Raw genomic sequence first — 58,848 nt, 5'->3', positions numbered from 1 at the left:
TTTTTTGAGTATATGATGCATCTGTGGATTGGATTTGGCTAAATGTGATAGGCCATATGAACCTAACAGCATTTCAAAGAACTGCATTTGGAGAACAAGAACATTTCATAACCAGAAGCAAATGAAAGCACATTGCCATCAAATATGAAAGCATGGTAGAAATTCCTTTCTTCAAATAATTGTTCTCTCTGGATTTTGGCCAGGCAATGGTGATTGCTGGTCTTACTCACAGAAAGGACTGGACAGTGAGATTTATGTGGCTATCTCTGTTACCAAAAGTCTGCAATCTCATGCGACTTACAGAACTAGCTGGAAAAGTTCTTTGGAAACTTGATGCTGCTAAAAAAATAGCACAGCTGGTGAAAAGCATTGCATTTAGTAAAAAGAACTGGTTTCCTTTGGCTATTCTCAATTTCTCAAAGAATTCAGTAGAAAAATAAGTTCATGTTGGCACCTTTAAGAGGTAACATCCGCATGAGGTTCAAATCCCAGCACTTGCAGCCTTCCCTTATCCCCAGGCTACGCCTCCTTTGTACCGAAAAAATAACTTCCTCATATCATAATGAAAGGAAACAAAAACAAATCGGGACTTTCTTTGCATAACTTTTGTGATGTGTTATTTTGTAATCAGGACTTTCCTGGCTGGTTTTAGTGACTTTGCAAATTGCAAAGGCCCAAAGCAATTCACTGAAGTAGAGTGTTATGGCTCAATATGGCAGAAAGTTTGTACTTCCTTTAAGTAGAACAGCAAGTGGCTGTTGTATTGCCTATGGATGTGTTAGTTTAACAGGACAGATCAATGGTTTTTCCAATATCAAGCATCAGTTAGTCTGGTGTTTCGAGCAACACTACTTGCATTAAATCATAATCAATAACAACTGATCGGCAACAACATTAATTAAGATTTTGAGTCACCAATAATTGTAGCCATTATTATGCACTATATGTATCTTCAACTCAAAATTTTGAATTCCATCCTATATTATCCTCATGTGTTCTAAGTTTCTATCCTTTTCCTTTTAATGATATCCTTTTCCTTTTAATGAAACATTCAAGGAGAGAACTTGCGTAACCCATTGGGGACAGGATCCTCTCCAATACTCAAAACTAGGGCAAATATCCATTGATTTTTATGTTTCCAGTAGCAAGACAGAAGCATCAGTGTCTTGCACTTTGCTCGATCATACTTGATATTCCTTTGAATCATCCTTCAAATGGTTATTGATGATATTCTTCATTGAGAAGACTTGACTCTTATCATCTGGTTTCTCAGAAGCCTGGACTGTGTTTTGAGGCTTCATTTCGCCAGCCTGCTTTTGGTCGCTGCTTGCACCATGGCTAAGCTTTAAATTATACAAACAGCATCAGCAAAATCATGATCAATGAGTGAAGATAACAAATGAAAACTAGTCAAAATATGAGTGATCAACAATCCATTTGCTTTTCAAACATTAGAATTAAATTAACAACCCAATAATGAATGATACAGCATATATACACGCGAAGAAGTATTCATTATCAGGGATGGTTTTAAGGCCCTCAATGGCAGCATCCCTTGCAACATCGGTTGCTACCCTGGAGATTTTGACCGGGTTTCAGGATCAGACAAGTGTTGGTTGATCTTTTCCACTGCACCAACTGTTACCAACTTGTTGACCTTGGTGATCGTTGTGGAACCATGATTGTAAGAACTCTGCCAAAGGCCCTTGACTCAGTCAGTTGACCAAGAAATGAAGTCCCATATCACAATTTGTTGCCCTTTTCCTTTCCTTTCTCTTTTACAATACCCTTTTTTTTTTCTTTTTGATGGAAGATCCCAGTGTTTTTTAATCATTAATTCTTTGCTTTAGACATGAAAACCGTGATTGCCAAATTTTTTATATTAAAAATTTGAAAGTTGAAACAAAACATCAATTAACAATTATGACATTGAAGAAACCATCAATTCTGTGCTTCTTCCACATTCAAATGGCGTAAACTACTCTCTTTTCCCACTGCTACACATTCAACCCATGCATATTTTCAAGCAACTATTACCATATTGATTTGTATATACTCATCCACACCTCTGCCCATAGTAACCCTATGCATCATCAGTATTAGACCTAGTAATTTGAAATATGAAACAATGATATAACACAAAACGACATAAATAAAAGTTACGAAAATAATATGATTTAAAATTTTAAAAAAATTATAAACTGATTAAATAAAATCAAAAAATTATATTTTATATTTTCATATTAATATGAATTATAATACGTAATTTTTATATAAAATAAGATACAAATATAATATTTTACACGACATAAATTACAATGCTTTTAACGTCTCATTTCCTTGCTCGCATCATGTCCACTAATTAAAATCACCGAAAATCATGTAGCATTGGATGGAGAAGTTTTAAAGTAATTACAAATGCTCCAAGTAGAAGGGAGTTGAACAAGTGCATTTGCTTGTTTTTGCACCATAAACAAAATAAATGGTAAGGGAATCATAGGATTCATATAAATGGATCATCAATCATCTAAGAAATCTATGAGCACAAGATTAGTAGTAACTAGTATTTAAAAAAAATTAATGTAATACATTCAACTTTTTTTTTTAAGGTATGTACTCGAGTTCAAGCTAATAATTTTTTAATAATTGAGTAATATTTAAAAAAGAAATTACCATGAATTGTAAAACTTAAATTTGAGTTCAAATAATTTTTTATATAAAAAAAATTATATTCAAACCTATAATCTCTTTGTAAAATTTTATCCACTAATTAGTAAATATTTTATCACTTTTTTTATACTAAGAATATTTTAAAATATCCTGTAAAAAAATATTTTTTAAATTAGATATTTATAAAAAAAAAAAACCTAAAATTTTAGTAATAATATTATAAAATTACTCCAAAATTATCATAAAATGCCAAATGATCACACTTAAAATGGTAAATCTATTTTTTTGGCCGGTAAATCTATTTAATAACACACACTATATGTGAAAAACATTTCTAAAACAATACTAAAACAAATTAAAACGAACCTTATATAATTTTCCAAAGTAAAACAAATCAAAATTTCAAAGTAAAACAAAGGGCAAATCGATTTAAAATTACTTTTCTTTTTTGCTTTAAAAAAACGTTTTTATTATTGTCAATTCCTAAATTTCTCCACCATGACGATTAAAGAAAATGCCACGTATTTTCACGCAATTCAATCATAGATTCCGCAAAGCCAGAATTCAGACGCGCTTTTTCGCGAGCGATTAAAACTTATTCACACGTGTATGGTAACTTCGATGATATATCTACATATTAATTATTAAATTCGATTAAAATATAAAAATTATTATATTATAATTTATATTAATACATCACATATAAAATACATTTATTAATTTTTATTAAATTCGATTTTTATTAATTTTAAATTATATTATTTTATATTATCATCGTATCGTATAATTGTATCTAAAATTATTTATTATTATTTTGAATTAATAGCAATTCAAATAAGATTAAATTTGATTTTATTTTTATAAATATTGTATAATATTATAAATTTTTAAATTTTAATTTTAATTTAAATTAATTTTTTATATAATTTTATTTGAATCAAATGATTTATTAATTTTTAAATTTTAAATTTTAAATTTTAAATTTTAAATTTTTTATATATTTTTATATATTTTAATAATTTTTACATAAAATAATTATTTTGTTTTTTTAATTTAAAATATATAAAAATTAAAATATATATAATTTTATTTTATTTATTTTATTTTATTTTTTACTTTTAAATTTAAATTTTATTTTGAATATAATATATATTTAATATTTTAATTTAATTCAAAATTAATAAAAAAATAAATCAAATCAAATCAAATCAAATCAAATATTATAATTTTAAATTAATTTTCAACTTTTCCCCCCTATCACCGTCGAACAACTCTTCGCATCGCGTGAAAAAGAGAAAACAGGAGGGTGGAAAAATCGAACCCGAAACCCGAAATTCCCCGTAAAAGAATGAAAAGTTTATTTCTTTTATAAAGTCAAAGGAGCGGAGACTGACTTTGGAAATTCTTCTTTCTTTTTTTTTTTTTTTCTTTTTATTTCATTATTTTCTCTTCTTTTTCCTTCGAGTCGCAGAAAAATCAGAGAAAGAACAGAAGGAGAGAAGGGAAAGAAGGGGAAAAGAGAGGCGGAAAAAGACCGAATTGACCTTGGCTTTCTTTCTAAATTACCCTTCCTTCTTCTTCTTCGCCATCGTCATCATCTCTCGCCGTAATTTCTTTTCATTTCTCAAACATGAACGAGAAGGCCAACGTTTCCAAGGAGCTCAATGCCAAACATCGAACGGTGATCCTAAATTTACCTTTTTGACCTTCTTGTTTTATCCTAATACCGATTTTCATCCCATTTCATGGCTTGCTCGTGTTTTGACTTCGAATCGATTTGATCTATTTTTTTATATAAATTTTCTGTTGCTTTTCACCTTATTTTTTTAATTTTTGGTCATTTGATTTAAATTTCTGTTTTTTATTAGGGATTTGATCGAATCGAATGTTGAATAGCGAGTGTGAGCTGATTTAAGCCATTCTTTTATATGAATGAATGGTGATTATGTTAAAATTGTTATCGGATTAAGATCGGTTTTGTTAAATCAAACTGGTGAACTTCAGTGAGATTAATGGAATTTCCTCTGCTAAAAATTGCATTTTTAATATTTTGATACGTTGCGAGATCTAAACTTGGTTTTCCTCAATCAGTTTTTCTTAAAAGTTGGGATTTTTTAGCCTAATTATGCTTTTCCTTTTTAATATCTTTTTCAAGTTTGCAGATTGATAATAGTAACATTTGCATCTGGTTTTGATTGATTTATTCATATATCTAGGAACTTTTGAAAGTTTCAATTTTTTGGATGTAGGAGCAATTTTACACAATCTTCCTATGTGGCATCAAGGAATTTGAATTAGGTCGTGGAGGGTGTTAAATTCCTCCATAATCTTTGTTTATGTATATGTTTTCCTGATTCTTTTTTGGGGGGTTCTTGTGCATTTATGTTTATCATGTGACGTGATAGACTCATTTAATCAATGATTTTGGTTGTTGCACATTTCGCGTTCATAATGTTGTAAATGTTGATGTTTGGTTGGTCTATTATCTGGATTAAAGTTCTTATTCTTTCACCTCACTCGGATGCAGATTATTGAAGGTCTTCTTAAATTGCCAGAGAATAAGGAATGTGCTGACTGCAAAGCCAAGTATGTCACGAGAAAAATCAAGATAGATATGGATATCGTAATAGCATATGCTAAAATAGAAATTGTCTTAATACAATGGGCTTTTTAGATTCTGTCATGAATAGGTGATAGCTTTCATTCTTATCATAGGTGTTAATAATTGCCTCGTTTCTCTGCAGAGGTCCAAGATGGGCAAGTGTGAATTTAGGTATCTTTATATGCATGCAATGTTCTGGGATCCACAGAAGTCTCGGGGTACACATATCAAAGGTGATTTTCTTATCTCTGAAATGCATACTTTATCTCTTCCAGACTCAGAAGGTTCATTGAGTTTCTGACACTGTCTCAGCATCTGTACTTGATTCACTTATATATTTTGGTTTGTTACAAGTGTGATTGGATTGGTGCCCTCCCTTACATTCTAGGAGACAAAACTCAGTGCCTCTGAAATGGTCTTGACATATTTTCTTGTGTTAAATTTTTTATGATAATGTTTTATGACTTAAAGTCATGTTTGATGCATAGGATTATTGATAGGATAGGATGATAATCATCCTCTATCATGTTTGATTTGTCTCTAAGGAGAGGGATAGGGATTGCAAGGAGGATTAATATCCTCTTGGCTTAGGATTATTCAATCCTCCCCAAGTGGAGAGGATTATTTTTAATCCATAGGATTAAACTTACATGTCCAATTATACCCTTAAAAATTACATCACTAATTTAAATTGTATAAACTTTGAAGAAGGATAATTTTGACAAATAAATAAATTATCCTATCCTAATCCTTGCTTACATCAAACACAAAATAGAATGACATTATTTAATCTAATCCTATTCATAATACCATCTTATCCTATCATATCATAATCTTGTGCATCAAATATGACCTAAAAGAGTTAGAAAGGTTAGGGATTTACTGGTTGGATTCAGAAGCTGTTTTTTGTTGCAATAGACTAATTTTAAAGCTTTTAAAAGTATGACTATGGATTTGGCTTACTCGGATGTTGGGATTGCTCTTGTTTTGAGTTACCTAAGATTTCATTTGTTTTTTTCTTGCAATTTATCTTGATGATCCCGCAGTCATCCATGGTGTCTCGAATGCCAATGTTATCCTAAAAAAACTTTACCTGTTAGATCTTGAACATATTTGCTTTTCTGCAATGTTACCCATTCCTTATGAAAATGTGGTTTTATGATTAGTGGAATACAGTTTAATTCTCCCAAGTGCATGTGTGCATCTCACTGGCTCTTGCTGCAGGTTCGATCTGCTACCCTGGACACATGGCTCCCTGAGCAGGTTGCTTTCGTTCAATGTAAGCTTTTTTGTTAGGTCGTGAATTTTTATTATTCTAATTGATAGTGGTTTTATGTTAAGATGGGGAAGAGCCTACTAAATATGATAATGACTTGTCTTATCATACAGCAATGGGAAATGAGAAGGCAAACAGTTACTGGGAAGCTGAGTTGCCCCCTAATTACGATAGAGTTGGAATTGAGAACTTCATCCGTGCGAAGTATGTCTAATAGAGTTTTCTGTAATACCCAATGATTTTTTTTTTTTGTATTTAGTTTTAGTGCAGAGTTTTCTGTATTATTCTAATTGTTTGCTGTATATTGTTATAGGTATGAGGAAAAGAGATGGGTTCCTAGAGATGGAAAATCCAAATCACCACCTAGAGGGTTGGATGAACGGGCTCCTTCACATTGGCAGAGACCTACAGAAAAAAGTGGTCATGGGCACATTAGTAATTCTGAGAATTCATTTGCGGAAAGGAGGAACACTCAAGCATCTAGCAGAAAAGAAAATCCTCCTTCAACAAGAGTTAGTCTTCCACTTCCTCCTAAGGGACCTGATCAGGTATTAAGTTCTTTTGCTGGTTATGCGCTTTGGTTCTTAACTCTTTCTAGAAAACCAGTCCATTCATTTTTTCTTAAATGTATTTTATTTCAATAACCTGAGAGCTATTAGAATTAGAACAAAAAAGTAAGGGAAAATTGCCATAAGAAAAGATGGCTTGTCGCTTGCTAAAGTTGCAAATAAATGGTATCAATTATAACTAAGGTCTTGAATTTGTTTTCTGCGTGGTTCAACATGCTTTCTTTCTTTGCTTTGTATCATATTTCTTTTGAGTAGTTTACCTCTTTTGTTTATGTGTTCTCAAAAAAATGTACTTTCATAATGCATAATGTGCTGATCTAACAGGTTACACCCATCCAGAAGCCTGAACCGGTTGTTCAGAAAACAGAACCAGTTGTTGTGCCAGCTGAGGCAAAAAAACCCGCCGTAGAGACTTCTCCCACTGTCACACCCCCTAAATTCGATTATGCTACAGACCTTTTCAATATGCTGTCCATGGATGATGGTCCAAGTGAAAATGGTTCAGGAACAGCTTCTACTGATGATAATAATTGGGCAGGTTTCCAGTGTATGTCCAAAAATTTCCCTACAATTCTTGTTTGTAGGCATCAACTTGCATTTATTTTTAGTATCTTGTTAACATGCTTTCTACCAACTGCCAACCAGCTGGGAATTGAGAGTTGTGGTTGTATCGTTTTATTATTGACATTGATTCTTACACATGATAATTTGCAGCTGCTGGAGAAGTTTCCACAATTGACAGTACCGATCCAGCAAAAGCTGCTGAGAAGAATACCCAGTCTGCTACTGGAATTGAGGATTTATTTAATGAGTCGTCTTCATTACCAACCAACAAAGTCCCAGAGAAGCCCCAAAAAGACGTTAAAAATGATATTATGAGTCTTTTTGAAAAGGTACAACTTCAACATCATTTACTTGCTTTCTTAGGATTGGTGTAAAACTTAAATTACTTGATCATTTTCTGGTTGGAGATAATTCCTTACGTTATTGCATGTTTCTTGATAAACATCAATATGCATCTGTAGATCATTTTTTTACTTCGGTGGGGGTATTACATTGTTGATATCATGGTTTCAATCGATTGCAGTCCAATATGTTGTCACCATTTGCAATGCATCAGCAGCAACTAGCTATGCTAGCACAGCAACAGTCCCTTCTCATGGCTGCTTCTGCTAAATCTGCTCCTGGGAATTCTCAACAGCCTCCGTCCAATGTCACAAGCATACCCGCTCAAACTTGGCCAAACGTTGGCTATCAAATCCCTGGAATGATGATGCCAGTTGCTGGGCAAGCTGATCTGCAGAAATTTTTGCAGGTAGACTCCATACTATAGTTGCAATGGTACTGCTTTTAAAGAAATATATCTAGGAAGTTTCTCATTTTTTCACTCCTTTTTCTGCTGAACTAGACTATGAAAATGGGACAGACACCACAAGTGGGAAACTCAGTTGCATATCCCTCTTCCAGGTACATTTTTAATCTGTTTATTCTTGATTTTGTCAAAGCTCTTTTCTGTCTTTGTCTATGCTTTGCTTCTCTAATACTGTCTACTTTGCCATGAGTTTTAGATTGGTTGTGCAATTCAATTATTCTCCGGCTGGTTTTAAATGCGCTATAAAGTTTCTAATTACATTCTGAGAATCCTGATCCTGTGACAATGATGTGTTATGATAAATAACTGTTCAATAGATTATAAATTTCACCCATAAGTTGCTCCATGCTCCTAATGTTTGCTGTCTCATTTCTTGCAGCTTTTATGAAACGGGGCAAGTTACCCCAGCAAATGGTGCTGCGACCACCGGAGCAAGCAAACCACAATCAGCTTCGCCGGTTTCATCAACGAATTCTTCAGGCAAGGATTATGATTTTTCGTCACTGACGCATGGGATGTTTACAAAACACTGAGTTGGGTTAGGGGTTATGATTGCTGGCTTTGTCAGACCATACCAACCTTAGTTATTTTACAGGATATTTAGAGCTTTGGAAGGGTTTTTTCACCTCTACAGAGGGATTGTAAACTATTTGTAGATGCAGTTTCATTTTCTTTTTTTTTTTTTTTTTGGGTGATTGCTTCATTTGTATGAGTAGATTTATGCCGAGCATTAATAAAGATGAGTTTATTAGGAATAACTTTTAAGAATTTGAAGTGATTAATTTAAAAAAACAATTATTTGATACACTAATATTATAGTTTTTAAGTTTTATAACTCTACTAATGAAATTAAAATGGTAATATAAATATATATTTTTTAAATTTTTTTTTTTATTTTTTAAATATACATTAAGAGATGTGTCGTTATCTTAATCTTATTTATAGAATTAAAAAATTTTATTATTAGTGTATTTGATAATTTTTTTAATTTAAAAGTTAGATTAAGCTTGTTTTATCTTTTTTTCTAGTTATAGTATTTGGATTAAGATGGGCCACGTGCCTAACCCACTGGACCATGGTAGCCATTCTGTCTAAAGTGGTCCTGGAAATTAGCCTTGGGCTCTTGAAAGTTTTAGGGTCATCCCATTTCTCACCTCTCCCCCAGTCGTAGGCTCTTGGGTTTAGTCCTGGCTATGACATTCTATTGAGAGTTCTCGAAAAGTGACCTTTCGCCAATTTGATTTCCCAAAAGCTTGACTTTGTTCCACATGCAGCACACCAGACTTTTGAGCCCAAAACCCAAGTGGTCAATCCTATGAAGAATGTATAGTCAATTTTGTCATTCTATTTGTTTTTTTTTATTATTATTATTGAAAATCGATCAATTTAATTTCTTTGAGTAACAAGAGTTTGGGTTTAGAACACGAGTATTACTTTTTCTTATTCATATGCTCACCTATTAATTCAAAAAATTTAGAGATTTTAGCATTTTTTATTTTAGTAATTTGTTGTGATCTTTTAAAGTAACGTATAAATTTATGTTTATTTTACGGTAAATTTTTTTTATAAAATTAAATTTACGTAAGAGAATATATATATATTGAAAAATATTATTTGTATCAACTTTCAACACTTTTGGCTGACATTTTGTCTTAAGATTTGATTTTAATATCCCATTTATGAATTAATGAAGTATATATGTCATATAAAAAATACCAAATATTTAAGACAAAATTATTGAAAAGTAACATGACTCAATCATTCATATCAAGCCTTTGAACAATGAAGATTTTAAGGACGAGGAAGGATGATGCCTGGTCTAGATGAGGGTGAGAAAAAAAATATAAAAAAAATTAAAAATTAATTTGAGATTGTAATATTTGATTCAATTCAAATTGATTTTTTTATTCGATTTGGATTAAATTTTAATATTAAATATATATATATATTAAATTTAGATTAAATTTTAAATCGAAATGTAAAACATATAAAAAAATTAAATCCAATAGAATTATATATTTTTATTGATTTTTATATATAGTTTAAAATTTTATAAAATAAAAATAATTATTTTATATATAAATATATTTAAATATATTAAAAAATCTATTAAAATAATATATAAAAATAAAAAATTAAATTTTAAAATCGATAAAATTTAATTTGAATCAAATCGATTTTAAAAAATTAATTTAAATTTAGATTAAATTTAAAAAAATTATTATATTATATATTATTTTAAAAAAATCAAATCAAATGCGACCGTTGCGCAGCCAATGAACCCAAAGCAGCAATTTCCCATTCCTCAAACATTTCCTTTCCTATCATTAATAAATGTGAAAACTGACCAAAACAGAAAGAAAGGGGAAACACAAACATTCAACTGATCGGCCCTTGGACATGGACATCAACCAAATTTTAAATCAAGTTGGCTAAGCTGTCACATTCATGCACAAAAGGGAACATATTAATATGCCTTTAACATGTCTCATTGTCTTGTCTCTAATAGCTAGTTTAATTTGTTTATTTCTTTTCAACTGGACAACCCAATAAGCCAAACCCAAAGCTTAAAATTGCCTGAATCCAGTTTTCTTTTTTTTAACTCAGAGCTCATGGTTCATGCAGCCAAACATTCATTAGGTTTGCAGCAACTCTTTTCCTCGTGGATTAATGTTTAATATGGTACATTAATTTTAAAAATTTTAATATGATACCTAAATAATAAAATTATTAATTATTGTAGTACTTAATTTTAATGTGATTAATTTTAAATGATAATATATGATAGATAAATAATCTTTAAATAACGTATTAATTAATAAATTTAAATTTTAAATATCATATTATAAAATTTTAAAATTTAAATACTACATTAATCATTTTATTATAATTTAAAAATCATTCATAATGATAATTTTTTTTTATCTCGAAAATGAGAATCCCAGACCCAGTCATTGCTGGAAATGGAACCCATTGATCTCCCAAACCAAAACATCTTTGTGCCATGAAAAATCATTCATTCTCACATGCACCTGATTTTGGTGCTTCCATTGCAATGTTAGTAAATGGCCAAACCAGAAGATCCTATCAATGTTTAGACAAAATTATTGCTGTGCATAAAGATCAATTACTTCAGCTACTTCAACTATTATTAATCAGACATATATAATGAACAAAACAGCTGACTTTGGATTTTCTTTTTGGCAAAGAACAGTTAGATAATTTTATAACTGGCCCCAATCACCCCGTTAGGTATGGCGATAATCATTCTCGGATGCCACCATCAATCAGGCCAACTCCTTTTCCAGCTGATTCATACTCATCCATTTTTTTATATCTGTTTAAGCCATTCATATCGCACTTTATCATCAAACAATGCTTCTTGACTTTTGTATAGATATTAAATTTTATTAAATTTATATTTGATACATTATCAATAAAAATAATTTTGTATATCCGGCAAATTGTTCTATCATAAGATATTAATTCATTAACTGGAAAGCATTCCTATATTATCAGCAGATCCTTAAACTTGCCAACAAGCCAACCACTCAACGAGGGAAAGAAAGAGGCCAGGAAGCTGAGAAACATTGGTAGATACTTAGAATAAAAAAAAAACAGTTAGATTGAAGATAGCTATCATACAACTACTTTTGGGGACATATTGCTGTAAGTTGTCAGAAGTTTCGTATTGCCTTCATGATGTTCAATGATTAAAGGTTGTCCAAGCACATGACTCAAAAAAAAAAAAAAATCAACCCCAATTAACTTTTTTTTTTTTCAGATTAACATGCCCAAATTTCAGGCATTGTTTTGTTCACATCCGTCACTCAAAATTCAACCTAGGGGCCACTCGAGATAAAAGGCATAGAGCACAATCCACTTGCCTAGGCAATTAGGCATCCATCATCCTATTCCTCTCCTTAAATCTTTCAAAACAAAACAAAATATGTCCTCTCAGAAGGCTTGTGCATTTGAGATTAGCATCATCAAGATATTATCAATAAAATTTGAATTCAAAATCATTTTACATTAAAATTAATTAAAAATTAAATTAATTTGTTTTTAATAAATTTAATATTTAAATTTTAATATCTATAATTATTTTTTTATTTTTAAATTATAATTTTTATATTAAAAAATAAAAATTGAACTACTCTATTGCTTTTCTTTTCATGCATAGACTGAACTCGATTAGGTTATGTTCGATGTTTAATCATGCTGACACGAACTTTACTAATTAAGTGGGATTAGTTTAACCATGTAATTAATAGTTTAAATTGATTATTAGTGCATGTGAGATGGATTTGTTTACTATAAGGCTTACGTGAGATTAGTACAAATAAATATTTTTTTATTGCCTTCGAGGCCCCTATTCTTGCAATAAAATACAATTGTTTTTTTTTTTTCCAAAAATGATTTCCTCTGACATGAGATTCTGAGAACTCCAAAAGAATTTTTTAGTAAAAGAACATGAAATAATCATTGAATTGCAGTTTGAAAAGGCAAATAATAACGTTTAATGAAAAAAAAAACTATATATTATCCCCAGGAATATTGGTTAACCTAATTATCATAAATTCGGGACAAGCTTTAATAGTGCATGGTCATGGGTTCCATTTAGGAGACATCTTGATGAAAATGCATGCTTCTTTTTTATTAATAATATTGCTAAATGCTAATCTTTATATTCATTGGAAGGATAATTAACAAATTTTTTAAATATAATAATTCATAAACTTGAAAATTCCTTAAATTTGTGTAAACCTTTTTTTTCTCGATTTTTTTATATTCATATGATGCATTCATAATTTTTTTTTTTAATAATCGAGTTTGATGCATGATTAATGAATAATAAGATTCTCGTATTATAATAAATGAATAAAATTTATTCTAAAATCGAGTATTGTTATATATAAAAATTATTCCAATGATATCATAACAATTTTGTTGCCTTATATCTATAAATAAGTTAATTTTCGTACAAAATTTTAATTTTTTTGCTTTTATTTCTCTTTTTTATTATTTTATCTATCTATTCGCTTATAAAATACTAATAACTTGATAGTTGATCGTTGGAAAACATTTAGAGTACAAATTCCCTTTTATTATTTTTTATCTACCATGATCAAACCATCCATCAAACTCGCCGATAAATTTTATTCTACATAAATTATTATTTTATTAATAAATTTTTGTTTTTTATTTAAATTTAAATTTAAATATTAAATAAAATAATAATAAACAAATCTAACCAAACTCAAATGAACGAATAGAATGAAACCCAATCAAACGATTGATCCTATTCCACGGACACCTATAGATGAAACAAACTATTATAAATTTTTTTTATTTCAATAAGTGATTAGTTCATTTGGTAAAAAAATATTTTTTTTAATGTAAATGTTTTGAGTTTGAATTTAATTAGTAATCATTTATTAAAAATATCTCTTTTAATTGTATTTATTTTAAAATTTTTAATATGATATATTTTATCTTGATTTAAAAATTAAATAATTTATTTATCTTAAATTTTTAAATATATATATTACATTAATTATCATATAAATTTGATAATTTAAAACATGACATGATGATATGATATAAATAAAAAATTTAAAAATAATATAATTTAAAATTTTTTAAAAATTATAAATAAATTTAATAATATCAAAAATTATATTTTATATTTTTATATCGACATAAATTATAATCAATAATTTTTATATAAAATATAATATAAATATAATGTTTTATATGATATAATAATATAAATTAATAAATCTATTACCATGTATGACACAAAATCTATTAGTAAGATTCACAATTTAGAATGTTAAGTAAAATAAGTTATTGGGAACCAGCTAAGCTGCAAAAATGAAAACAGCTCGACTCTCAAAAGTGGACAACTTGTCGTACTTTAAGGGAGGCTGCAGCCAGAAGGATTCCGAAGTGACAATTCACACTGTCACCAATCAACTTTGTTAGAAAAATAAAATGTATAACAAAAGCCATATTAAATCTTCAAAATAACAAAATCTTAGAAATTTTTTTCTTTTTTTAATATTTTAATCCAATTATGAATTATAAAAGCTATATTTAATTTCAAATAAGACAAGCAAAAACAAACAAAATCCAATTGCTTTTCATAAATAAATAAGAAAATTCTACTTAAAAAGTATTTTAATTTTTTTAATACATATATTTTTAAGTTTTTTTTTTTTTTTTTATCATTTAAGAGTAGAACTCTACATTAAAAAAAAAAAAAAGACAGGTTCGAATCCAACTTTATTATCCTCTTTAAAGCTTCCTTTAAGTTTTATCAATATTTAATGGCCCCTTCATATAATCTTAAATGCCAACTTTTCACATCAACGTGATAAATTTAAATTTTGTTTCCTGATTGCTCTCATAATTATTACGAATATTGATTTAACTATGGTATACTTTAGCATGGAGATAGCATAACAAAATTTATATAAAATTATTGAGATAAAATTTATAAAATTATTTCTTAAAATAATTTCATAAAAAATTTTATAAAAAATTAAAATTAATATATTGACAGAATTCAATGTGAATATCAATAATATATAAAAAAATTATAAAAAATATTATTTAATTTAAATTTGATTAATAATTATTCAACGGTAAAAATTTTATCATAATTTTTACTAAAAATGTCTATCGAAAACTATATATCAAAATTCTTTGAAATTTTTTTAAATTTTATACATTTTATTTATATAATGAGATCTTTTAATTTATCGATCTTAATTTTTTATTTTAATTTTAATTTTAATTTAATCGTTTCCAATAGGAAATTTCATGAATTTTACCTAATAACTTCATGTAAGTCTTATCCTAAAATCAATTTAAATCTTAAATAATAAAAAAAATTGTAATTTTTCAATCTAAAAGTCCAATTTATAAACTCAAATAAAAAAGTTACTGAAAAGGTGATTTTGTAGTTCAATTGCAATTTTTTTCTTTTTTATGAAGTTGTTGTAGAAAAGCTTATTGGATGGACTCTAATATATATGGACTTCAACAATGGAGAGCTCAACTAGATAATATGAAGTCCCTCATCAATACTTGAATAGCTTAAGAGATACAATAAATCCTTTGTTAGAAATCACTTTTACATTAGTAAGTTTCTAACCACTAAACAACTTTAAAAGAAAATCGAAAATATTAGGTTTAAGCTAAGTTTTCTCGACAAACTAGTCTAAGAGACTTCTTCTAATTTGAGAGTGAGAGGGAGAAGAATTTAGAAATTAAAAGTATACATCAAAACAATAAAACCTAAATTTGATTGATCTGATTTGATTAAAAAAATTAATAATTCGAACCAAGTTGATCCGAATTCGAATTTAAATTGATCTGAATCAAATTTTAAAATGATTTGACTTTAAATTTAAGACTAATAATAAATGTCATAATTAATGACCATATTAGTATATTATGGTAAAAATAAAATTCTTTTTGGATAATACTAAATTTACATTTTTTGGACCTAGTTAAACTTAAATGTTCATTTTATGATGCATTTATGTTCATCCAACCATAAACAAAATTAAAAAAGAACTAACTTAGAATTTTACTATAGCCAACATGTCACCAAGCCCAAATGACACATCAACTACATTTAGTGCCTCCAATTATTCTATAAAAAAACCAAGGGGAATTAAAGAGATGTATAGTACACTAAATCAATTGAGATGCCTAAAGTTGGCAATTATAACTTAAAATATATTGTTTTTTTATAACTTAAATAATACAAAATATATTGTTTTGTGATATATAAAATTAACACTTAAAAATCAAATGTTATAATTTAAAAATTAAAAAAATTAAATATCAGTCAATAAAAAGTTATTAATAAAGTTTTATTATGAACAAAATTAATTTAAATGATTTAAATTAATTATATTCAACAAAACATAATTTTGTATTATTAGTAAATTACTTTTACATCATTTAATTTTGATATCTTATTTGTTATATAATTTAATTATATTTATATGATTTTAGAAGTTAATAAATTGAATATGAATAATTTGAGTGTTGATCCTCCAATGACCCTAAAGTTAACCCAAAATCATATAATTCGAAAATATTTCAAACTCAAAATAATCTAAATTGAAATTGATTCAAACATGAAGTGGTTTAATATGATATACACCAAATTTGAAACGATTTAATTTTTCTTGACGTGATCCAAAACTGAAGTGATCAAACTCAAAATTATTTGATTGTTTTTTTATTTGAACCGGACTTAATCCAAAATTGAATTAATTTGATTTTTATTCATTCGGAATGATCCAAATCAAAATAACAAAACCCAAACCCAATCAGATTAACCTATTTGTCACCTTTAGTTTTAGTTCGGAGAACAGTAGATTCTAGCTAATAGCTATCGACTTACTCTTATATTTTTCTTAAAATAGAAGATCTTCTAGCTTAAGCAGTCAATTACCTCAGTATAAGTAGTCGACTGATTTATTTCTAGCCTAACAATCGACTGCCCTAGAGTTAGGAATCCATTTTTCTTTATTTTTTGAACTAGAATGTATCCAGATTTTGGTACATTCTTGCAATGCATGGTAGTCAATTACTTAGCATTAACAGTTGATTACTTCTTATCTCAAAGCTCTAAGCAGTTGATTGTTTTCATAGTAAATTTTCTTTACCAAGTCCATTTGATCATGGATAGGGACGGCAATCAACCCCGTTCTCGACGGGTTTCGGCCTAACCCAACCCTATGGGGTCGGGTTTTTTTTTTTTTGAATTTTGATTTTCGGGTCGGGTATAGTTATGGAATAATTGGGTCGGATCGGGTTCAGATATGCCTAAAACCCGACCCGACCCAACATTATATAAAAAATTATTTTTAATTAATTATTTAATTATTTATTTATATATTTATATAATGATATTTTTAAATATTTATATTTAAAAAAATATTTTATATTTTAAAAAATAATATTTTGTTAATTTTGAGTCAGATCGGGTGCGATTTATATAGTGTCGGGATTGGGTCGAGTTCAGATATAAAAAAATCGGATAGGATCAGATTCGGGTATGCTAAAGCATAAAGTCGAGTTGAGTTCGGGGCGAGCAAAACCCGCTCCGAACCCGACCCGATGCCATCCCTAATCATGGAACTTACTTGAGTTATTTTATAGCTTGATTAAATTATACTTTTACTTGATCTTGTACTTATTTTAAAAGTAATTCTAATATTTTTATAAGCAAAATATTTTATTATTATCAAAATCTCTAAATTTTTATTATTTTATGTATATTTTTAAGACATTTTAATTTATCACAATATTTTTTTCACAACGATGCTAAACACTTAAAATTTTTAAAATATATTTTTCTTATAACATTTATAAACATATTTTTTTATTATAAAATTTTTTAATTACAATTACAATAATTGTAATGGGTTAAATCATATAGGGTCTTAGAAAAAATAGACCCATTTAGTACATAAAGTTGTAAAAGAAACAACCAATAAAGTTTCAATCTCGCCGGGATTAGGTTGTCTTTTTCATTTCTTTTCCAACAATTTTTTTTTATTACTACAAAATTAGCTATACTTTTTTTTGTTGACTTATTCCTTGCTGCTTTTGCCTTTGCCTTCGCCTTTGCCTTCGTTACAAGATTAGTGGGGGCCACGTTACCGTTATGATTAATCTCCCTCCACTTATTATAAATTTATTCAAAAAACAGCCTTTTTATTCGTATGGATTAGGTAATATTAGAATGACCCATATGCCCTTGTAAAGGAAATCAATTTTGAATTATTAATGGGTGGTTTTGACATTATTTGTAATTACCCATTTACCCTTCTTGTAATATCTAATTTATAAGAGAAGGTTTTTTATTAAAAAAAAAACTTACTTGAAAATAAGAGAAAAAATATATAACTGTTCAGATTGAAAGAATATATTTAAAGCTCAAATTTTTTTTTTAAAATGATAATTAACTATATTATTGGGACTTAGATTTTAATAGAAAATATTTAGGATTAAATTTGAGTCATGGTATACAAGACAAAAAGAATGATTATATTATTAATCCTTAGAGCTTCTTATTAAAGGTTAATCATGTCAACCAGATTTTAAACTTATACTAACTTATTTGAGCTCCCCTCCAATATTTCAAGGCTACATTAACAAGCTTTGACTTATAAATACCTAATCATGCCAAAATTTCTAGTCTTGCCCATAATAAATTTGAATTCAAAAACAAGCTTCGATCATTCAAATTATAAAAAATTAAAATTAAAAAATTTTCACGTTTGAATTTTTGATTCAATAATTAACATATAATTTTTTTATTTAAAAATTTTATTTCAAATATCTCTATTTTACAATAATAAAAAAATTAAAAAAATTTGATTAAGGACAAAATTTGTTTCTCTATCCTTTTCAATTCCATTTCAATTCCATTATCTTCAAAACAAGTCAAGAAACACACCCTTCATACAAGAAACGTACCGTTTTGGGCTAATGAAAGCAAGCATCTAATTAATGTGTAAACTAATTATTGCAAAGGGGCCACAAAAAACCAATAGGGCCATCAAATTTTTGCTTATATATATATTTTTGGCCTTATTACTATGATTCATTAATTTGTGATCCAACAACATCAAAGTTGGCAAATTAATTCTCATTATCAATTATCTAAATAAATTCTTAAATGAGTGAGTATAATTTAATTGTGTTTGATTTTGATTCAAAGAGCTTGGAAAGTTTTGGATTATACTTATCAATCCTTCAATCTCTATTAAATTTTTTACCAACAATATATAAAATATTTTAACACATTGCAAACTATACTTTTGTTTAGTACAATATTCTTGAAATATTTTTCTCACATTACTCACAACCTACCTCTAAATAAACTTTTGTTTTTCAAAATATTATTATGATAGAGATGTTTGGTTTGATTCAAGAATAAAAAAAATATTTACTACGTTTTGGTTTGAATTAAATTTATTTTTAAAAATAGTTAAAATTTATATTAAAATTTTAAAAATTATAATATTATGTATTATTTAAAAAAATCGAACCATTATCACTCTATGTCACTCTATATAAGTAATAAACTCTTATATTTTTTTACTAATAGTATATGATATAAGAATTAAAATTTTTTCCTAAAACTAGAAAGGGTATAACAGGAATTTATGAAAAATTAAAAGGGGACTAATAACGGTAATTTTATCCAAATCCCCGACCAAATCCAAAACCTTATTTTTTCTCTCGGCTTTTTCAGGTCCCTCTCTACTTTTAACGCCTGCTGCCTGCGTGCATTTCAATTCCGCCAGTTCTTTCTATTTTTTATTTTCAAAAACATTATTTTAATTATTATGTTAATCAATTCAGTCCTCCTATTTTAGTCTTGAATAAATTTCAAACCATTTAATTTAAACCCTCTTGATCAGATCCAAACCGTTTCTTTGAGTCTGATAAAACCCAAAGCAAAACAGAAAAAAAAAACAAGAAGAAGAAGGAGAAGAAGCTTATTTTTTTTTTTTCTCTGAAAACAACTTTAACAGTTTTTTTTTTTTTTTATTGCTTGGTTTTGAAAGGCTTGTTTCTCAACAACCTTAATCTTTTGTAAGAATTTTTTTTTTAATTTTTTAGAATTTTTAACTTTCGTTTTTAAAAAGTCGCTGCTTTACTTTCTTGTTCATCTTTCTCAATTTTTTTAGTAAGCAGTTTTGATTTCCGTTTCTTCCAACAAAATCCAAAACGTTTCAATTTTCGTTTTTTTTCTCTTTTTATTTTCTTTTTCTTCCTCAAAATGTCTGCTATGTCGATCTTCTTCTAAGTTTTTCAGTGCGAGTTTAGCAAGGATATTAATTTGAATTTCGAAAAAAAAAACTTTTTTGGTTGATTTTCGGGGTTTTTCTTTCAAAAATGATGTTATCGGCGTCGCCGACGACTTTAGCGAAAAGTTCGCTAGAAGTAATGTTAGACTCTCTGCGGCGACGAGACGAGGCCGAGAAGCCTAAAGATTTACCCCCGGCTTTACCATCCCGGCCCACATCCAAGGCCCGACTTCCCTCAGCCCGCCGGTCCCTTCCGACGAGCTTAATAATCGATGCTCCCGGAGAAAATGGAGGGAAATGCGGTGAAAACGATTGCGGTTTAAGTGAAGTGAAAGGAAAAGAGGAAGCTAAAAGGAAGGAAAAGCAGTTGGAAGTGAAAATAACTACTTTTGGGAGCAAGAAAATGAGGAAAGGTGTCAATGGGGATTCACCGTATAATTTGGAGGCGGAAAGTGAAGGGGAAAATAGGGTTTCGGATGCGGAAGCTGAGGTGAAGAAGGAGGGAGGGAAAGAGAAAGTGGAGTGGGTAGAGAATGATAATATTGGTTATTTTATTAAGAAAGTAAGTGTTTGGTGGAAATTAACTCTGATCTTTTTTTACCAACAATGAGGTTTTTGTTTGGCTCTATATTGGTATGATATATCCATGAAAAGTTTTGTTTTCTTTGCCTTTTGGGGTTTATACTAGGAAGGAAATGAATTAGTATGAATAGGGGAAAATATGGGATTTTATGAAATAAGAATCTGAAGCATGGTTTGGATTGTTTAGCTTTGATTTTTAATACTATCAAGGAAACGAGTTAGTATGAATAGGGAAAAATAGAAATTGAGGACGATAACTAAATGGAATCTAAGTTTGTCATAATAAATTTATGGTTTCATGACCAATGAATTTGGAAATGTTAAAAACTATCCTTGGGTTGGCAGTGTTGTTGAATTGTTATACTATCCTTGGGTTTATAACTCTGGCAGAATATGGTTTATCTGGATTGAGAGATCAAATTTAAATTTAATCACTATTTCTCATGATGGCTAGGTGTTACCTAACATACTGAGAGGTTGATTTTAATTTTATGGATATATTAATATTTTTCGGACATTTATGATATGAATTGTAGTTGAAAGGTTAAATAGAGTGTATTTACTTAAAAAAAATATGGTTAAACAAAATTTAGACTACCACTTAAGTTCTTCTTTTGTTGAAATATCTAAAAAAGGAAGCATCCGCTTGGACATTGTTTTATCTTCTGTGAAAGCGATTACTGGTTTTGCTAAATATAATTTATAAAAAAATCTATTTATTGTGAGAGGATTTGGTTTTAGAAACTTCGTGTTTGGTGCCGGCTATCCCATGGGGTGTGGGGATATGGGACCATACAGTCTACATCAGGAGAAGAATCCTTTGTCTCCCTTTCCAATGGAAATGTAAGTTCATATGTATCATAATTTTTTAAATTGTATAATTTGTCTAGAGTATTCCTTTTGGCAGGTTGGTGTACGATTTACATCGTATCATTGTTATAGGTTGTAAAAGTCTCTACCAGTGAGCTCTTACCTGCAAACCCGGAAATTGTGGAGGGTGTGGATGATCTCATACAGCTTAGTTATTTGAATGAGCCATCAGTTCTTCACAATCTCAAGTACAGATATTCTTGTGATATGATATATGTAAGCTGGAGATAACCATTGCTCATGTACTTATTATGAGGATTATCTCTACTTCCGTGCTTCATTTATATATATTTTTTATGTAGAGTAAAGCAGGTCCAGTTTTGATTGCAGTCAACCCGTTCAAAGATGTCCAAATTTATGGCAAGGATTTTGTGACGGCTTATAGACAGAAAGCTACAGTCAGCCCTCATGTTTTTGCTATGGCAGACACTGCTTATAATGAAATGATGAATGGTGAATGAATAGTTCTTTCTTTTTCTTTTTGAAGTTGGCATAAACAAGTATAATTTGCTTGTGGTGTTGTAATAACTTGTTTCTGATGCTCTGTTTATTGTCTGTAATTAAAATTTTCCAGATGGAGCAAATCAGTCTATAATCATAAGGTTAGGTGAATATTTTAATATTTTTAGTTATATATGATATTGTAATACTTGTGTGGGTCTTTCAGCACATTTTTTGTTTTATGAGCTGTATAATTATGTAATCTAAATTTATCTTGCAGTGGGGAAAGTGGAGCTGGGAAAACTGAGACAGCAAAATTTGCAATGCAGTACCTAGCTGCCCTTGGAGGTGGCAATGGTGGGATAGAGTGTGAAATCCTTCAGACAAATTGTATACTTGAAGCATTTGGGAATGCTAAGACTTCTAGGAATGACAATTCTAGCCGATTTGTGAGTTCTTTTCCCCTTCGTTCATTTTTCTGTTGTTCTCTACTGAAGGTAAATCTATATAAACTATATCTCTTGGCGAAAAGAATCCTTGGTGATACACCTTAGAGGATCAGTTTCTCCGTTGGTTCATGTATTTCACATCTGCTATAGCTGACAATCATATGGCTTTTTGTATTACTTTGTTATTCTGAACTGGTGCAGGGGAAACTCATTGAAATTCATTTTACCACGTTGGGGAAGATATCTGGTGCCAAGATCCAAACTTGTAAGCATGTTGAAATTGAAAAATTGCTATTATTACTTGATATGTTGTAGTAATAAATAATATAGATTAATCCTGGTGACTGACTTGATTTTTGTGCTGATGTTGATTCACCAATGATAAATCTGGATAGTTCTTCTGGAAAAGGTGACTTTCTGGCCCAGTTAAACTTTATATTGGATTTTATCTCTGTTATCATGTATAATACCTGATGTGGATGTTTTTGATGTCACCTTTGGGCAGTCAAGAGTAGTTCAGCTGGCTGCTGGTGAAAGGTCTTTCCATATCTTTTATCAACTTTGTGCTGGTGCTCCACCAACTCTAAGAGGTACTATTTCATTTCACAGTGTTTCACAATCCATGCAAATTCAGAGAAGTTTTGATGTCTGTACGACATTGGCTGAGCCCTATATTATCTGCATGGAACTATGCTTGCATCTGTCTTTGAAGTATATTTATGATCCTTGGAATCATGTCTTTGCAGAGAGGTTGAATCTTAAAATGGCTAATGAGTACAGCTATCTTGTCCAGAGTGACTGCTTGGTGATTAATGGTGTTGATGATGCTAAGAAATTCCATATGCTTATGGTAATTCAAAAGATTAGATTTTAAAGTTACTATCAATAATGCAGGCATTCCTTTTCCATTTAATTTCCACGTCATCGGCTTTGAAGCAATAGTTTCCCCATTTCTGCAGGAAGCCTTAGACATTGTTCAAATTTGCAAAGAAGAGCAAGAGCAAGCATTTGCAATGCTTGCCGCAGTGTTATGGCTGGGAAATATATCATTTCAAGTAATTGACAATGAAAATCATGTGGAGGCATCAGCTGATGAAGGTAATAATATAGGTTTTAGCTTCGAATAATGACACTTAGCAAATATTTTGCATTTGATATTGTATCTATGATTTTTTTTTCTTTCTGTTTCTTTTTTTCTTAGCCAAGAGAGAGAGAGAGAGAGAGAGAGAGAAACTTGATTTATTTTTTGTAGTATTTTTCAAGGAATTTGCATAAGCCTTACATAGTTTTATGATGATGTCTTATTGGCAAGGTGGTGGAACATAAAATGAAGAACATAATGTGTAGTAGTGAATGAACATGCCAATTTGTACCATTACTTATATTTGCATCAAGAAGCTCCTACTTTAAAAGCAGGACTCATTTACTAATTTTTAACATTGAACTAAGTAGCAAGATATTGTCATTCAGATGCATTGTCTCCTTAAAATTTCTGATAACCTGTGCCAGTGAACATGGTCCAACCTTTATCAAAGTTTTATAGGCTTGCTACTTTGGATGAACTTTAAGTGTCCTATTTTTGTTAATAATCCTCCATTGTATTTTGTCAACTGGTTTATCATAGTGACTACCAAATAATGTATCTGTCACCATTATCCCCAAGAGCTGAAGGAAGTCTTTTCTGAATTCATCATAAATGTAAAATACATATTTATAAATCACATGTACTGTAAAGACCTCATCATCTGTGATTTTCATCATCATCAGTAGTTTTATGCCTGCTAATATTACTTAGTTGTTGAATCTGTTTAAGTTAACTATTTAGTTAGCCTTTGCTTTGCATATAAGTGCATGTTTGTTAATATGTTGTGTTTATACTTTTTGTAGAGTGAAAAATGATTATATTTTAAGGTGCTTATTTATGTAATTTTTTATTCCTCAATGCAGCTTTAACCAGTGCTGCCGGGCTGATGGGTTGTGCCCCACAAGAACTGATGCAAGCTTTATCTACCCATAGAGTCCAAAATGGCAAGGATAGTATTGCTAAAAAATTGACATTGCGACAGGTTTGTCTAGTATTTGATTAACAAAACTATTCTTCTTCAATCCTCTCATAAGTTAGCATTCTATATTTGCTGTGGTGCACACATTGGCAATATGACGATGCATTGCTTAAATTGTAATTTAGGCGATTGACACAAGAGATGCATTGGCAAAATTAATCTATGCAAGCTTGTTTGACTGGCTTGTGGAACAAATCAACAAGTCACTTGAAGTGGGCAAACGGTGCACTGGAAGGTCCATATGCATCCTTGATATTTATGGGTTTGAGTCATTTAAGGTAAGTAGGTTCTAGTTTTCTGTTTAGAGATTATCATTGTGAAGTTAAGTTTGTCCAACTGATATTTTTCCTCTTCTCATTTTCAGAAGAATAGCTTTGAACAGTTTTGTATAAATTATGCAAATGAAAGGTTGCAACAACACTTCAACCGGCACCTGTTTAAGCTTGAACGAGAGGTAAGCAACTCAAATCTTTTAATTATTCGAGTATTTGACTTCTGTACAGTTCTGTAGAACAGTGCCTCTATGCTTTTAAACTGGGATTCTAGTACTCTGCCCTCATTTACTAGGCATACGAATCAGAAGCCTAAAGTTCTGTATATTCTGGTTCTTGGCTGTCAATTCTTATCTCTGGATTTGGTTTCCTTTCTATCTCAGTAATTTTTATTTTGACCAACTTCCCATTATTAAGAATCTCTTCTTTTTCCTATTTTAGGATTATGAATCAGATGGGATTGATTGGACTAAAGTTGATTTTGAAGACAATCAAGAGTGCTTGGACTTATTTGAGAAGGTAATTTGAAGCTTCAATAGTTTCCTTGGATTGTTTTAAGGGATTACTTGACTCTTTTCTGTATATATTACGTAGCTTGTGGTTCTTGCATATTCTATGGTTTTCCTTCTATTTGGAAATTGAGTTTGGTCTTCCTAAAGTATTTGGAAATTGAGTTCGGTCTTCCTAAAGTATGTTTTCTTAGCTTGGGTGCTAATGCTGGCTGAAGTTTTTATTTCCTTGTGGTATTTTGTTGCTTTGAAAGCAAAATGTTCCTGGGCAATCTGTCACTCTTTTTTTTGGTGGCCATTTTGCAGAAACCGTTAGGGCTACTTTCCTTACTGGATGAGGAATCGTATTTCCCCAATGCAACTGATTTGACCTTTGCTAATAAGTTGAAGCAGCACCTGAAAGCTAATTCTTGCTTCAAAGGAGATAGAGGCAGGGCCTTCGGAGTTCGACATTTTGCTGGAGAGGTCAGTTACAGGTTTTTGAGGGCAGTTGGAAACTCTTTTTTAAGCTTTTCTTTTCATTCAATTTTGAAGGCAAATAATCAAGAAAGTGGGAAATATCCTATATTGAAGAAGGATCATTACATTTTTTATATGTTGTTACCTGTTCTCTCCTTTTTTTTTTTTTATAAATTAATTTTGAGATACTTGAAAGTGGTCAAAATATTGGTTAAATATTTGAAAGGGCTAAGTTCAAGAGCACATCAATCATATGGCAGCCATTTCTTAGAGATTTAATAGAATTTTGTATTTCTCCAGGATCTATTATATGTAAATTGATGTACAAATTTCTTGTCCGGGTCAAACTACAGTATGAGACTTTATAGACCCTTGAAATGTTGTTAATTATATTTTGATTTATTAATCACTGAAGTTTGATTCTACACTGCAAATGTCTTGGTATTAAACATTTTTTGTTTGCCCTATTCTGTGTTAGGTTGTCTGTTTACAGCTTCAGCATTGATGCATGTATATATACTTTAATCATTTAGCTTTAGAGCATTTTATTGTAACAAAGTAAGGGAACTCTTTTTTTTTTTTTCAAAATTAATTAGCTTCTTAGGGTTAGCATCACACTCAAAACATAAGATGCAATTAAGAAAGTCCAATTTTTGGAAAGGTTAAGTTTGTTTGGCAAGTTGATTAAAATAGCATTCCATACTACCGAGATGGTAATGAACAAGGCATACATGAAATTATTGATTTTTGGAGTTCTGCCAGGTACTCTATGATACAAATGGGTTTTTGGAAAAGAACCGAGAACCACTGAACTCTGAGTTAGTCCAACTTCTATCATCCTGTAATGGCCAATTGCCACAATCGTTTGCCTCTAAAATGCTTAACCAATGTCTGAAACCAGCAACATTATTGGATGTTCCAAAGCAAAGTGTCGTTATGAAGTTCAAGGTAAGTTTGCTTCCTTAATAGTTGTGATCCATATATATCTGTAGTTGTAATGTAATTCAAACTGATCAATAAAACTGCAAAGCTTTTTGCGGTATCCGTTCTTTATTGGAGAAGCTTTCCTACATTAGTCTCAAGTATAAAGCATTCAAAGATTTGCCGGTCCTATGAATGAAGTTATTTTGATTTATTGAGTTCTTTGGTTCTTGCATGTTTTGTTGTTGGGTAATTGCCTTTGAAATCCTTTACATTCCTTTGAGAATGAGGGTATCTAATACAGTATTAGAAATATAATATTGATGTTTAGAGCACACTGAGATGTGCCTGTTATTAGAAGCACACTTTGTAAATTTTGATGTTTATCTTCCATACTTGCAGCATCAACTCTATAAGCTAATGCACCAGTTGGAGAATACTACACCTCACTTTATTCGCTGTATAAAACCAAATTGCAAGCAGCTTCCTGGCACATTTGAGGAGGATCTTGTCTTGCGGCAACTTAGATGTTGTGGAGTTTTGGAGGTTGTTAGAATCTCCAGATCTGGATATCCAACTCGAATGACACATCAGGAGTTTGCAGAAAGGTAGAGGCTAAACCTCCTTTAGTTTATGGATTGTTTTAATTTTTGTATTATTCCCTTTAACTAGTTCACTATAATTTTTCTCATATATTTGTTCATTTCTTAGGTATGGGTTCCTACTGTTGGAGACCAATGTATCTCAGGATCCTTTAAGTATTTCAGTTGCTGTTCTAAAACAATTTAATGTCCTCCCTGAAATGTATCAAATTGGCTTTTCCAAACTGTATCTTCGAAATGGGCAGGTAAGTTCTACATTCTGTCTTGTTTTTAATGTTTCTTTTCATTTTTATGCTATAATTTTCAACCTTGATACCTCTTTCCCCAAACACTTCCAGGACCTATATGACACTATAGATAATTGCAAGAGCCAACCAACGTAATTCTTGGTCTATGCATATCAAGAGTTTGTACTAAGACTTCATATAAAGCCACTGCTCTGTTCTAGCAGAACTTACTACCTCTTGTGCTCCACTTGAACCAGGAAATATGACTTTCTCTTACTTTATGGCTGAAAATCATGTTAGCCTAATTAGTCATATTAGAAATCACGGAGAATCTTTTTGAAGTGGAGCCCAAGTAACCAGGTTGATATGTAACTGTAAATGGATCACTGTGTTGCAAATAAAAGCCTGAAATATCTCTTGATGCTCAAAGTTGGACCTTCAAGTTGACATGCTGAGTTTCGGAAAATGGAGATTCAAACTTATTTCATTCTGTTTCTGGTTATCTTATCTAATAGTTTCTTTGATGCTGTTATGTCTGGCTGTCTTGCAGATTGGTGCATTGGAGGATAGGAGAAAACAGTTGTTGCGAGGAGTAATTGAAGTCCAGAAATACTTCCGTGGCCACCGAGCTCGTTGCCTTTTCCGTGAGCTCAACAAGGGGGCAAAAAATATGCAATCATGTAATGAACTTCCTCCAAGCAAAACTCCTTTTCAATAAATTTTTTTGTCTCTAGCAAGAGATTTATTGATTGTTTAATAATTTTTGTTGTCTTGTCTGGTCATAAGTTAACATTGTTTCATACATTTAGGCTATCTTTCTGCAGGACATTTTAGACTTTTGGTCTTTAAACATCTCCATCTTCAAAGCACCTTTTTACACTTTAGAGGCTTGAAGTGTAGATTTATTTGTGTTTGTGCCATAAGTTGATTTCTTTCTAGATCATGGGGCCTCTATATTTTGGCAATTCACATTTTTTGATTCTCTTTTACCGATTGATGGATGTTTCCTCTGCGATGCAGTTGTATGCGGTGAAAATATCCGAAGGAAGTATGCTACTGAGGCAAATAGATGCTCAGCATTTGCTTCCCAGTTACTTGATGAGCAGTTAACGGCAGTCATATATTTACAATCTGGTAAATTCTGTGTACTATCTAAAGTTGTGGCTATCTGTTGTCTGACTTATCATCATCATTGTCTTTCTCCTCTGCAGTAATCCGTGGGTGGTTAGCCCGGAGGCATTTAAATAACATGCATAATTTGAAACAGTTGAACCATGAAAGCGTAAAATCTAGACGAAAGATGGGTAGGAAGATTTCTGAAGCAAAGGTATTCTCTACTCTTAACATTGTAGCATGCTAAGAGCATTAGTTTTTTAAAGACATTTTCTTATTTACTATGTTTATTCTCTTAGGTGCATGCCTCCGAGCATGTTACACTTTCTTAATTGTCTCTAATGTGTAGAGCAACTCTGAAGGATTTAAAATGTGACCCTTTTTTTGGCTGAACAGGACATGCCACATGAGAAACAAATTCAAGTTCTGCCTTCTGTAATGGCAGAGCTTCAAAGAAGGGTTCTCAAGGCAGAAGCGACTTTGGGGCAAAAAGAAAAGGAAAATTCCACGTTACAGGAGCAATTACAACAGTATCAGGCAAGGTGGTTGGAGTACGAGGCTAGGATGAAATCAATGGAGGAGATGTGGCAAAAGCAAATGGCATCACTGCAAGTGAGTATCAAAATAACATGTTTGCATTTAGGTGATTATTGTTGACCAACACAAAAGGTCTGGATAATCGTCGAAGTAATTGCAAAAATAATATGATCCTGATGATCACAGCTAATCATGTAAACTGACTATTACATTAAATAATTGGCGGATTGTAAACTTTACATAGGAGCTGACACCACAGCTTTGTTGTGGACCCATTCACTGCCTGTAAAGATTCCTTGTCCTGATATGTCTTGATGGTGTGGAGGTGACTGTTGGTCGCAGAAGGCTGCCAACAACATAGCTAGCTTGCATCCCTTGTAAAACTGATAGTTGCATTTTGGAGAGTGTGTTCCTTGATCGTTATGACTATGTACCATGATGTGCCTAAAGTTGGAACTAAATCATCATAAAATTTTAGGTGGAGGTCAGATATATAAGAGTGAACAAACCTGGATGCATATTGAGGAAAATTTATCTAGACAATTCTTCATTAATATTTTTACTCACATAGAATAATTATAGTGATATGCCTTGATATACTTGCTCTTGGATGCTACAATGGCTGTCATTCCTTAGTTTGTACGGCATTTAATTGAAAGCACTGTCAAGATTCATGAAGTCTAACAAGATTATCAAGCTCTGTGATGGCCTTGATATATACACACATTCAAGATTTTTTTTGGTTTTCTTTCCCCATGATATATACATTGATGTGAGACTTGCATGTTTAATCGATATATATATTGATGAAAATTACATTTATCAATAGAAATTATGTTTATAATTACAATTAATAACCTCTAAAATATATGCAAAAGAGATCAATAAATGCATGGTTAATAAGTTAATATCTTAGATGTCTATTGATTTCAATTGCATTTATTGCAGACAAGTCTTGCTGCTGCCAAAAAGAGTCTTGCAGCTGACAGCACTCCTGGTCTAGGAAGAGTTGATATGGTGTCACCTCGCTGTTATGATTCTGAAGATAATGCATCCATGGGATCTCGAACTCCTGGTGGGAGTACACCTGTCTTATTTGCTAGTGCTATGCCTGATCTTGTTGCGGGGAGAGAGAATGGTTTGAGTAATCTGGTGAAGGAATTTGAGCAGCAGAAACAAACTTTTGACGATGATGCAAAATCATTGATTGATATCAGAACAGCCCAGCCAGCTTCTAATATGAATCCTAATGATGAACTTCGAAGATTAAAACTCAGGTTCGAGACATGGAAGAAGGATTACAAGATGAGATTAAAGGAAACCAAGGCAAAACTACATAAGCGTGGTCATCCAGAATCAGACAAAGCTCGAAGAAAATGGTGGGGGAAGCTAGGCTCAAGAGCACTATAGGATTCCAGTTTAAAACGATCATCTCATTTGGTCCAAGCACTATGGAGAATTGTTGCCAAAACGCTGCCTGCTTACATACTCAGATGCAGTTACTTTACATTTATGGCAACAATTATAAACGTTTCTAAAGTCCGCCGACGGCGAGAGAGACATTGCATTTTTATGTCTACCAATTTTTGTTACTTGGTGGGAGGAATTTTCTTGTGCATAGACAAATAGGAATTTGTTGAGTTGAGATTGCTTTCTTCTTTGAATAGTTTGTGTACATTCTGTTGTGAGTGATGTAAGATCCAACATTGTAGTTCCTTGTATACAGATGAAATGAGAAATGTTCATATGACTTTCGCTAAATTATTAGTTATTGAAAGTACATTTTTTTTTTTTTAATATTGGGGATGAGGGTTGAAGTTATTTGGATCGAACCTAAGTCGTACAACGTACCACAATTTCTAAGGTTGTTGGTTGTACTTCGAGGTTGGTGGAAAATAGTACAATTTTAATGTGTGCAGTCTCTCATCTTTGTCGAACACTTGACAGAAGTACCGTAAAACAAAGAGATAAATGTATTCTAGTATTTTACTAGGATTAGGATTTTCCATTTTTATGATTTGGTCAAAACCATCGCTTAACCTTCCATTCAAATCTCAACAATCTATTTGCATGATAAGGGATTGTACGATACTGTTATTTCATATAAACATATTTCATGTAAACATATATATACTTTTTTATTTAAATTATATCATGTAATTATATTAATAAAAAAAATCACTTATTATATATCATATGCATGAGTATGTTTAAATGAATACTCATCATTTTTGTTGAAATAAATATTTATCATTTGATTATTATATGTGATGTATAATAAATAATTATATTTTATAATAATACATTTATGTGACATAATTTGAAAAAAAATTATTAAATATACTGATAGTAAAATTTTGTTAATTTTAGAAACGAAATTAAAATCATGATACATGTCTTTTATATATTTAAAATAATTAATTTAAAAAAAAATGAGATATGTGTTATTATTTTAATTTTACTTACGGAGTTAAAAAAAAGTTTTATTATTAATATATTAAATAATTTTTTTTTAAAATGAAAAACATATATTGACGTGAAATGACATTTTTACACAATTTTTTTCTTATCAGCATCAACTAACCGCGCACGGTACTCGATCACAAATTACATTGAATATCAGTGTTAAAAAAAATGAAAAGGAAAAATTAAATTTGAAAAAAAGGTAATCTGACATGTATGATTTGTCCTTCATGTGAAAAAAGTAACCGACTTGTAACAATAGCTAACTTCTCTCCGACATTTTTGAAATCTCTCAACGGTCGAATTGTTAGACAGAGCTGCCACGCTGTTCCATTAATCATTAAATTAAAGTATTTAACCTTAATATCTCCGAATTAAATAAATCCCAACCATCCAATCCTTTCAATCAAACGGCCTGAACTCCCCCTCATAAAAAGTCTTCAAAACTCTCATTGGATTGAGTTTCAACGACACCGTTTCTTGAACTCTCTGTCTCTCCATTCCTTTGCTTTTAACAAAGAAGCCAGAGAGGCAACCCACCAAAAAAAATGGAAGATTTAGAGCCTTTAAGTCACCTCCAAAAAGTTTGTTGATTACTTGATTCCAATTCAAAACCCCCTTTTTTTTTTCTAAAAAAAAATATAGCTTTGACATTTAAAAGGAGATTCAAGCAGAACAGAGAAAAACAAAAAAGAAAAATGGCTTTCAAGAACCAAAAGGATCACTGGGCATTTCTGGTAATAGATTAATACCCTTTTTTAATTTTGATTTTTGTTGGGTTTTCCTGGTTTTTATTAACTAATTTTCTTTTTGTTTTCTTTGTGATTGGCAATATTTTAAATATGTATTTTGTTGCCATATTTCATTTTCCTTTCTGGGTTTTGTTTAATTTGTTTATGTATATATTTTTAATTTTAATTTCTAGGTTTTGTTGTTCCTGGGGTTTTAAGTTAATCACTATGTTGATTAATTAATGTTTTGAGGGATTCGAAATCGGATACCTTGATTAAAATGCCGATAAGGGTATGTTTGTTTGCTGGGAAAATGTAGGAAACATGAAAAGGGAAAAATTAGAATTTCAAAAATCTCAGATTTCATAACTTTTCCTTCTTAATTTTGCTGGGTTATTCAAATGATGTTTGGTTTCATGTTTTCTTGGTAATGGCTAATGAACGATCTTTTGATCTTTTCTTATTTTCAATCTAATTTCCTTTTGTTCATTCATTGGAAAAATTGTTGTTTTATGTTGATTGAAATATGTAGGAAGAAATTGAGGCACCAATGTGGGTGGACCTTACCATAGAAGCTAAGCTCAATGGCCAAGCCATGTGAGTTTCTGGTCAACTTGTTATGATTCCTACAAGTAATTCGACTGATAAATATACATGTTAATGACTTTTCTATTAAGATTTGATTTATATATAGTTTTCGGTACATTGCAGTGATGACGAATGGTTCCAAACAAGTCATCTGTACGCATCTTTTCATTACTCAATCACAGTTTCAGTAGCTATGGTATTATAGCTAATGACATTAAGATTGTAATAACATAGGAGATTAAATTAATGTGATTTTCAGGTTCCACCAATCCTCTTCTCGCGAGTTAAAATCAGCATTTTTTCTTTCCGGTGAGGATGGGATAGGAGCATCGTCATCGACATTCCCACAGTCAGTTTCAAGATCAAGAGGCAAGGACTACAGGAGCAAGAAATGGAAGGGTAACTTTCATGATGTTTCATTAAATAAGATACAGACAATGAAGGTTTTGAATGGGAAGTCTTCAGGGTTGGAGTCAGGGTCTAGTGAGGGAATAAAACCTAAACTGAGCTTTATAGGTTTGAAAGGAACTTCCAGTTCAAAAACGAGTTCGGTTTCTGAAATAACTGAGAATGTCAAAGGAAAAAATGTCAAACCTGTATTTTTATGTGAAGATGCACAAAGGAGTTCAAGTCCTGTGGCAGATAAATCAGGTGAAACCAATAGTAGAAGCACAGTTTCAACCGAGAGCATTCAGCAACAGCAGCAGCAGAAGTTCTTTGAGGTATCAAGTCGAGGCTTTGGTCAAACAAGTGAGCTTTTATCGTCAGTGAGGATTAGTCTTAGGAAAAGTTGCATTACAAGACCAGCATCAAGGGTGGAGATTAAAGCTGATAGGAGGGAATCAAGAGACCATAAATCTTCCTCCAGCAAGTCTAGTGTGGGATCATCTTCGTATTCTGGCTATGACGTTAAGAGATCAACTATTGCATTGATAAAGAGGAAAGAACAAACCACAGATAGCAGGAAAATTTCTAATATGTGCAATGCATCAAATGTTAGAGGCAAGGAAAGGAACTGTAATACTGGGACGGAAGGTCTAGTGACTGTTGCAAAGCCAACTTGGCAGGAAGTTGCAAAATCAAAGGTAACAAGCAAAACTGTGTGCATGTGCATTTTCACGTCTATAACAGTACACATTTGGAGTTTTGAACTTATTCTTAATACAGAGAACAATTTTCAGGTTAATTAAATAATCCTTCATTTTGACTGCATAAGCTGCTTACCCATCCATTTTGGCTGAGGGGGGAAAAAGGTAGAATTTGCATAACTTGAGCTTTATTTGGGTTGATTTTCTTGTAGCTGCCACATAAAGTCAATGAACAAAAGTCACTTGCTGGTACTACAAAAGCTAGAGAGAAAGTGGGATTTGGTAAAATCAACAAAGTGACAGGCGCTGGGAAAGAAAATAATATAGGGGAAATTTCTCTGAGCCAGAAATGCAATGGAAAAGGCAATGCTGCTGGAGGCATGGTTGTGGGTAGAAAAGGGACAAGTCAGACTACATCCCAGAAGGGTGTCAGAACAGGACCAGTTGTTCCCAAGGTACTTATCTTTGGTTGTCTGTTGTTTTAGCCTTTGCAGCCAAATTATACAAATGATTTCCGATAAAAATGGTCTGAAATCCCTACCGGAATTCTGATCATTCAAACCTGAGGAGGCCTCCACTCATAAGTGGTGGCTTATCTGTTATGATTTTATATAATAGTTGAAAAAGTGAACACTTAGAGAATCTATGACCAGTGACCAGGATTTCCAGGTTTAAAAAAGCCACCATACTTCTATCTCGAAGCAACATAACCTCGAATGTTCACTTTATTTTGCTTTCGAGATTGTTTTGTACTGAAATAACCTTATTCTTCAATCCTTTGGTTGTCGAAGTGACTATACTTTCAATGAGACTAACAATAACCAATTCCATTGTTATCTCATCCAGTGTCTGATTTATGTATATACTTTCCAACAGGGAAGAGTTGGCAATCAAAGGGAAGGGAAGACTTCCACCAATTCTACTCGGAAACTCTACTTTCGATGAGGGAGCAGAGCAGACACAGCCAGTCAATCTGTATATAATGTAATTGCTTACTTCTTGTAGCCATGGGAGCAAGCATACCCCTTTTGTACCACATTTTGGTGGTAAATTTTGGTTCTCATGGCTGATGTGAATGTTCATGAATGTTCATTTTCACTGGCCATAGATTTCTTTTGTATACATCTCCCAAGAATTCACGGTGCCTTTCTGATCCTTACTTTGTTTTCAAGCCTGTTTGAAATCTCTTTCATGGAGTTTCATTTTACAAGAAAATTATCATTACAAGCAAGTTTTCCCCTACTCATTTCTGGATTCCAAGTAGAATTCAACGAATCTGAACTACATGTAATGATAAACACAAATGAGAGCATTTCATACACCTGTCCAAATACACAGCGTGTAACTTTTACCTTGCAAGAACCTTAAATCTTTTAAAGCCTAATTTAGCATTGCTACAGCTGTCTGAAAAAGTTTAATTTGAAAAAAAAAAAAGTGTTTAAAAGTTTAGTGAGACAAAGTGATTTAATAAAAAAAATGCTGTTGATGTATTAAAATGTCTAAATATATATAAAATAATAAAAGTTAGTTACAGAGAAAAAAATAATTTTACCTTTAAAAAATAAGTTTGAATTGCAAACACACCATCATTTAAAATATCTAAAATATGATACGATAATAAGATAATAACACGATATGAGAAAAAGATATGAAAGTCACACGATTTAAAATTTTAACAATAATTATAAGTTTAACAAAATAAAAAAAAAATTTCATGTTTTTGTGTCGACACAAATTGCAATATATAATTTTCGTATAAAACATAATACGAATATACAAATTTGAATATTTTATATGATACGAATATATAAATCATCAAATCTAAACACACTTCCAAAGGGGTTTTTGTGTTTGCAAAACTAAACTAAACTATACGACAGCAAACCACAATTTTCCCCGTTTAGGATTGAGGTTGCACTGGAAAAGACGTTTTTTACCAAAAGCCCATTCGCACCTCAATGGTTGAGGGGCCTAAATCTCGCATCAAAAGGTTGATATCTAAACAGATAGTAAGATTGTTACTTTATAAGTGTAAAACAAGAGGAAAATGAACATTCGACCAGTTTGATTATGAGCAAAACATTACAATCTACTAGCTAACTTGCCAATTAAATTCTTGCATTGGGTGTACGTACAAATCTAATCGATAACATTCTTTTAATCTCGGACAAAAAGTTAGCATAATGTAGGCAATACAGATTTATACCCTTCACCAGCCATCCCAATGCAATTACCCTTTGAAAATCATTTACACTGAGCTGGATAATGTTGATCTTCAATTTATCCGCATAATCTGCTATGCTAGGTGCTATCGGCATCGCAATACACAACCACATTGGTGGCGGCGTGATGACACTTATCTTCTCAGAGCACCATAACTTTTTGTTACCTAAGAAACACAAAGAGACAGGTTTGGTCATGGAACCCCCATAAATAATGTAAAGGGATCTATAGCAAGAAGGGAAAAGAAGTTTGATATTGTGGGCGTGGTTCTGTAGTTCTTCTGGCCTTCCTTCATGTCGTAGACTACAGCAAAATATGTACCGAACACAGCAAAAAGAAGTAAAAGAACAATCGCTAACCCGAGGTTGAGACTTATTAAATCTCCTTGCAATTTCTTCAGTATCATCGTCATCATCATCATCATCATCATGCTTGTTCACGAACACTTTATGAACTGAAGAGTTATCGGATTTCCTTCCCCGCTTAGATGTAGATCCTCTACCTCTTCCCCTAGGAGCAGCTCTTTTGCGTCCTTTACCTTGAACAATTTCATCATTTTCCTTCAAAAGATACAAAGAACGTTATTCATTTTGTGTTTCATTATTTTAATATGGTATTATGCTATCATGGACAACACAATGCAAAGACAATAACATAGGTGATTTTTGTTTGAAGGATAACGTATGTTTGAACAGACAATCATTCATTAGTTTGTGACCAAAGTGCATCTACGCATAAAGAAGAAATAGAAAGGTGGCATGGAATGTGTGTATGAAATCAACTGACTGAGAAAGTAGTCCATACCGAACTGTTATCAACCTCATTAATTCCATATTCTTCACTTGAAGCAGAGTCAATGTTCTCCTCATCATCAGCAATACTTTGAACTGCAGCCGCTGCAGCAACTGATGCAGATCTGCATTAGGCAAATTACCCAAGAAACTTAGCTAGTGATGCAAATGTCCAAACTTTTAAGGAAAATAATTATTAAATTTCTAGTGAAATAGAGATAGAGATACAGCATACTTCCAACATCACATAATATTTCTAGTGGTAAGCTCAGTTTTTTCATTTTCAAGTAGCAGCAAATATTGGCAGCCCCATTAATACAAAGCAACAAAGATTTGAGCAATAAATAAATTGAGAGCTAGCAGTTGCAGCAGAAGGTATCAGATTTTCCAATTTATTGATTGATACTGTATCTAATACTTATTTCTCTAGCCATAAGTCAAGTTCTTTTTTAACAGGTTAGATCGAAGAAGTGTCACCTTTGAGAATGGCGAAAACCCAATGTAGCATCAAGAGTTGTCTGCTTTAAGCCACTAGAGCCTCTGCCTCTGCCTCTACCCCTTCCTCTGGTAGAGGTTTTACTTTTACTAACTTCTGGGGCATCACGAGATGATCGAGAAGCTGTCAACGACCCTTTCCGGCCTCTATTGGCAGAGCTCAATAGCTGTGCTGTGTCTTCATCATCACTAAAGGAGGCTGCACTTCCTACTCCTGCATCATTTTTACTCCTGACATTCTATAATATTGAAGAAACAGAAGTTTAGATGCAGAGAATGCTATATAAGCAACCTGAAGCAACATTTTAAACAAACAGAAAGTGGAACGTATGGAATTATTGTTGATTAACACACAGCAAATATCAATTGAGATCACCTCAAAGGACTGCACACTTGATGTGAACTGAAGGGCATCCTTAGGGTGTGAAGACCTTTCCTTGACACGTTCCTGCAAAATTAACAAATAAATTAAAATATAGCCTACTGTTTCTGTCCACTGAAAGTACTAATTACCCCAGCAATAAAGAATGATTGACTAGGGAGCATTTTTGCAGTTGGGCAAATTGCTTTTAGCATTAAAAGGTTGTAGTAATATTTATATCAAGAATAATCAACTTGAAAATCCTTGCCTCCAAGCACTCTCCAACTTTAAGAATTAAGTCTTCCTCTTCAAACTTTGAAGCATCTGAATCCTTTCCAATTTTGTTCTGTAGAATCAAAAGAGTGAAGAAATCATTAACATTATTAAACAGGAACAAGATGAACAAAAGAAGTAATCAGTGACAAACTAATTAATATTCACACAAACTAAAACAAGCAAAAAAACCATACGATTATGTCATACTGTATCACCCAAAAAGAATTTATAACAGGCAGATCCAGTCGACATAAAACCAAACAAGGATTAAAACATAAGATTATGTCGCACTGTATCCCCATTTTGACATTCCGCTTTATGTTATTTTAACTGCATAGTGGGGTAGACTATAAAATACTTACACGAGTTTCTTCAAGATTGTATTGCACGCAGTTATAGAAAGCCAATTTGTCATCCTTATTAACAAAATTGTGCAGTGCAACATCCAAGTCATTGACTGGAAGGATCTCCATTTTCTGCAAGATAGACATGATAAGAAGGGCCAGGCTAAGGGCAAAAACAAATAAGAAGGGCCACGCTAAGGGCAAAAACAATTCATGATAAATATTTGATCCCTGTCATGCAAGTCCCATTTAGTCCAGTAACTGAAAGAAAACTGGGAATCTGATACAACTTACATATACAAAAGCACTGAATGCATGATTTGTAATCATGTGCAATTGAGTATTGCATGCAAAATACATAATTTGTTTTCAATAAAAAATATTTTCCATAGGAAAATTATTTTAAGAGACATTATGCATAGTACCCACCAGGACTACACTAAAATAAGTACTAAATGATTTATGTAAAATAATCAAGTAAGAAGGAAACAGGGAATAATGTTTGATTACCAGGTTATTTTCAGCAACTAATGCTTCTATATTCTGTTGATTTAATTCTTCTGGGCGAAGCCTTTCAGAATCATCAATTTTGGCTACAATCATAAAGAAACTAAAGGTAAACTGACGCTATACAATGCTTCTATAAGCTAACATCAAGCAGATAAAATTATGAAAACAGAAGAGCTTTGAAAATATAAATGCTGTTGTGAAAACTTGCTTATAGCAAAAGATTGCTCATAATAATATCTTAAACTGATAGGGTGTGCTTGGTAGAGTTTAAAAGTTAAAGGATGGATAGGGTGGGTGGCAAATTCGAAAGAAAATAAATTTTGGGTGTGCTTGGTAGAAGAGAAATGTGAGAAGAAAGAAAATAGGAAAGATGATCATTTCCCATACTTATTCACGAAAACAAATCATTTCAAATTGGAAAGGTAAGGGCGGTGGTGTGAGTCAAGTATTGCATATTTACAAGATTGTCCATCATATTTAGTTGTTATTCTTTTCATCTTAATTTACAAAGGATATAATGATAAAATAATATAAATTTTATTTATTTTTATTTTTTAACTATACCAAGCAATTGATGGAAAGAAAATTATATTTTCTTTCAAAATTTCCATCTTTCCTACCACGCACCCCAATGGAAAGTGAGAATATATTTTCCATCTTTCCACTTTTCTTTCAATTTTCTATCTTTTCATTTTCCATCCACCCTACCAAGCAAAGCCATAGTTTTCAGAAGTGAAAATAAACTTTCAAGCCAATAGCAGTTTCAGTATACGTTTGTGACTTTTGCTCCATGAGCCTTGTAACATAATATTTCACTGGCCACCTATTCTTATCTTTTTACCAAAAGATTTAGGGGTTTATATAATTAATTTCAGCAGGCATAAGCTTGTTTATCTCTGGAAGAAAGCAACCCATGTTCCACACTGTACAAAAACTTACTTGTTTGCACCCCCTCTCCCCAATTTCCCCTTTCTTTTTTTAAAAAGTATGGTGGGGAAGTAAACAGTTAAATTCCCTAATAGTAACAATTGATTAGATAACTAAGTATGGGTGCTTAAATTACCTTCTTTCTGACTCCTTTTAGAAGCCTTGGAGAATATAAGAATGTCTTGGGGATTTGCAACCTGCAAACATTGAATTCTAATCATTTAGTGTCAGAATGAGGGAATAAAGGAAAAATTAGACCTTATTCCTCATTCAAAATGAGCAATAGCCTCAAGATACCTTCCCAACATACTTCTGCCCAAATCTTTGAGGATTTATTGTCATGAATCCAGAGTAATCCACCTATTATATCACTCAGAAAATTGAAAAGGTTATCTCTGGATGCTAGAGATACATTCTCCTTGGGAATCAATGACTTACATTGTCAAGACACACAAGTAAAATATAAAATAAAAAATTGTACACCAAATCAGTACAAAAGTTTACGAATGAAATAAAGTTTCTTGGTAAGGAAAGGTCAAATTCATGAAAAACTTTTAATAAAATGAATGCAACAATGCTTTATAATCCAAAATACGAATCTATGGCTGAATGATACTAAGAAAAAAGGTTTAAAAAGATGTGTAAGCATTCTCCAAAAGATGAAGTGCTAGCAAGAAAGATACAATGACGAAAATTTTCCCAAATAGTAATAGATTTGAGACATGACTCATTAGACAACATGGAAATTTTCAAGTTAGATCCTTGATATCAGTCACCACATCACTGAGACACACCTCTGTGAATAAAACTTCAAACAAAAAGGACAAAGAAAAAGGCAATTTGATTTGAAGATTTGAAAGAAAAAAGGGAAAAGGCAGGGAGGAGGAAAAATGATACAGGTGGTTGAAAAGACAAATGCCCAAGAGAAATCATGGCTGAAGATAAAACTAAGAAAAGAATTTGTTTGGTTTAGTTGAGTTAGAAATCTTAATCAGTTGTTCTTCAATTTCCTTTGAGAATGTGATAGAGACATGAGAATGCAGTGGCAAGAGACGGCTGTTCTACCTCTCAAAGGTGAAACTTGTTTGATGAAAATAAAACTAGGTGTAGGAATCAGCTATCATAGTAGCATTTTTTACAAAACAGAGGCTGAAATTACCTTAACTCGGACTAATGGAAGCTTGAGGTCTGATCCATTAACAGCCTTCCTACTGGACTTCTCTATTAGATTGCTGACCTAAAACAAAATTTAAGTTATCATGATAAAGTTGAAAAAAGGATTTTGTTCCACCATAAATACTTAAAAAATGTAATCTGTTAGGCTCCTCCATTAGATGCAAGAAAAGAGACTTGCCACTTTGTCCAAATATTCGAGAATAGAGTTCTGATCATTGGGATCAATGTCAGGTTCGTCCTTCAACACAACCTAAATCATGAACATTGAGTAAGACAACAGAATTCTTATGTATTTCTTGCATTTTCTAGGTAGTTACAAAATAATTAAAAACGATATTGCTTTACCTCTGTATATTCGAAAGGCCTCACTGATGTCAAAGGTATTTTGGTCGGACGATATTGATTTCCCTAAAAACAAGCCGTGTAAAAATATAATGAAGAAACAGATACAGCTTGATTAAATGACAAATCCAATCTTTCACCAACATACAACCTTAATTTCTAAAAGGAGCACATGCTTTGGCTTTGATTCTCCATCAATCAGCGATGTTGCAACTGAGGAACCTGGTTGACTAATGTGAAATCCCATCCCTGGTACTTCCTATGAAATTGAAATGAACCTTCAATCTTTTGCATCCTCAAAGGGATAAACAATAAGACATGGAAAAGATTTTCCAATTCCAGCACCTGAGGGTCAATAAGACATTCATGTTCATGTCCCCAAACTACGAAATCCAGGAAGCGTGGTAAGAAGCGCTCATTTATGGCATTTTTAGGGTTCATCTTCACTCTGCAAGCAACATTAGTTAAAAGTTTTAATATGTACACATGTGAAATTGTGAATTTACACTATAATGTCTTCTTTTTCCACTTTTATTTTTGGACATACATGAAATGACTCAATCACAAAGCAGAACACATGTTAACATGAGACACACAGACATGGACATGCAACACCCACACGCACACACAGCACCTGTTCTGATGAAGTGCCAGAATGTTGAACCAATCAGACACTTCATACCCTTCTTGAGGTTCAGGTCGCATCCATTGCACAGCATGGGGTGTCTAAGAAACCAAATATAAACCACACAAACAGGTCAATAACTGAATATCTGGGAAGTCACAAACTAATAAGCTGTAAAAATATGTTCAATGTAAACTCATAGAGTACCTGAAACATTCTATTGAGCCGTTCATCTCTAATATTCCCAAGACCATAAAGAGCTACAGCAGTTGAGCCCTGCAACTCAAAAAAAGATGTAAGGTTTCCAATGAATACACAATTACTCTTGTAACTCATTTTAACGAAATGAGTAGCAGACCTTCCTAATAAGAATAGGGTAGAGAGTAATCTGACCAACACCTGAACCCCCAAGAACCATTTTCCCGAAATAGTTCACTAGGTTACATGCTGAAAGTATATCAACAGCAGAAAGGTTGTCCTGTTACCAATAAACAGTTAGGAGCAGAAAGCTCATAGTAATTTTAAGAGCAGCAAACTTATGCACTCTACAAAAACATGATTATCTAACAAATCAAGAATAGCGCAAAAACGGTTGGAAAGGCTTGTCTTTGATTATTCAGTCCATATATATAGATAGGCATGGGATTGGTGATTTATGAAAACTTATGACACAAACATAGCATAGGACACCAAAATTCGAAAAAAGAAAAGATTGAGCAAGCAAGATTTATCTCTAAAATGAAAAAAAAGAAAAAAAAAGGAAAAAGGGGGAAAAAGCGTTTTTCCATAAATTCCTTACAACTCCAGCAGGATCATCATGGTTTCCATGAATACTAAACACTGGCAAGCCAACATTGAAGTGAGGATCTTCATAATTCACATGGCCAAATCTGAAAAAAGAGAAATGCTTGTTACAAACTAAATGTGATAATCTTTGAAACATCGGTCAAGCAATCAGCGAAAAGAGCACACTCGCATTTTGACTGCGATATTAGTGTATATCCAGGAAACAAGTGAATAAACTAACTTCGATCGCATTAACACAAAATCTAAGTCATGAAAAAAATACATCTATCAAGGAAAAAAATAAGGCAAATAATCAATGATTCAAATGTCATTACAAGATTGTCACCATGTCGATTTACTAGCTAGACAAAAATTTGAGCCTTACGTAATAAGGCAATGAACAAGAAAGATATAACATACAATTTAGGCAATAAATCAGCAACTCATGACACTGAGAAAGAGAGAGAATGGTTACGTATTTGGAAAATTCACGGTCTGATCGCTAACAACTTGAAACTGCACCGGTTGATCATTAAGGCAATGACGACGAAGAATCTCAATGGCCTTAACTAAAGTTGACCTTGAAGGCTTATTTTCATGGAAAAGATCTCCACCAAGGAGTAAAAAGTCAACCTGATACCAAATAACAATTAGCGCATGGTAACACTAAATAAAACGTGAACTTTCCTAGAAATTCCGTGTTTTTTCCCGGAAAAATCGTAGTGACTATAACAAATTCCAAGCTTATAGTATTAAGGAAACTAAAAAAAAAAAAAAAAACCTGCTTTTCCTCTGCTATTGAACATATCTCATCAAAAGCTTGAAATGAATCGTGTCGTCGTATTTCATCTTTCTCCATATAACCTAAATGGCAATCCGTCGCTACAAGTATTCGAAGCGTGTTGCTAATATCGTCCCTGAGAACTCTCTTTGATTACATTCCATTCGAATTAAAAAAAAAAGATAAAAAGATAAAAAGGATAAATTTTTACCTCCTTGAGTCGGTCGTCATAGCAACAGATTAGCTCTAAATTGAAAACCTGAAAAACGGCTAGAAAATGTGAAGAACAAGTAAAATACTTCAAAAAATTTTCAAAATACAAAACCTGAAGAACTCTATTTCCAACAGCAAATAAAGCAAATAAAAAGGAAAAATTAAAAAAAAAAGGGAGAAACAAATGAGATTAGATACCAAAATATACCACCAAGTGTAAAAATTTACAGTCTTTTGTGAAGTTGAGAAAGTGGAAGAAAAACGGCGCGGAATTTCAAAGAGAATGGAGGAAAAAATGAGAAATAATGGGACGAGAATTTTGGGGGAGACAACGACCCGATCCAAGCAATCGGACTGTTTTGATCGGGTCAGGTATGTAATTCGGATTGAACCCGGCCCATTTATTGATTTTATGCATCTAAAATAGACCACTTTCCACAGAATTTAAAATACAACATCAAAAAAATACATCATATATTTTAAAATTATATTAAAAATTATATATAAATTTAATAAAAATAAAAAAATTTATATTTTTTATTTTATATGTTGATATAAATTATAATGTAAATTCATAAAATAAACATGCAAATGGTTAATATTTTATATTATATAAATATTTAAATTATTAGGTTTATTTATGAATACGTGTGCTACAGGCTTTTTAAAAAAAATTGAAGAGTCAAAGGAACATAGAATAATAAAGTCATCTATCCAGGATTAATTTCTTTACCATAAACATTTCTTACTCGTTGATATTAATAATTTTTTTTTATAAAAAAAAATTAGAGATAAATAAATTATTTAATTTTTTAAATCAAGATAAAATATATCATATTTGATAATTTAAGACAAATGATTATAGATCGTGTATTCGATATGATTTCGACAAGTGATTATTGATAGAATTTAAACTCAAAATTTTTTTATAAAAAAATAAATTTAATTAATTGAACTAATTATTTATTGATATATTAATAATTATATTATAGATAACTAGGGAACATTTCCAACGTAGCCAAGTTCTAGGAGATGGCGTCAAATATTGCTGCATGTTAGGCCCCGGAAATTTTCAGTGGTTAAGAGTAAGGATGCAGATAAAATATTAATGTTCGTAAATTATTTAAATTTAATTTAATAAAATTTAAATTGATTATTATGGAATCGAATTTAAATTTAAATAATTTGATTTATTGATTAAATTAAATTTGAATATTTTTATATTTTTTTTAAATAACTTGTAAGTCTAATAAAATTTTTATATTTTTATTATTTTAATTAATAAGATATTTCAAGCTCGATTTTGAACATAAATAATCGAGTTTTTGTTAAATATAAGAATTGAATTTATTTTTATATATTAATCAAATCTAATATAATAAATTTGAGTAACTTGACATCTATTTCGAATTAAAAAAATAAATTTTGATTAAATTTGGATTAAGTTTCAAATATCGAATTTCAAGTTAAATTCGAATTTAAATTTAATACTGCATCGATTAAAATTTGGTTAATTACACGAACTCTTGTTATGGTGGCTTTGCAGACCCTTTATTGAAAGGCTTCCGCCTTCTTCAAATCTCGTAACTCTTGAAACGACTGAGGCATTTGGCCTGGAAGCTGAAGCTGTTAAATGTGTCAACACAACATTTTGGGTTTTTTTAATTATTTCCAAGATAGCTCTTATTTTCAAATTCATTGAGGTTGAATGCATGGAACCCAAGATTCAACTTCTGAAGAAATAAGCTAATGAAGTCATGATACTATGTGCACAAATCACCCAAATCTAAAAATTTAAAATATTTTAGTGTTGGACTAGCTTATAGTAAGGTTTCTTCTAGCAAATGGATTTTCCATCCATTACTAGGACCAAGGGTCCAGTTTCAAATAGACTGGTCCTTTTTTCCCTGGCTCCTACAATTCTAAATTTCAGTAGAGAAATTAGGATAAATTTTCTAATCCTGCAATGTCAGTTGCATTGTTAAAACTTGAACATTAATTCCTCTGGTTTTTGCCTACAATCCTGAAAATATTTCAAGGAAGAACATTTATCATAAAATTGGAACTAAGGATTTGGTCAGTCCAAAAAAATTCTGATCTCTTATTTCAGCATTCACCTAGCTGACACTGTCTGCCAGGGTTGCTTCACATTTTTTTTTCAAAGAAACTTACTACCATGCATTTACTTCTGGAAATGGATTCTGTCGTTTATAAATTTTTTACAAGGACACATTCTTGTCCACATTTAAAAAATGCATTTTGTTTGTTGGATAAATGGATTTATTCGTTTTTGGAAAACCAAAATTTTCTTCATCTCCAAGGGAAAAAAATCGCTGCATATTCTCCATTTAGAAGTTTATTGTCTTCTTATTTGCATGGCTTGCCAAAGTTATTTCGTGAATGAAGTGTAATGCCCCAATCTCATATTGGAGTATAACCAAGTTCTATTATGGTATATATATAGATACTTGAATTTATACTTTGTAAAGTGCTTTTGTAAGACAAAATCATAAGATTTTAGGGTAAAACAAACAATACCTCATAGGTTTTAATGTGGATATCCACATTAAGCTTCATATGTATATTCTCTGGTGTTAGTTTATGTCAAATTCACACGTGATACCAGGGAATAACAAACATGTCTTACTGAATTGGCTAGGCCATCGCCTAAACGAAGATTTTAAACTTTCTTGGCCTGGAATTTATGTCTTGCGTTGCTCGAGTGATTATTATAACAAGCATAAATGCTTGTAATGTTCTGCCTAATGTATCTTAGACAAATTTCTGATTCTGATACACAAACCTACGCCATTAAAGGCAAGGAGAAAGCAAGTTGAGAATGAAAGGGTAAATATAGATTGCTGAAGTTGAAACTCTTCCTTCTTTTGCTTCCTTTCTTTAATTTTGATGATAATATTTCTGGACTACACAGCTAAAGTTGGTACAAGAAGTAAAGAAATGTAGGTTAAATGCTAAGCTTTCACTGTCTCTAAAGCAGAAAACTGGTTGGTTCAGCTTCTGGAACAGCAGAACGCCTGAAAAAGCAAAATTGCAAGGCTGCCAATGCAAAAATAAATGAAATAACCGCAGCAGTGTGTCATAAACGAACCAAAATCAGTTCCTACAATGCATTGCCACCCCGGTCCATACGTTGTGTCAAATTCCTGCATCAAATACCAAAGCCTTCATGAACAGGCCATAACAAAAGATTATGGAATACATCAGATGTAATGAAATTGGTTCAGTCTGCTATGAACCAATTCATTCATGTTCAGATATTTGTGCTTTGGAATCATGTTTAATTGTTTATTTTACCTTCTTTATGAAGCGTGCCATCTCAGTAGCATCATTGACATAGAAGAAATCGAGGGCTTTTGCAGCTAGTTCAAGAGCATCCTCCTGCATGTTTACAGGCATATCAGTCTCTCCAATGGCTGCCTTGCCTTCAATCATGATTAATGTGCAAGAAGTTCACAAAGGTTTCCTACTAAGAAAGTTTGAGCTGATACGGCACTGCAAAATGAGTCTATTTATATTGAGTTGTGGATTAGGTGGAGATTTCATTCAGTGGGAGACAAAAGGGCTAATGCTAATAGGTCAACCACGCAAGGATTCTATGGTGACCAACAGATTCTGTGGAATTATGCTGAAGAGCCATTTGATACTGCAGAACCTAGCGGACCCTTTTGATTGCAAAATCCTTATAGCTTGCCACCACTACGGAGATCAGCACATGGTATACAAGGGAATGGGAGGGTTCTTTTTTTATACTTATCAGGATTTGAACCTGCTCACAGGAATTAAGAATCCAACACTTTACCAATAGGTCACGAGGCTGTTGGATGCAATGCAAGGCTTGGTCCCATTTATCGCGTACACGTGGATTTCTCCATGTGGCTAATCAGTAGGATTTAGCCATGTGTGAGGCAGCCAGATATGATGCTCATGCCTTATAGTCTTATTTGTCAAGTTCTGTAAAATGAGAAATTTTCTGTTGGGAAAATTAGATAGGACAATCCATTCCTAGACAATGAGAAATTGAGTTTATTGGTTAGGGCTTTAAGTTTATGGTAAAGAACAAATCTGCAGAAAAATGCAAAAGACAGTGGAGGCTAGGCCCCAGGGACGGTACAATAAGCAAATAGCCAAATCGATATACTCCCAACTTTCTAATCTGGTCTCTGAGTTCCTGAATTTTTTAGGTACTGTGAAAAGATGAAAATTCAAATGCCATTTTATGGTGAGTTGAGGAGAGATATCAGCATCCACTTATTATTTAAGAAATATAGACTGTCTAGCTACTTAATTGTTTAGATTCTAAGCTATTCTTAACAAGTTATTATAGCAGATTCAACAATTTGTGTATTTGCATGTCTATTTTGCATTAAATACGTGTAAAACAAGAAATTGGAAAAATTGACTAATTCCAATTTCAAAATGCTAGCTCACAAGATTTATGTCGGCCACTGCTGTTTACGGGATTTGGTTCCTTTCTGATAGCAATGAGAGTCCAAGAAAAAAAATAAACCCAAAGATGCTAATTTCTCTCTCTTTTTCTTTGGTTGCTATTGATAAAATGAGCAACTTTTGTAAAAGGCAGGGCCAAATGTGAACATTGGCTGCTTCAAATTTTTAGTTTTGCCAAAACTTAACCATCCAAGCCCATGAAGGGGAATGCCAGCTCTCCTGAATCCAGAGCCACTCAATTTTTTAAGTGATATATATGATCCGGAAGCCAAAATAGCCAATCACTTGACCATCAGAACAAATTGTTCTAACCCACTTTGCACTGAAAAACAAATTCACAAATAACAAATGTAGTAGTAGATATCATGTTAGGATGGTAAAATCAAAAACAATGACAGGAACTCAACCAAAATGTTAAGACTTCTGCACTGTCTCAAAATGTAATGTTAGCCTGTTGGTGACGGCTGGTGCTCAATCCCCATTGACATCCAACCCAACGCTGACAGAAAGACAACGTGTCACCACACCTTTGTGTCCGTAAGGCAACCATATCCAATAAGATTCTCCCACCTGTCTTCACCCATGTAAGGAAAAAATAACTTCAAAAATAGAAAAAAAAAATAGAAACATTCAAAACCCTCCAACACTTCTTGGCATCTTCCTCGCCACATTTGCCTCCCTACCACTCTTTCAAGTTACCATAATAAAAACTGTTTTTTTTTCTTTGTCCCCCAAAGAACTTTCTTTTTATTTCTGTTTATTTTACTAAATATTACTGTGATATTCATATATCACATATATACTAATAAATACACATTCTGATCAATCTCTCTCCCTCGCTGTGAGCTGATAGACCACCATTAGGCCATCCCTGAGAAAGAGACGCAGCAGGTTAATATGGGGCGCCGTCTCTTCACCTGTTTTTGCAGGGGTTCGTCTTCAACTTCATCAGGAAATGAAGTCCATGCACATGGAAAAACCAATGGAACAGTGGTTGACGCAGCAGCATCATCATCGGCTGAAGGGCCAATCCTGGTGGAGTTGTTCTCTTCACAGGGATGCGCCACATCACTGGCGGCGGAGCTGCTGTTGTCCAGGTTGGGGAGGGGGGACTTTCAGCTGGATGCACCGGTGATTGTGTTGGCTTATCATGTTGATTACTGGGATTACATGGGATGGAAAGACCCTTATGGCTCAAGCCAATGGACAGTGAGACAAAAGGCTTATGTAGAGGCCTTGAGGCTTGACACCATGTTTACACCTCAGGTTGTGGTTCAAGGCAGCGCTCAGTGTGTGGCAAATGAGGAAGATGCTTTGTTATCCAACATTGCTAGTGCTCCCAGGTTCCCTGCTCCAACATTCCAGGTTTGTATTGGGTTTTTTGTTGGTCTTTTCTTTGTTTTTCATATTTTTTTGAATGAAGAATTGCATTATTCTATGTTTGTAATAATGAATTCTAGATCTAGCCCTTTGTTACAATCTGTGAGGTTTTTGCTCATTCTGGTCTGGACTCTGTGGATTCCATAAACTAATTGGGGAAAGAAATTAGAAATGCAGTAATTTTAGGAAGTGGTTCCTCTGTGCAATGAAATGATTAACTAAGGGGCTTGATCTTCAAACTTTGGTAAGAAATCATGAAACCATAATGGAAAATTATAGGCTTTAGGAAAATTAAGGAATTTTATGGAAATACTATCTAAAATATTGGGTAAACAATATATTTTGAACAATATGCAACATTGATTTTCTAATGACAGTACTATTATGGAAGAGATATGTCTTTGAATCCGGAATTTATCTCACTTGGTTCATGCTGTCACAAGGTGTCATCCGTTCAAATCTCAACATCTATAATCTCCTTTTTTTATTCTTAAATTGTGACCTCCTTCGTAAAAAAAAAAAAAAAATTGTCTCTAATTATTAACCTTTCACATAAAGAGAATTTGATGAGCATCAGATTTTCGATTTTTTTTCTTATGGATCAAATGAAGAGAAATATACATTGTAAAGTCCCTAAAATGAAATGGTTGAGCTAAGTTTGGCAAGCAATAATAGATCTTGGTGGTGGAACACATGGGTTGGTTTGCCATAGTATCTTTATTTTGTTCTTTTTCAGACCTAATTCACTATAAAGAGAATTGGATTATTACACATTCGCTCCCAGTCCACACTCCCTCATTTCTTTCTGTTCATCACCTTCAACAGATGGCCATTTGTGTTAGAAAACTTCCATTTTCCTTCTGCTATTGTTGTTGAACTGCAAGACCAAGGTAGCTATTTATCGAAAACCATAGGTCTAACCTATCATAAATTCACATTTAATGAATCTGCCAACTCTTTCTTTAGTTAATTAGACTATTGACTCGAGTCGAGCTCAAGTCTGGCAGTGTATCAATTCAATTGGGCTCGATGACACCCCTAATTCTTCTGAAATATCAAATAAAGAGTTAAGAGCATGTAAAATTCGCTAGTGAAGAAAGTGGTCATCATGCACATTTTGTCTGTAACAGGCTAATTTCCAAAGGCCTACATCAGAGTCCTTGCAAGTGACCCTAACTGGAGCTTTGAGGTCCAAGGTAGACAACAATGGTGTCAATGTTATGGTGGCATTATACGAAAGCGGATTGGTGAATGACTGCCCTGCGGGAGAGAACAAAGGGAAAGTCCTGTCCAATGATTTTGTGGTTAGGAAGCTTGAAAAGCTCTGCACTGTCAAAGACATGTCGCCCAAGAAGACAGTCTCAGGAACTGTTACTTTCACTCTATGGGATGGTTTCAATAGCAACAAATGTTCTATTGCTGTCTTTGTTCAAAACAGCTCCCACCAAATTTTCGGTTCACAGAACTTTCAACTGCCAGATGATGTGTAAAAATATTGAATTTAATGGACATATTGTGTTGTGGCTACAATTTTTAGGCAATTATGTACAGGATGTGTTCTGCTTAGGTATTCATTTATTTTCCTTTTGTTTTCGTTTCTTATTCCTCGTTTTATGTTTTAGGATATGGAGACAAACATTTGCTTTCATCATACGATTCTTTTAACCTTTGCCAATCTTTTTATAATTTACCTATATTTACTATCGCAGTTGGACAAAATTAAGACAGTCCAAACAATAAATCCGACAATTTATAATACAATACAAAAATCATGAAAATCGTGTCTTTTTGTTAAAAAGACATGATCTTCAAAATTGTAGACGGATAGCATATAAGGCGGTTGAGGGCTAGTATGACAGTCCCTTTCAGATATATATGTTGTTGATTTCAATTGGCTTATTGAAAAAGTCATTGAGAAAAGGATATGGCATTGCGGCTGTCATGATTTTAACATGAGTCCTAAAATTATCAATTCCAAATGTATTTTTATTATTAAATTTTGTATAATTTCAATATCATATTATTACTTTTATCTCTCCACTTTATTAGTTAAATATATTTAAAATTTTATGTAAATTTGATAATTTTAAATACAATAAATCATATATACAAAAATAATAAATAATTTAAAAAAAAAACATAATTTAAAATTTTGACGAAACCATATATGAATTTAATATGCACAAGAGCTTGCGGTGTACCAAAAATATACAGAGAATAAAATACATATCACTTCAAAACAGAGCAAAATTCATGCTTGTCCAGATACAATCTCAAGGTATGGACGACCCTAGAGAATTCTATGGCTATGACTTTAATCAAATATTGCATCAAAAAAACCGAGGCAATATTGCATAAAAGAAAAAGAGGCTAAACACGAAACAATAATACGATATCGCATTGTGCCTTGCATTTATTTTCAAGACAAAACAAAAACCCATTATCTACAAGTAGGATGGCTTTAGCCTAAGAGTAGGGTACCTTGACCTTTCCACTGTTCAAATGTGAATAATGGCGTGAGAACACATTGTTGTCCTCTACAGGAACTTGGCAATCAACTCATCCCTTCACCTTCTTCTATCCCCTAGAGAGCCGCAAATTGAGGGGTTCAAATGATGCATCCTTTTACACCAAAGAAGAAAAAAAGCACTTACAGCCAAAGCAAACAACACTTCATGTTGAAACTATCGCTTCAACTTGCTGACGTGCCAGGTATTTCTCCCTTCTCTCTTTCTGAAAATAGTCAAATCATCAAATGTAAGTAAAATAGTAAGGAAGAAAAGGAAAATCGAGCACTCTTGTGAGATGATTATATCAATGGTTGATTACCCATTCATCAATTACAAGACCTTCCCCAATTACCCGGGGACCTGTGTCTGGGGAAGGTTTCTTGCGTGCTTCAAAAGCAGCCTCAGCCTCAGCCAACTGACGCCTAAGTTTCTCCAATGCCTTAAGAAACAAGAAGAATAGAATTATATGGCATTCAAGGAGTCAATCAAGGAGCTCTGTATTGCAGAAAGCAAAACGCTACTAAAACAATTCTATTCTACTTACAGGGCTAGGCCGTTCCACTTCTAGATATACAACCTGCAAAATTCGTTCTACAGCCACTTGATCCCTTTGTTCATCAAACTGTACAACAGAAGGCATAATCAAAAGTTCTGTGTTAGCACCATTGTCTTAAGTTTAGCAGGAATCAACATCAAACTAACATAAACATGAATAGCATGACTAAAATACTCACAAGTTCAACAATGTACAAATTTAGATTAAAACAACAATAAAACATAACCAAAAAGCCGATTAGGCATTAAATAAAAAGAAATACTACGAAAATTTAAATAGTCTAAGGAAAATCTTACGTTTTAAAGGATCTATAGCACATGCCCGCATCAGCTAACATGGCAACCTATCATGTAAGATTGATTTCGGACAAAACCACAAAACCAGTACAATTGAATTTATCGGGCACTTCACATTAATGCACTCTATCCTATAATTAGTACCATTTCAATTAAAAGTTACCAAAAACCACATTTTCCTGTTGCAACTTGTGACTGAATTTATATTATGCAGACGTTTTAAAAAGAAGGTATAACATGGCTAGATAAAACTCTTCTTCCTAGTGACTAGATAAAACTCTTCTTCCAAACTAGGCACTGCTCTGACAATGGTCAGAAAAAAAGGACAATGCTGTGCATAAAGAATGCAAATTCAGTAGATGATAGGATCCCAAGCAGACTACTCATGAAAGATGTGTTTTCTAACCACCAATTCCTTGGAGATAAGCAAATCTCACTTTACCCAACTATGAGCAACCAACTACAGTACCAACTTAATAAATATTTCCACTTCAATATCTTCAACCATCCGAAAATTTCAATTCGAATTCATCCATTCATACTAATGAAATGCTAACAGAACAGGGCCTCCATTGAACTAAACAACAAACGGAAAACATATATAACAAGCAAGAAGATTACTGACTTACAAGCTCAGGCAAGAAATCCACCCCAGCTGTCACCTTCAAACTCATTATCTTAAATTTAACTTTACTCTTTAAATCAACTTGAGCCTCATCATTTTCCGGACGCTCCACAAATTTAAACACTGTCCACAACAAATGAAAACAAAAACAAACACATAACACAAACAAATTATTATAAGAAAATCTTAAAAAACAGAAAAAAGAAAGTCGCGCTGAGAGATTTTATTACCAGTCGCGATAATGCTTTCCCCTGGCGCCAAAATGCCACCAGGTGGACGCATAAAACAACTCTTCGGTGCAGTAGTTTGAAACTATAAATAATAAACAAAAATTAATTAATTAAAGTAAAACAACCAGATAATTCAATAAAATTATCAAAGATTATGCTATTAAATGTAAAATTAATATTATATTTTAGAGGACAACCTTTTTAACTGTTGCGAGAAGCCTAATTTTAATTGATAGTGGGAATATAATTTTTTTTAAAAAAAGTGTAAATTACAGTAAATTTTGACGTAAAAAACAAGAAAGGTAAATAAAAAATTAATAATTTAAATTTACCTTGAAAGCCACGTGAGATTTACTAGTGTTCTTCATCCTGATCGCACTTCTCGCCTGAGTTCCAGGCTCATCTAAAATTAAAAACGATTTGAAAAATTAAAAGATTATAGAAATTTAGCTTAAACAAAGTTACGAAGCAACGGCTAAGCAAAGCGGGGTCGCACAAGGGAAGTAAAGGTTATTAGCAGGATCGAGGAGAAGCCGGCGCCGAGGAGGGAGAAGCGATCTGGCAATAGAAGTAACGATTTTGGAGCGCTTGGCGGTAACCGTCTCCGAATGGCGGTTACCGTTGTGGTTGAGGTTTTGAGTGGAGGAAGATGAGGAAGAGTTATTCGCCGTGGCGGAAGTTTGCCAAAACGGACAGAGACAAAACATCTTCCTCTCGGAGCTCCTCTGCTTCCGGTCGGCAATCGCCATGTGCTGCCGCAAAGTTAGCCCGTCGAGTATGGCTGTAAAGTAGCCACCCTTTGTCGTCGCTAAAAAAAGGAAATAAAAAATCTCGAGGTATTGAATCTTTTGCCTTGGTTTCCTTTTTTATAAAATATTTATTATTTTAATTTTGGATTATCCTTTTTCTTTTTTTTTGTGATTTTAGACATGCAAAGTGGCTACACCCTCGCAGAATTTAAACCCGGCTCGGATTTGAAATTTTTTATCTAATTACTTAATTTCAATTTGGCATCCGCGGCTGACGTGACTGTACTTCGAGGTATTCATGTCATATAGTTAAATTTCCAAGGGTACTTTTGGCTTCAAGGTACAAACTCATTAACATCAACATTAAGGGTATTTTCGTCATATTAAATTTTCTTTTTGAAATATTAAATAAATATAGGTGAAAGATGGAAAAAAATGAAAAGGCGCATTTGCAAGGCTATGTTCGTTAGTGGGTTAGTTGGGATTTTTTGTTTGTTCAAGACAAAATGGTTGGTTGCAAAATTAAGAATTAATTGGTTGAATAATTTTTTAGGGGCTATAAATATATGTGACTCTTTTATTACGAAGGTAGAATAAGAATTTTAATTTTTTCTGTAAGATATTGTGAAAATAAGCTAAAAATTTTTAAATTTTTTTTTAAAATTTAAAATATCGATTAAAATATTTTAATTGTATGTGAGCTATAAACTATTTATGTTTGATGGTAAGGGTGTGTTTGATTCTATTCCACCTTAGATGAGATATATTTAGATAATATTAGAAGTGTAAATGATACATTAGTATTATTAAGCTATTTAGGTTTGATTCGAAGAAAATTCGAATTTGATTTTATTATTATCGAGTCGAATTCGAGTTCGAGTAGCTCGACTTATTGATCTAGTCGAATTTGAGTATTTTTATATTCGATTCGAGTAGCTCACGAGCCTAATCGAATTTTTATATTTAAATATATTTTTATTATTTTAATTAATAAAATATTTCGAGTCCAAATTTGAGTTCGAGTTCGAGCATAAATAATCAAACTTTTGTCGAATATACAAATCGAGCTTATTTTTACATATTAATCGAGTTTAATTGAGTGAGTTCGAGTATCTTGAATTCGATCACGAATCGAACTCGCGCTTAAAAAATAAAATTCGATCGAGTTCGAACCGAATATCGAATCTCGAATTGTGAGTCAAGCTCGAACTCAAATTTTTTATTTTATCAACTCAATTTTATTCGATTCAATTCGATTACACCTCTAGATAACACCTTTATAACGTGGTTGAAGGTTTTCAATTATCTTCCCTATTCAATTGGATGTTAGAAAGAGAAGGGTAGGTGGTTCAATGGATCTTAAAATAGTCGATTGTTTTAGCTAGAATTGAAGACATATTTTAATTATAACAATCGATTATATTTAATAATATAATCGATTATCATATATAATCTCATGTGATTTTATTATATTTATATTCAATTACATATTTTCATCATTAATTTTAATTTTATTATTATAATAATTAATTTTACTGTTACTATTGTTTCATTTTCACACGAACCAATTTCTTCATCCACCTAAATGGAACATTAATCCAATTGAATTTAAATTTAAAAGAAATAAATAAAAAACTGATATAATAACATAATTTGAATTTTTACTGACATATGGTTTTGTTTTGTACTTATTTGCACAAAGTCAATGAAACATGGAAAGTTTTTAATTTCTTTTAGGGATTAGTTAATAAGCAGTTTTTTTTTTTTATTTTTGCTTTGGATTGAGCAAAATATTTATGGTTTAAATAAAGATGGTTACAATAACAAAAAAAAAAAAGAGTGAATTTTATCATTTTATTTAGATAAATTTATGTATTTTATTTTATTTAAATAAGTAGTTAATTTTTAATTTACATTTAAATAAACTATTAGTTTTTAATTTATATCTAAATAAATTTTTAATCATTTAATTTATAACTAAATAAACCTTTAATATAAATTAATTTTTCATTTGAAATAAGTGCTTATTTAAATATAAATCAAAATATAAAAACATGTATTAAAAAAAACTAAATCAAGAGCTTTTTGAATATTTTAATCATGAGACATTACATTTTAATAATCATATAATTGTACCTCCCTACTTATTTGTTCTTATCTTGGTCACGCTTGTTATGACTATTTTAATACATGCTTGTATCACACATTTCTATCTGTAATTTAACAAATATACTTCCTTATTAGATTCAAGGTTTTCGTTTACGTTACGTAATTAATAATTTGATTCAACTATTAACACATATTTAATCTTTATGTTCAAAAAATAAAATTTAATTTGGATCAAAGATCAAAATTCAATTCACCCCTTGCTCAAATCAGAAAGCTGGTATGCATTATGAGCCAACTAATCTTATCATGCCATCCTAAAGAATATTGCAGAATTTTCTTTATTCAATCACATTACATGAACTAGATCAATTCAAGTAGATTCAAGAGGTGTAGGTTTGAGCCTGCCTGGCTAGGGCATTTTTGTTGGCCACCAAACACACGTATAAGCAGTGGCCCTTTGTCTGTACTGCACAATTATTGCATAAAATTCCAACTGCTATATACCAGTTTTGATATTATCCAAGTTTGAACTTGGCTCACATTCATCATTGGATGAAGTATTGTTTTATGCTTTATTTTTACTCTTCCATATACACCTACTTGAAGCAATATATATTTTTTATATTATAAATTTCTATATTAAAAAAATTCAAAAAATAATTTGTTGAATACCAACAATTTTAATGTCTAATTAATGTATTGTGATTTTTTTAATTTTACAAGTGAAGTTGAGATGATAACATATATTTTTTAGTATAATTTAAAAAATAAAATATATGTCATCATTTTAATTTTGTTTGTGTAAATAAAAAATTTTATTTTTAGTGTATCAAATAATTTTTTAATATATATTTTTTAAAAATCAATCTCCTAGCCTATTTCATCAAATACAAACTAGGACTTGGTTGAACAATTGATATTACTTTATACCCATAAACCGAATAAATAAAAAGTTTGCATGTGAAAATTTTGTACCGTAGTACAACTAAAAATTCATTATTAATATTATCATGCATGAGATAAATTTGAAGTCGGTATCTTATAATTCAAGGAAACATCCAAAATGTTACTTCATTTGAATGACAAATGAAAAGAAATTTTTATCGTGTTATTTTGTTATTGGATTCCATCAAAACTAAACAATTGACCAAGGGACTATATTAATGGAAACATAATTAATGTCTGAATTGAAGGGTTTGTTTTTATTACGATCTCTCTTTGGTCGAATCGTCAAATTAAATTTGATAATTTATGTTATCAAATTATGTAATATATTATATTTATATCATATTTTATATAAAAAATTATATATTATAATTAGTATCGATATAAAAATATAAAATATAATTTTTTTAATTAAATTTATTTATAATTTATTTTTAAAAATGTAAATTATATTATTTTTATATTTTTTATTTATATTATTTTTATATCATAACATGGTATCATATTTTAAATTATAAATTAAATTTATATATTTATTTTTTATTTTTTATTTTTTATTTTGATCGTGTTAAAAGGGCTCGAAAATTCTAGGACCAAGAAATTTATTGTAGACAAAACACATGTCAGAGGTTAAGACCATATATCTTACCAAACAAGTCCTTGCTCCTTAATAATGAAATACTATTTAATATACAATTCTAACGACCCCCCCCCCCCCCCACCCCCAATTGTTTCGTTTAGTTGGACTGTCTTTGATTTTTATAGTTGTACCAAGTATTTTGTGAAAAAAAAATAGGAAATATTAATTGATAGTTTTTTTATTATATTATTACGGTTTCTGTTAACAGCTGCTCAAAGACACTAGTTAAAAGTAC

The 58,848-nt window shown here is 31.7% G+C and overlaps 7 protein-coding genes across 9 annotated transcripts; 4 read left to right on the top strand and 3 right to left on the bottom strand.

The window, feature by feature from the left end:
* Positions 1-4,132: 4,132 nt before the first annotated feature.
* LOC111301663 (ADP-ribosylation factor GTPase-activating protein AGD5-like) lies at positions 4,133-9,257 on the top strand. Its single transcript, XM_022897498.2, has 11 exons — positions 4,133-4,351; positions 5,198-5,256; positions 5,415-5,505; positions 6,497-6,551; positions 6,662-6,752; positions 6,862-7,096; positions 7,442-7,664; positions 7,832-8,010; positions 8,205-8,432; positions 8,526-8,584; positions 8,869-9,257. Exons 1-11 carry the CDS (start codon positions 4,301-4,303, stop codon positions 9,020-9,022), a joined length of 1,425 nt encoding a protein of 474 aa, XP_022753233.2. The 5' UTR covers positions 4,133-4,300; the 3' UTR covers positions 9,023-9,257.
* Positions 9,258-19,974: 10,717 nt separating this feature from the next.
* LOC111301662 (myosin-2-like) lies at positions 19,975-31,147 on the top strand. Its single transcript, XM_022897496.2, has 24 exons — positions 19,975-20,903; positions 21,665-21,766; positions 21,866-22,009; positions 22,096-22,246; positions 22,368-22,395; positions 22,515-22,683; positions 22,885-22,948; positions 23,079-23,092; positions 23,189-23,273; positions 23,430-23,533; positions 23,643-23,781; positions 24,631-24,749; positions 24,872-25,024; positions 25,111-25,200; positions 25,460-25,537; positions 25,834-25,992; positions 26,749-26,934; positions 27,310-27,515; positions 27,619-27,754; positions 28,287-28,416; positions 28,757-28,870; positions 28,948-29,063; positions 29,246-29,461; positions 30,335-31,147. Exons 1-24 carry the CDS (start codon positions 20,430-20,432, stop codon positions 30,794-30,796), a joined length of 3,639 nt encoding a protein of 1,212 aa, XP_022753231.2. The 5' UTR covers positions 19,975-20,429; the 3' UTR covers positions 30,797-31,147.
* A 1,251-nt stretch (positions 31,148-32,398) lies between these two features.
* Positions 32,399-35,502, top strand: LOC111302302 (uncharacterized). The gene is made up of 6 exons (XM_022898231.2): positions 32,399-32,586; positions 33,113-33,177; positions 33,292-33,321; positions 33,428-34,253; positions 34,469-34,711; positions 35,133-35,502. The coding sequence occupies exons 1-6, from the start codon at positions 32,548-32,550 to the stop codon at positions 35,199-35,201; spliced, it is 1,272 nt and encodes a 423-aa protein (XP_022753966.1). The 5' UTR covers positions 32,399-32,547; the 3' UTR covers positions 35,202-35,502.
* Positions 35,503-36,261: 759 nt separating this feature from the next.
* MRE11 (DNA repair and meiosis protein (Mre11)) lies at positions 36,262-44,517 on the bottom strand. 3 transcript variants are annotated; one of them, XM_022897493.2, is made up of 23 exons: positions 44,305-44,517; positions 44,105-44,152; positions 43,894-44,029; positions 43,588-43,745; positions 43,126-43,216; positions 42,685-42,804; positions 42,534-42,602; positions 42,336-42,427; positions 42,047-42,149; positions 41,853-41,960; positions 41,705-41,767; positions 41,538-41,609; positions 41,343-41,420; positions 40,481-40,543; positions 40,320-40,380; positions 39,257-39,339; positions 38,765-38,878; positions 38,395-38,472; positions 38,142-38,213; positions 37,748-38,004; positions 37,284-37,395; positions 36,839-37,039; positions 36,262-36,645 (listed from the first exon to the last, which is right to left on the bottom strand). In XM_022897493.2, exons 2-23 carry the CDS (start codon positions 44,122-44,124, stop codon positions 36,613-36,615), a joined length of 2,184 nt encoding a protein of 727 aa, XP_022753228.2. In that variant the 5' UTR covers positions 44,125-44,152; positions 44,305-44,517; the 3' UTR covers positions 36,262-36,612. The 3 variants fall into 3 exon arrangements, with proteins under 3 accessions (XP_022753228.2, XP_022753229.2, XP_089600566.1); XM_022897494.2 differs by having other exon boundaries at positions 44,105-44,163; positions 44,305-44,476; XM_089744440.1 differs by lacking the exon at positions 40,481-40,543 and having other exon boundaries at positions 44,305-44,478.
* Positions 44,518-46,675: 2,158 nt separating this feature from the next.
* LOC111302301 (uncharacterized) lies at positions 46,676-48,445 on the bottom strand. The gene is made up of 2 exons (XM_022898230.2): positions 47,422-48,445; positions 46,676-47,270 (listed from the first exon to the last, which is right to left on the bottom strand). The coding sequence occupies exons 1-2, from the start codon at positions 47,557-47,559 to the stop codon at positions 47,118-47,120; spliced, it is 291 nt and encodes a 96-aa protein (XP_022753965.2). The 5' UTR covers positions 47,560-48,445; the 3' UTR covers positions 46,676-47,117.
* A 492-nt stretch (positions 48,446-48,937) lies between these two features.
* On the top strand, positions 48,938-51,726 carry LOC111302300 (uncharacterized). Its single transcript, XM_022898229.2, has 2 exons — positions 48,938-49,938; positions 51,084-51,726. The coding sequence occupies exons 1-2, from the start codon at positions 49,471-49,473 to the stop codon at positions 51,441-51,443; spliced, it is 828 nt and encodes a 275-aa protein (XP_022753964.1). The 5' UTR covers positions 48,938-49,470; the 3' UTR covers positions 51,444-51,726.
* A 425-nt stretch (positions 51,727-52,151) lies between these two features.
* On the bottom strand, positions 52,152-55,101 carry LOC111302298 (vesicle-associated protein 4-1-like). The gene is made up of 7 exons (XM_022898228.2): positions 54,667-55,101; positions 54,503-54,573; positions 54,171-54,252; positions 53,945-54,063; positions 53,008-53,085; positions 52,783-52,902; positions 52,152-52,686 (listed from the first exon to the last, which is right to left on the bottom strand). Exons 1-7 carry the CDS (start codon positions 54,917-54,919, stop codon positions 52,627-52,629), a joined length of 783 nt encoding a protein of 260 aa, XP_022753963.2. The 5' UTR covers positions 54,920-55,101; the 3' UTR covers positions 52,152-52,626.
* Between the last annotated feature and the right edge of the window lie 3,747 nt (positions 55,102-58,848).

This window comes from Durio zibethinus, chromosome 15, assembly GCF_047325235.1.
Source record: "Durio zibethinus cultivar Kanyao isolate XHJ-2024 chromosome 15, ASM4732523v1, whole genome shotgun sequence".
NCBI classification, from domain to species: Eukaryota; Viridiplantae; Streptophyta; class Magnoliopsida; order Malvales; family Malvaceae; genus Durio; species Durio zibethinus.
This window is presented reverse-complemented; position numbering and strand designations above follow the sequence as displayed.

Coding starts and splice junctions, on each gene's coding strand:
- LOC111301662 (XM_022897496.2), top strand. CDS start 20,430: ATGATGTTATCGGCGTCGCCGACGACTTTAGCGAAAAGTTCGCTAGAA. Junction 22,684..22,884: donor ATGACAATTCTAGCCGATTT/GTGAGTTCTTTT, acceptor GAACTGGTGCAG/GGGAAACTCATTGAAATTCA. Junction 24,750..24,871: donor AAAAATTGACATTGCGACAG/GTTTGTCTAGTA, acceptor ATTGTAATTTAG/GCGATTGACACAAGAGATGC.
- LOC111302300 (XM_022898229.2), top strand. CDS start 49,471: ATGGGGCGCCGTCTCTTCACCTGTTTTTGCAGGGGTTCGTCTTCAACT. Junction 49,939..51,083: donor TCCCTGCTCCAACATTCCAG/GTTTGTATTGGG, acceptor TGTCTGTAACAG/GCTAATTTCCAAAGGCCTAC.
- MRE11 (XM_022897493.2), bottom strand. CDS start 44,124: ATGACGACCGACTCAAGGAG. Junction 44,030..44,104: donor ATGACGACCGACTCAAGGAG/GTAAAAATTTAT, acceptor GAGAGTTCTCAG/GGACGATATTAGCAACACGC. Junction 37,040..37,283: donor ATGAGGTTGATAACAGTTCG/GTATGGACTACT, acceptor TATCTTTTGAAG/GAAAATGATGAAATTGTTCA.
- LOC111302302 (XM_022898231.2), top strand. CDS start 32,548: ATGGCTTTCAAGAACCAAAAGGATCACTGGGCATTTCTG. Junction 33,178..33,291: donor AAGCTCAATGGCCAAGCCAT/GTGAGTTTCTGG, acceptor GGTACATTGCAG/TGATGACGAATGGTTCCAAA. Junction 33,322..33,427: donor TGGTTCCAAACAAGTCATCT/GTACGCATCTTT, acceptor TGTGATTTTCAG/GTTCCACCAATCCTCTTCTC.
- LOC111302301 (XM_022898230.2), bottom strand. CDS start 47,559: ATGATTGAAGGCAAGGCAGCCATTGGAGAGACTGATATGCCTGTAAAC. Junction 47,271..47,421: donor TGGCACGCTTCATAAAGAAG/GTAAAATAAACA, acceptor TATTTGATGCAG/GAATTTGACACAACGTATGG.
- LOC111302298 (XM_022898228.2), bottom strand. CDS start 54,919: ATGGCGATTGCCGACCGGAAGCAGAGGAGCTCCGAGAGGAAGATGTTT. Junction 54,253..54,502: donor AATCTCACGTGGCTTTCAAG/GTAAATTTAAAT, acceptor TATTATTTATAG/TTTCAAACTACTGCACCGAA. Junction 52,903..53,007: donor AAGTGGAACGGCCTAGCCCT/GTAAGTAGAATA, acceptor TTGTTTCTTAAG/GCATTGGAGAAACTTAGGCG.
- LOC111301663 (XM_022897498.2), top strand. CDS start 4,301: ATGAACGAGAAGGCCAACGTTTCCAAGGAGCTCAATGCCAAACATCGA. Junction 6,753..6,861: donor GAGAACTTCATCCGTGCGAA/GTATGTCTAATA, acceptor ATATTGTTATAG/GTATGAGGAAAAGAGATGGG. Junction 8,011..8,204: donor TTATGAGTCTTTTTGAAAAG/GTACAACTTCAA, acceptor AATCGATTGCAG/TCCAATATGTTGTCACCATT.